The 72,089-nt window shown below is 40.1% G+C and overlaps 1 protein-coding gene across 2 annotated transcripts; it reads left to right on the top strand.

Moving 5' to 3' along the window:
* The first annotated feature begins 30,297 nt into the window (after window positions 1-30,297).
* Window positions 30,298-60,775, top strand: LOC131225677 (malate dehydrogenase [NADP], chloroplastic). Of its 2 annotated transcripts, XM_058221244.1 has the most exons (14): window positions 30,298-30,540; window positions 30,607-30,703; window positions 32,610-32,696; window positions 34,605-34,689; window positions 52,460-52,641; window positions 52,750-52,820; window positions 52,898-52,988; window positions 53,100-53,174; window positions 53,459-53,560; window positions 53,765-53,887; window positions 57,606-57,674; window positions 57,751-57,819; window positions 60,061-60,114; window positions 60,211-60,775. In XM_058221244.1, exons 1-14 carry the CDS (start codon window positions 30,377-30,379, stop codon window positions 60,262-60,264), a joined length of 1,323 nt encoding a protein of 440 aa, XP_058077227.1. In that variant the 5' UTR covers window positions 30,298-30,376; the 3' UTR covers window positions 60,265-60,775. The 2 variants fall into 2 exon arrangements, with proteins under 2 accessions (XP_058077227.1, XP_058077228.1); XM_058221245.1 differs by lacking the exons at window positions 30,298-30,540; window positions 30,607-30,703 and adding an exon at window positions 30,786-30,896.
* The last annotated feature ends 11,314 nt before the right edge of the window (window positions 60,776-72,089 follow it).

Genomic DNA, 72,089 nt, shown 5'->3' with positions numbered 1-72,089 from the left:
GGGTGATTTGAATGGTGCTGGTGCTCACACAAAATATAGGTGAGTTTTGGCAAAAACTCCTATCCTCACTATCTAGATTAGATAATGGCCCGCTGAGCATGAGAATGTTGCCTATCCATTCATCTTTTCTCAGAACTAGTAGAAAGTTCTCTTAACACATCCATCCAATCTTCTCTCTCTCTCTCTCTCTCTCTCTCTCTCTCTCTCTCTCTCTCTCTTATTTATTATTATTATTTTTTGTCTGTCAGCACCAAGTCGATGAGAGATGGAGGAATTAATGTGATCAAGAAAGCCATTGAGAAGCTGGGCCTGCGACACAAGGAACACATTTCTGCATATGGAGAGGGCAATGAAAGAAGATTGACAGGTCATCATGAAACTGCAGATATCCTCACATTTTCTTGGGTAAGGAAACTAAGTGGGGTTTTTTTTTTTTTTTTTTTACTTGTAATATGAATGCACGAATATTGGGAAAAACTAGCTTAGCCATTTTGTTTTCTTTTTATTTTTCTCCAAATCCAAATAACTCGATTAAGGTCGAGTGGTTATCAAAATTTTCAAATGGTTTTGCTGTCATACAACATACACACTCAATTCTGGACTTTAAACATTATTCATATCTCATCCAAAATCTTCATGGAACTTTAATTAGGTCAATCTAGGATCATTAGATTGCTGTGGTTCTTTGTGTGTGGCCAAACAGATAAACGGTCCAAATCCCATAAATGTGAGTGCTTGTTAAATAACTTAGACATTGATGTTTATAGCACCAGTCACACACATCAATGCTGGTACGTATGGGATACCCGAGCCATGTATTAGGTGGAACCAATAGTGTATTTCATTTCAGGATGTAACTATTTTTATTCAGTCACTTATCTTACAGTCTCTTGTGGGTTATATAGCTCTTTTGCAGCCCCCTCTGATTCTAGAAAGTTGTTTGAACCAAGAACAATCTCACATGGGATGTGTGTGATTGTAGATACCTGCTCAGACTACCTATAGTCTTCACTCTCATGTCTCCATTCAAAGTCCATATAAGGATAAATTTGAAATGTTACCTAAGCATCCGAGTATCTGACTCAGGCACTCCAGCCTTTTGTAGGATTGGAACTCCTTGGTTTTATGTATGGATTCTATGGAATGTCTGGAGAATTACATAAGTCTCTGTTTGTTAGACACCTAAAAATGATTTTTATCTCATTTTTGAAATATTTTCTTTCTTAAAGGAGACAGTTTCATGGTTTTGACACTTAGATTAGGGATTGGTATAGGATTATTGGACATTGGAAAGAAAAGCTACTATTTTGATTCATTGGAGCCTTGGTTTTTCAATTGCTGAGTTTTTCTTACTTCTATTTTTCATGGCTGGATACTTGCCAATTTGCTTTTTGTTTCAGTGGTCTACTACGAACACTGTGCCCATGTGATCTTATACACTCTTTTAATTTCTGAAAGGTGTCTGGCATGGTTACTTCTCATACAGCAGTTCTTACTGTGGTGTTTCTTTCTAAAGTTAGTTTAGAGTGGTATTATTTAAGTTCGTTCATAATAGATATATCTGATTGAGATGCTTTTGTCTGTTACATCTTCTATCATAGAATCCAAACACGTGCAAAGGTTGTTTCCACCTCAATGTCATCAAGCTGTTGTTGGACCTAACTTTATAGGGACGACTGTCTTTCTCATCTTTGGTCGGTGGGTTTCTCTTGTCTCCGACCGTACAGTGGATGAACTATCAATGGGTAACACTTGCGCTTGTTGCATAGGATTTTATGGGTAAAAAGCCCCATAATAGGGAATTGATTTGGGTTTGTTTTGGATTTTTGGGTTTTTAATTCCAATTGCATAATCCAATGCAATAGTTTCATTTAGGGTTTTTCTTTTCACAATGCAATAGTATCTTGGGGCATCATATCCACTCAACAAGATGGGCCACGTGTATTGCTACCATCTTTTAATTTCTGTAGCTATGCCAGTTCTGAAATTTCTTATTGTGATTGGTGTTGGGTCATATCTCACATTTGAACAATGTGAGTTTGTAACTAACTTCTGTTTTCTCCTATTGCAGAACTGGTTAGCCAATGGATGTGGTAGTCTAGGCTCATGTTTCTTCACAGGTAAGCATGTCTTTTCACCATTGCTACTTTAGAACGATACATACCTGTATCATTTGATAGTATGTCTGTTTATAGTCTCCAGTTTTCAGCACTTGCTCAGTTGCAGGTTTCATCAAAATGGTTGGTTGAAGTTTCAGCTTTCTCATTTATAAAGGTCACAAATCAGGACTAGTCATCATCCCTTATTGTCAAACAACGATAGTTTCTTATGATTTACGATCTGATTTTCGATCTGACTATTAAATATTTTTTCGGAACATTGGTCATATAAACTCTGTTTTGAGTTTGACTCTTACGATATATGTGATTATCTATGTGATTTACTCTTATGATCTTGAACATCCACTCATTTGATTTTCCTTATGTGCTCTCCACCATATTTTAACAATGCTCAAAGACAAGCTACCAAGGATGCTGGTGTTATTGCTGGAATGAATGTAGCCAGGATAATCAGTGAACCAATAGCTGCAGCCATTGCCTATGGTTTGGAGAAGAAAGGTGGGGAGAAAAACATCCTTGTGTTCGACCTTGGTGGTGGGACATTCGATGTCAGTATCATGACAATTGATAATGGGATTTTTGAGGTTCTAACCACAAATGGAGACCCATCTTGGAGGTAGGACCCTCACTATTTTCCATTGGTTTTCTAGTTTAGTGGATTGAGAATCATTGAATAAAAAACAGTTCAGCATTCTCCATTTCTCATTAGTGAATACAACTTGATATAAATCACAAAGATAAAGTCATACCAGTCAGGGAGGCTAATCATTGATTTTTCTTGCACCTTCGTAAACACAAGTTCTGAGAGAACCTGGCCTTGTATGACTAGATGAAAACACAATCAATAAGTCAGCCCCTTTACCCAAATTGATACATAAAACATGCAAGCAATCAAAATCCCATAGAATTTTAATATGAAGTTCCATAAAGAGGCAATGATATGCCAAAATCAAAACAGTTCTGCTTTGATGGCACAAAATTTTCCATAGAAACAGTTATGATTTGTTCTATATGTATTGGCAAGAGGCCACTGCAGATTAAGATTTGTGCATCAGGTGAGGCCAATGCATGGATGACATGGGCTCAGCTACATGTACAAAAACATTGCATGGTTTAAAAGAGAAGTTGCCTAGGTCCACATTCAACATGTGAGTGGACCAGCCTGTTTCTTAGCCAGGTTATCTAAGTTGTGTGACCAACCTGGTGGATGGCTCGGGCATCCCTTATGGCATGTGGACTTAGTGGAACCGTGACCAACCAGCATTTCTTCTAAAGTAATTGATTTTGAGTACACCCATTTTAAATTTATGGATTTGAAAAACTGTAAGAATGTGGCTGTAGGAAAAATGGGGTGTTTACTCGTGATATGTAATGGAATTGCTTCAAGGTTCAGGTATATTTGATATGCATTGGAGCTTGTATATGGTTGGATGCCACTCAGATCTTGGATTTATCAGGAAACCTATTTTCTGGAAAAATTCCGTCCAACATTGGGGTTTTTAGTAACTTGCAGCTGTTGAATATGTCTGAGAATTCTCTTGTGGGTGTGGTTCCAGCGAGCATTGGGGAATTGAAGGCAATGAAGATGTCTCGACAACGAGGATGGAAAGAAGGGACTGCTAGAATCTCGATGTTGAGAAGAGAACTTCAGGAAATGTAAGGATTAGATTTCAAGAAAAAATCTAATTGCAAATGGTCTTCATGTTCCGGCACTACGTGCTTTGGTAGTCATTGAAAAGGAGTCAGGCCAACCAAATTCTTGTTGGGCCGTGCTTCAAAAAAGGCTTGAGGTTGTTTACACATGTTTTTGGTCATGGATCCATCCGATTGCTACATCATTTGGATAGATCGACTGGGTCATGTTTGCATTTGTCCTATTGGAATCTGATTCATTGTTATTCAGTTAGAAGCTTGATGCAGCTTATTTATGCATACGCGTTTCAGATTATAAGATCTTTTTGCTTATTCCTCCGTAAGGAGTAAGGACACTCATTTCAAGCAATGGTTGCATCTAGGTAGCTTGATTTTACAGTAGAATATGGAACATAATATTTGCCTTTTGATTGATTAGTTTTTATTTTACTCCATGAACAATGTATCTACTAGTCGCATCTAAATGTGAACTAGTTGAAAATAAAATAAAATTACACAAAAAAATTTATTTGGAAGCTGAAATTTAAACCCAGCTTGATTGATTTGCATACAACTGTTCTCCATTTTGGGAATTGGAAAGCTACTCGTGTTTATTTTCTTGCTGTTTAGTCCCGATTCCTCTCTCTCTCTCTCTCTCTCTCTCTCTCTCTCTCTCTCTCTCTCTCAAATTCTATTTTTTAATTACTATTTTGCATTGTACGAGGGATGATGATTCGAAGGAGCTAGAGAAACGCAATGTATTGTTGATAGGTCCAACTGGCTCAGGTATGGCCTCTGCTTTATAAAGGCATGGAAGTGTTGGTTGTCTGCTAATTCATTTATCTATCACATTATTTTTGGTGCTTGCCTTAAGGATCTGTGGATTTTTGCCTTCACGTGGACTGAGGTTCATGATCTTGCTTACATACTGTAATATTAATTGTAAGGACATGGAAGACATTGCTTGCAAAAACATTAGCTCACTTTGTGAATGTGCCATTTGTCATTACAGATGCAACAATGTTCACATAGGCAAGTTCATTTCTCATTTTCTCATTAGCTTCATACATCTACAAAATCACTTTGCTTTCAACTGTTTGTTGGCATTCTGATTTTTGTAGGATTGCATTTTATATGGTTTTGACTCATTGTTGCGAACTCAGCTGGTTGACTTGGGACTCACCCAAATCAACTCAGAACAGCCATATTCTGAGTTAACTTTCATTTGCATTGACTTGGTATTACTTGGCTGGCTCATGTCAACAGAACTTAGCTGTCATTCAGTTTTCTACTTGAATATCTAGGGCTGAGGCACATCACTTTGCACGACTTGCCCTGGTATTTTAGTGACTAGGCCTGGTTATTTTGGTGACTTGGCCACATTGCAGCTCTCTCTCTCTCTCTCTCTCTCTCTCTCTCTCTGCCTTGTGCATTCTTGTGGGACCTTCTTTATGTACATGTGCCAGATCCTTTCGGTTCGTTAGGCAGGGCGCATTATTCATACATGTAAGCCTATTTGGAACATCAATATGATGTGCTCTTTGTTGATGGCAGACGCATATAAATGCTACTGGATTGGAATATCATAGTAGTCCACTCTTTGGGTCAACAGTCTAAATCACAAAAGACATGGGCCGTACATTTATGGAATCTAAGAGGCAAGTGAGTTTGGATTTCTTTTTTCATTGATTCAGTGTCTCTTGGATTGCTTTATCTGGATTAGACTGCTATGTTTTTTTAATTTATTGGATGGCTGCTTAAGTTATATTTTTCTTTTCTTTTTCTTTTTCTGTTAGCTTCCCTTATAAGTAATTAAAACTTTACATATGTTATCCATTGGATTCCAGGACTCCTTGCCATGTCATTCAAACCCTTTTAGATGGTTATTGCTGTGTTTATAACTCTCGTAAATGGTAACATGACTACCCAAGTGAAAGATTTGGATGTGGAACTTGAAAGTACCAAGCAGAAAAGTAAACAAAACCTACAACAAGCCATCTTAATTGAAAGGGAAAGAGTTACTCAAATGCAGTGGGATATGGAAGAACTTCGTAGGAAGTATTTGGAGATGGAGTCGAAGCTAAAGTTCGAACAGGTTCCTTTTTTGTAATTCTTATGATAGGTTGAGCAAAGTGAAGTATTGTTTATTTAAAAATGTGAATGTGGAATGCATTGTATGATTTGATTGCTATTTGTAATAAATGCATCATTTTTTTCCCTGATTGCATTTTATGTACTATTTCTATCAGCATTAAGCTTAGATGGAAATAGCATGTTCTTGCAATGGAAACAAGCGCCATTATTATAATTTTTTTTATATTTTTTCAAAAAATAGCTACGGATTTTAGCCGTAGCTATTGTTCTGAAAACCGTAGCTATTGCTATCTACTGCTACTGATGTAATCTGTAGCCGTAGGTGTATTTCGCTATAGATATTATAGCTACGCCCTTTATCCGTAGCTATTGATACTATTGCTACGGATTTAATCTGTAGGAGTAACTACAATTTGCTAGAGAAATTATCGCTACGGCTTTTGTCCATAGCGACTCTCTATTGCTACCAATTGAATCTGTAGCTATTGGTTTTTGGACCTTTAGCCACACCACCAATAGCTACGGACGTGCTACGGACTATATTCCTAGCAAAAAGCCTTTAGCTATGGTTTTTGTCCGTAGCCTTTGCCCGTTTTTCTTATGGTGATGGGTCAACTCTAATTGCTGGCATCTGACATCTGAGAACCAAATCCCCAATGGAGTCTGACCTCCTAAACATTCAAAAACTAACTACACAACAATTGTTTTACAACGCCCACCTACAAGACCAGGTGGATAATTTAAAATAATCAACCTAGAAAAATCTTCCAAAAACTACTTTGTAATGAAAACCTCATGGAAAAGTTTTATAGGTGGGGGACCTTTTTCAAAATACACAAATATATATATATATATATATATTTCAATACAATGCACATGATATCTATGGCACTAAGAAGTCTTCCCAACATTAATAATTGGTATTGGTTTCCTACGACTTTCTGAATTTTTTTAAAATCATACTTGAAACATGGGACTCCCCACTTGAACTTTCAGTGTTAGTCTAATCACCTCAGAGTTTAGAACAATCTTGTCTAGACCAGCACAACTGCACTTCCAACTATGAAAAATCTTATTACAACCAAAGTGTCAGAATCGACAACTCAAATGACGAAAGAATAACCTGAATGACCCTTGTCTATGATACTTATAAGCCTAATGAATTATAACACGAGAGATCGGTAAAGCTGCAAAATGTGTGGGCAATTGCCCGTTACAAATGACCTATCTTACAATCAATCCTAGGGGATCATTCTGCATAGGAAGCTACATTTTCAAATCCAAGTGTGTTATCCTTATAAGGTTGTAAAAAAACGTAGAAGCTCTGACCACCTTAACTCTAGACTCACAAACTCCTTTAATGCATACAGGTCGGTCACGATGTTAAAGAGTTGTGATTTGATGCCTTGTAAAGTTGTAAAAAACATAGGGACAAATCGCAATGTTTCCCCAACCCTTGTGAGACGTCTGAGTTAAGCTTTAAACCAGACAAGCATCTCGGCTTTTACACTTGAGGAAGAATAAATTAGATTGCCTCTATATCTAATTTAAAGGCGGGGCGTCCACTCACTTTGGTATTTGGTTGTACCCAATCTCTACCAAAGAGGGACATTTATAGACACCCTACCGGAAGACTCAAACTACTCTTCAACTTTAGCAAGAACATCTATAAGAAATCATGTAGACATTGTAGGATGATGCAAGTCAGGAAGGATCCATCTTGCGTAGATTCAGGAAATGTTGGTCATATTAGATTGGTCAATCCAAAGATCAACCATACCAACATCATCCTAATCATCAGTGTCCCTCAAAAAGCCAGAAAAAAATATCATGGCTAAGGTAATCTACGAGCAGCTCAAGAAACCTTGAAAGCCCAAGCGATTTGACTAGAAAAGGCCCTCGACACGACCCAAGGATGATTAAAGGGTCAGATGGGCACGCTCATAATTTGATTCGTGTAGTGACGATCAATCTCTTAAGATGTTCAGACGTGTCAAAAAGCACACAATAATGATTAAGCCACATTTTCCTGACTCCAACGATATAAAAGGCCTACGAAAGTTGAACCGAAAGGTTCCCCAACATCCCTTAGAAACAATCACCCAACTCGATCGGCTGACACTTGAAGTCTAGAGAGGTATGGAATTCTAGAAACCTCGAAACCTCTGAAAATGGCAAGTTACAATGCAAAGAAGTAACAAACTCCCATACAGGTACTTGAGGCATTGGTTGTAGAAAGTTGCAACCCTCTGTGTTAATAATAACCTACAATGAGTAGTCTCTCTAACAAAAGCTAAAAATGAAGGTATGGGTTCCCAACCGGTGCTTCAAACACAGGTAGAGGGTCTATATAAACCCCAATACAAGAGACCATTAGAGGGAGAGACAATGAAGGAATGGGAGAGAGGGTTGCTCACTACTAGGAGGATCAGCGATCCCCACCCATGGGGATCCCAAGTTGTCAGGATTGAGCAAAAACTACCAACACACTTCCCATTCTTGTCCAACTGTCATAATAATGTCTTTTCAGTTTCCAAATAGCAAGCACATTGAATTCAAGCTAAAGAAGACACTAAAGGCAAATGAGTATGGTTGGAATCAAGGACATTCAACCATCCCTTTTACTCAAAAAGGGGTATCTAGTTTTTCCTTTTCTTTCTCACATCTCAGATCAATTGATACTCTAGTCTGCACATTCTAATACACCTATAAAATATACACATTCACACATTTTCTTACATTTTACTCTATTTGCATTTCTTTACTTTGCCTACCCGGGGTCCTACCACCCATGTGCAATAGAGCCTAATGTGGTGGAACTGAAGTTCACTTGAATAGAAAAAAAAAGAAAAAAACCTTAAAATCTTGTAAAGTAGAAACCGTGCACTACACAGGCAGAAAAAGAGTGCCTAACCCCTTCCTTTTTCGTAACCAAGGCCTTATTGACGCTAAAGGGCGGATTTCCCAAGGGGACAGGAGATCGACTCTCTTCTTTCCACTGGTTTCTTTGCTCGAGGGCTTTCATTAAAGGAAGTAAAGGGTGTAATATTTGACAATATTCACCATTAACCAATTATTACGATTCTACAATAGGTTAAACCCCGTAAAAGTGCTTAAGATTGAAAACCCGAAGATCCTTAACCCTAAGATGACTCTTGAGTTTATGTTCCAGAGATTCTAAGGGACCGCAATTACAAAGAAAGAATATGTTAGGCACCCACTCTACCCGTATGGATTTACGGTCTTTACTTCACAAGATCTGACTAATTTCTGAAGACTAATAGTAGTTCTTGCATGTAGAAAATGTAATGTAATGCAATAACATTGATGATTGATCGATTTGAATTTCTAATGGGTAGGATCTGACTATATCGGCAAGCCGTAGATCATATATTCGAAACAATCAAGTGCAGGGTGTAAAGTATGTATGTATGAGATGCTTGATGCTATACTGATTCTTATAATAAAATAACAGCCAACCGACTAAGGTGTCTGGTAGATCTGTTGTGATTATATCGACATGCCTCAGAGCATACACCTGCCAGTCAGATATAAGAAAATGATGCAATACAATGCAATGCAATGTATATGCTAAAACGATGGCTAATTGGCTAAGGTTTCTGATGGGCAAGATCCGATTATATCGGCAAGCCTCAAAACATATGCCCAACAATCTGATGTGGGAAAACAATGAAAAATGCACTATGATGCTGATGTATATGATGAGTGGGGGATTGGGAAGGGAATGAATGTTGCACAATGCTAATGTGTTTATTCGATGAAACTGATTGAGGCTTAAATAGTTGGATGAATGATAGTGTCGCAAGGTTAGATTGAGTGGCTCAGATTTGAACCTAGATGGCTCAGGAGGATTGGACTCTAGCTAGGCTAGACTAGACCAGGGTTAGGCTCTCTCTCTCACTCTTACCCTCCTTGGTGAAGGGATGCTTCTTAGATTTCCGCTTGATGCTTTGTAACGAGAAGGGGAGGGGGTTATATATAGCCTTCTAATCTAGTTTTCTGGTAATTCCTAGTGATCCTAGGGGCAAAAAGTGTTTCAATGGTTGGGATTGGAGATTGCCACATGGCATCATCTCATGGGTTGGATGAGGTGGTAAAAGGGTAATTTTGAGTAAGGAGATGTGCATCGAAGTAAATGCACCTCAACTACACACTTAAGGTTCGAAAAAGGAGAACTCCACATGCTCGAGGGACGCTGCCCCAAAGAGGGAGAGTGTCAGGTTGCCGCCGATCCCCACTTAGACTCCCTGCTTTGGCAAACAGCATCCTCTAAGTATGTGGAGGCTCTGCTGTGAATGTTGCTACTTTGAGGTTTTGACCATTTCTTTGATTGGGCTTGCTTTCAGGCTTGCTTTTGGACTTAACTAGGTAAGTTAACTGGGTTGTGGGGTTGGGTAGGCTAATATATTGCCCCGTGTTTTCAGGACCCGAGTATATGACTCGTTTCCCAAAAATCTGAGTGTTAACCTATAGAGAGCCAAATTCCATAGATGTATTTCGTCCATCTATCTTTCAGAGTTAGCAGTTTAGCATAGGATGGACAAATCAACATAAAGGAAAATTCGCATTTACATTTACAATATACAAGAGGCTACTTATGATGACTTATACACACCAATGTCTCAATATTAACAAATACAAGAATTTCATAATTTATACAAGAAAAGTAGTAAAATGCATATAAATTTGAGCCGCAAGATCGCGCAGCTCCTCTTGGCAAATACAATCATACATCCCTAACACTTGTACCCTACTGCTCATCAAGTCTGAACCTGAATGTCACTTAAGCCACATATACTACCTGTACGGTTATATATTTGATGGATGAGTGACCAACTCAATGTGAATTCCTCTCAAGATTACACACAGCCACCTTAGCTAAGCATAGTTAAAACAACAAGGCAATCAAAATAATACATGATGCAGTTTTTTTAATGTATGGATGCGTGAATGCACATCGACTTGGGGATGCTCATCCAGTCGGACTTAGCTTGTCACCCATGTAAAAGACTGGTCACAAGCGTAGCATATCTCGTACAGCATGGTGCCAAGTCATCAAGTACGTGGGTCACTAGTGTAGCATAACTCGTACAGTATAGTGACCAAGTCATCATGTAGGTCGATAGTCGATGGTCTGGGAACTAGCGAAATGATACCCCACTAAACCTAAGAGCATTTGTTACAGCATCCAGAATTAGCCACCCGTCATCGCCAATATGCTATGAATGTATGATTAGTCAAACGATTATTATTCCAATTACAATCAACCAATTTAAGTAACTCAATGGTCATTACGAGGGGCTCGTCACTCAATGTAAGCCGACAGCTCGGGCATAGTGTCTCATGACCACCTTCCCTGGCTCATGAGGTTTCCCTATCTTAAGATGTTTAATGGATGCCCGTCGACCAATGGCCAATCAAATTTCATAAGGATTACCATTGCATGGTAAAGGCCATTGAAGCCATGTCGGCAAATCTCAAAACATAGGACAAATGTCAAATCACTGCAGCAAAAAGGGTACAAGGACATCAATTCAAAACGGTAAAAAAAAAGGTTCAGGCAAGGCAAAATCAGTGCGGTTAAAAGGGATCATTTATGTCACGCCCCGAACTCGGAGATCGGACTCACAAAATTCCCGATCTCCGAATCCGGTGCTGACAGCCTCCATAATACCCCATTCTCGGCTCCAGCACCCATACACCAGGTTCTGATCCTAGGATCCTACAAGGAGGATTTCAAACATGATTTTGATTCTGTACAAGTATAACCATAAGCATAACCCATGAATAATAACCACAAGAACACCATCACAAAATCCACTATGATTAAAAAAAACTTTTGAGTACAATGCGTATGAAAGGGAAATACAAGATAATGATAATAACAGAAACTCCAAAAACTCGACTGCACGCTCCAACTGCAACAAGGCTACAGCTACATCCTGGCGTCACCTACATGCATCAATTGTGCATAAGCTTATAGAAAGCTTAGAGGGTGGTGTAAGTGTGTGTGTAATATAAGCGTGCTCAAAATGCAGGGTCAGAGAAATGCGGAATCATGCTGATGAGTACATGAATGCAATCAGCCATACCAAGGCTATACGGTGTAATATATGAATGCTATCAGCCATGTCAAGACCATACGATGCGAGATGCAGTTCAAGCATGCCAATCCTCATCATATATCAGTACAGTTCTCATTCTGATAATCACTGGGGTTTAGTACACTCCAAATGGCACTGCCGCTCTCCTAACCATACAGTCCAAGTGAGTGTAAGAAACCTCACTATCCACCTGGCCAATAGTCTATCAATACCTATCCGGCACGTCGATAGCAGACCCATTCACAACCTGGTCAAACTCAGCCTAGTATTGCCCCCTACTCTCGGGCGAGTAAGGCTATACCTCTTTCCAACCGACCACGATACAGTGGGAGATGCGGCCTCCTAGTATTCGGCCCTCGTGCGCTCATATATTTACTTGGTCTCGATGTTAAAGTCATCCTTTGGTACCATCAATTTTAGAAATTTTCACCTAAGGACATTTATGGCGCCCCGATGCTTAGTAACAATATTTTCGGTATCCGATCCTGTCATCCACGATGTGTCTGTGGAGGTCATAACCCTGATGTCGCTAGGGCGTATAGTAATCATGTACAAATGTAAAGTACATAAATCACACTACCAGTCATGCAACAGTCCTGCATGTACCACACACTCATGAAGGGCGACTCTGCCTATCAGGAAGCCTATAAATAATCTGTCCAAAGGCATATGCTATGACCAGTCACTCCTCATATCAAGCATGCATATGATGCGTATGAGTATGAATCATAAATCTATACTAAACAAGTTATGTGGTGATGGGCTCTGTTCATAACGATGATAAGCTTAGACGAACTACACACTACAAGTATGGGCCTATCAATGGGCCCTAGGGAGAGTCATAATGCGGACGTTTAACCAACATTATCCTTACAATGTGGACATCAAACCATCATTGCTCCCAAGGCATGACCGCCAAAACATCATTACATAAACCATAGTGGAATCATACATTGCAATAGGCCTTATATACATCCCATTGGGCCTCAACCCATGGACCTCAGTTACATCAAATGGGCCGCATAGCATGGGCCCCATATATACATCAAGGTGGGCTTAATCACATAGGCCTCGCATGCATCACAATGGGCCTCATAACATGGGCCCCATATTTATTAAGGCGGGCCCCAACAACGGGCCTTTATACAAATCAAGGTGGGCCTCAACAATGGGCCATAAGTATGGTAAGTGGGCCACACCACATGGGCCATGTGTATATCAAATGGGCTACGTCAATGGGCCTTGTGTATAACAAATGGGCCACAACGCAAATGTAAGTGGTGATAATAATTACCATTATTAAAATTCCCAAGGCCCGCCATAACATTTATTTCCCATCCAATCTGATCATAAGGTCCCAAGGATTTCAATGGTTGGACAGTTCGGATGAAACACATGCATCATGGTGGGTCCCATAGGGATGGACGGTCATAGATAAATCACATACCTCATGGTGGAGGCCCACATCGATGAAAGGTGTGGATACAATACATACATAAGTGGGTCCCATGGGGGTCCACCATAATGTCTATTTTCCACCCAACCCATGGATAAGATCACCCAGATATGGGGCCCACCGAAATGTTTATTTTCCACCCATCCTGTGGATGAGGTCACATGGTCCAGGGGCCACCGTAATGTTTATTTATCATCCAATCTGTTGACAAGGCCACATAAACATGGGGCCCATTGTAATGATTATATGCCATCCAAACGGTTGATAAGGTCACAGGGACCTGAATGGATAGGAAAAAAAATAAATTTTATATTGATCCAAACCTTCTTACCCAAAAGGGTTTCAATGACAGACGTTCAACCCACTGTTTCCTACTGTGTGGGCCACCACCTGAGTTCCAGATGAGGCTGATTGGCCCCTGAGGGGGCCTACCAATTGCACGGTGTGGATGTCCAAACCACATCATGGTGAGGCCCACGGCTGGGACCGTGGGTCCCTGCCTAGCCACCCGTCCGTTAGCTCAGCAGGCACTGCCTACGCACGTTCTGAAAGCAGCAGCGTCAGCTACATGAGTTTTGTTTATTTATTTATTTTTAAAAAAAACTTGTCTTGCCACTGTTTTTCTTATGTGGGGCCCGCATCAGGGAAATCGGACCCGGCCATTGGTTTCCATGGCTTCATACAAACTTATCAAGCCCAATAGGCCTATGTGATTAGGCCCACCTTGATGTATATATGGGGCCCATGTTATGCGGCCCATTTGATATATCTGAGGTCCATGGGTTGAGGCCCAATGGGATGTATATAAGGCTTATTGCAATGTATGATTCCACCATGGTTTATGTAATGATGTTTTGGCGGCCATGCCTTGGGAGCAATGATGGTTTGATGTCCACATTGTAAGGATAATGTTGGTTAAACGTCCGCATTATGACTCTCCCTAGGGCCCATTGATAGGCCCATACTTGTAGTGTGTAGTCCATCTAGGCTCATCATGTTATGAACAGAGCCCATCACCACATAACTTGTTTAGTATAGATCCATGATTCATGCTCATATGCATCATATGCATACATAATATGAGGAATGACTGGTCATAGCATATGCCTTCGGGTAGATTGTTTATGAGCTCCCTGATAGGCGGAGTTGTCCTTCATGAGCGTGCGGTACGCGCAGGACTGTTGCATGACTAGTAGTGTGATTCATGCACTTCACATTTGTATGACATGATTACTATAAGCCCTAGCGACATCAGGGTTATGACCTCCACAGACACATCGTGGATGGAATGATCGGATTTTGAAAATATTGTTACTAAGCATTGGGGCGCCATAGATGTCCCTGGGTGAAAATTTCTAAACCCGATGGTACCAGAGGATGACTCCAACATCGAGACTGAGTGGATATATGAGTGCACGAGGGCCGAATACCAAGAGGCTGCGTCTCCCACTGTGTCATGGTCGGTTGGAAAGGGGTGTGGCCTTACTCACCCGAGAGTAGGGGCAATACTAGGCTGAGTTTGACCAGCTTGTGAATGGGTCCATTATTGACGTGCCGGATAGGTATTGGCAGACTATTGGTCAGGCGGATAGTGAGGTTTCTTATGTTCACTTAGACTGTGTGGCTAGGAGAGCGGCAGTGCCATTTGGAGTGTGCTAAACCTCGGTGATTATCCAAAATGAGAACTGTACTGATATATGATGAGGATTGACATGCTTGAACTGTATCTCTCATCGCATGGTCTTGACATGGCCGATAGCATTCATATCTTGCACTGCATAGCCTTAGTACGGCTTATTGCATTCATGTACTCATCAGTATGATTCCGCATTTCTCTGACCCTGTATTCTGAGCACGCTTATATTGCGCACACACTTACACCACCCTTTAAGATTTCTATAAGCTTATACATGATTGATACGTGCAGGTGACGCCAGGACGCAGCTGTAGCCTTGTCGCAGTTGGAGCATGCAGTCGAGCTTTTGGAGTTTCTGTTATTATCATTATCTTGTCTTTCCCTTTCATACGCATTGTACTTAAAAGTTTTTTTTATCATAGTGAATTTTGTGATGGTGTTCTTGTGATTATTGTTCGTGGGTTATGCTTATGGTTATGCTTGTACAGAATCAAAATCATATTTGAAATCCTCCTCATAGGATCCCAGGATCAGAACCTGGTGTATGGGTGCCGGGAGCAGAGAATGTGGTACTATGGAGGCTGTCAGCGCCAGATTCAGTGATCGAAAATTTTATGAGCCCAGTCTCTGAGTTTGGGGCGTGACAGAAGTTGGTATCAGAGCATAACTTAGGAATAACCGAGAACAATATCACATGTTAGCTATGAGTTTAGGACGATTATGTTTCGAGTGTGTAACCTTCCGATTGAGTCCCCTAACGTGCCCTTGGGAGTTTTTAAGGATTGATGGGTGCCTTTGTTCTTTTCTATGGGACATGCCACGCAGGAGAGTGACCCGATCGACTCCCACTCCACCACCCGATGCTCCCGCTTTACCACCTGCGGCTTCCGTTCCACCTCCAGAGATCCCTGCTCCCCAGCCTGAGGATGTCGTTCCTCCACCTGAGGCCGATACGGATCCGACCGTACCTATGAGTGCCTCTTAGTTACAGCAGATGTTACAGGCTGTGACAGCCATACTTCAGGGACAGGGCAGGCACCCAGTTGTTTCGTCTGCTCAGGTCAAGTAAGAGCACGTGAGCGCCCTTCTTCGAGAGTTTAGATAGCTTGATCCTCCGTGTTTCCAGGGCGAGCCGGATCTGACTGCAGCCGAGAGATGGTGCTCCGATGTGAAAAAGATTTTTGATACTATGGCATATACGACTGAGCAGCAAGTTCGGTTGGCAGTATTTCTTCTCTAGGGTGATGCCGAGCACTGGTGGACTCCATTACCCGTATTGCAGGGCTTGATTATGTCTAGACATGGGAGGACTTTATCGACCGATTCGAGGAGCAGTACTTCCCTGACCACATTTGACATCAGAGAGCACTGGAGTTCGAGACTCTAGTGCAGGGGGACATGACTGTGGCATAGTACGCGGCCCATTTTGTGGCACTATTGAGGTTCGCGCCGTATTTGGTTGATGATGAGGGGCGAAAGGCCCGCCTTTTTGAGAACGGCTTGCGTTACGGTCTTCGAGGCCGTGTGATTAGGCATAAGCTCCCAACTTTTCAGGTAGAGGGCCCAAATTTATGAGACTGAGTGGGCCGGTTCACAGGGCGATCGAGAGCAGAAGAGAGGTCAGAAGAGGCAGGTCCCCTCTAGTAGCTCCCATCAGCATTGATGCCCACAGAAGTACAAGAGCCACCCACCTGCTAGAGCACCAGCAGCCCCAGCAGTACCTCCAGTGCCACCCTAGCAGCCATTTGTAGGGACCTGTTTTAAATGTTTTGGGACAGGGCACCGCCTGTCTGAGTGCCCTCAACCTCATTTGCAGCAGTCGAGAGGGCCACAGCAGCCTCCAGCGCAGCAGCGACCTCAGTAGCAGCCTCCAACACAATAGCGACCCCATTAGCAGCGACCGTAGTCACCTCAACCGCCAAGGCCCCAGCAACAGCAGAGACAGCAGCACAGGCCGCCGCAAAGGTAGTAGAAGCACCAGGGACCTCAGAGGGGACAGGCACCTCCCCAGCCAGCTCAGGCTAAGTTCTACGCGGCTCATCAGGATCCACAGTCATCTGGAGGAGTCATTGAGGGTATTCTTTTCGTCTCCGCATGTATCACATGTGTACTATTTGATTCCAGTGCATCGCATTAATTCATATTCGAGGATTTTTGTCATTCGACTGGATTGCCGACAGAGTCTGCTCGCGAGGGGTTGACCGTATCGACGCCCTTGGGGAAGACTACAGTGTTGGGCCATTTCTGTTCATCTTGCCCGGTTTTGGTCGATGATATCTTTTTACCCGCTGACTTATTTGTGTTGTCGATGACAGATTTTAATGTTATCTTGGGCATGGATTGGCTTGCCGAGTACCATGTCATCTTAGACTGTTCCGCGAGGATAGTCACGTTCTGCATACCAGGCTTGCCGCAGTTTCAATTTGTTGTCGAGCCCCGAGGAGAGCCATTGTCTTGCTTGATGTCCTATGCCGTTAAAGAGCCTATTGTCGCTTGTATTGATCAGTGGCCGATTGTCTGTAATTTTTCCGACGTGTTTCAAGAGATTCTGGGATTACCGTCGCATCGGCATATTAAGTTCCAGATAGATCTTGTGCCCGGTACCGCGAATATATCGAAGGCCCTGTACCGTATGACATCGATGGAGTTGCGTGAGCTGCAGCGATAATTGGATGAGTTACGTGAGTTGGGATTCATTCGTCCGAGCAGTTCTTCGTGGGGAGCGCTGGTGCTCTTCGTCAGGAAGAAAGAAGGCTCGTTGAGACTCTTTGTGGATTACTGCAAGCTTAACCGGGTCACGATCAAGAACAAGTACCTGCTCCCGAGGATAGATGATTTGTTTGATCAGCTACAGGGTGTACAGTTCTTTTCGAAGATTGACCTGCATTCCGGTTATCATCAGATTCGAGTCTGAGAGGAGGACATCCCGAAGACGGCTTTCAGGACGCGTTATGGTTATTTTGAGTTTTAGGTCATGTCTTTCGGACTGACTAATGCACCCGCGGTCTTCATGCAGTTGATGAACGAGGTCTTCCATCCATATCTCGATCAGTTTGTTGTGATCTTCATCGACGACATTCTGATATATTCGAGGACCCGTGAGGATCATATGCAGCATCTTGAGATCACCTTGCAGACCATCCGTGCCCACCAGCTATATGCGAAACTGGAGAAGTGCGAGTTCTGGCAGGAGGAGGTGAAATTCCTCGGTCATGTGATGACGAGGGAGGGTGTCACAGTGGACCCCTCGAAGGTTAAGGTAGTGCGTCAGTGGGGTCAGCTCACTACTGCGTCCGAGATCCGCAGTTTCCTTGGTTTAGCAGGATACTATCGATGTTTCCTTGAGGGTTTCTCCCGTATTGCAGCCCCGTTGACCAGGTTGCATCGGAAGGGCGTAGATTTTATTTGGACTGACGCATGTGAGGGGGCATTCGTGGAACTGAAGGACCGTTTGACGTCCGCTCCTGTCCTCACTCTTCCCTCTGGGAGTGATGGATTTGTTGTATTCACCGATGCCTCATGTATTGGTTTAGGTACTATCTTGATGCAGCACGGCAAGCCTATAGCCTTCGCGTCTCATCAGCTCAAGGTCCATGAGCTGAACTATCCCACGCATGATTTAGAGCTAGCAGCAATCATCTTCGCACTGAAGGTGTGGAGACACTATCTCTATGGGGTCAAATTCGAGCTCTTCTCTGACCACAAGAGCTTGAAGTATCTATTCTCTCAGTCTGAGCTGAACATAAGGCAAAGACGCTTGATGAAGCTTCTGAAGGACTATGATTTTGACCTCCAGTACCACTCAGGCAAGCTGAACGTGGTGGCGGATGCCCTTAGCCGTCAGCCACAAGGCCTGGTGGCACATATGATGATTCAGGAGTGGATGATGCTTGAGGATATAGCAGAGTACGACTTCGATTTTGGTCTGTAGTCTTCTATCGTTCAGCTATCGAGCCTGTCGATTCAACTCTCTCTTGTCGCAAGGATGATCGAGGCTCAGCAGAAAGATGAGTCGTTACAGGATTACCGAGCAGAGTCAGCATCTGAGAGTCAGAAAGATTGGTAGATTGGTTCTGATGGTGGACTTCACTTCAGAGGCCGATTATATGTCCCGGATATTCCTCAGTTGCGCAGAGATCTTATGACCGAGGCACATCGATCACGGTTTTCTATCCACCCTGGCTCAACGAAGATGTATCGTGATACGAGGAGGCAGTATTTTTGGGCGAGGATGAAGCGCCAGATCTCCAGTTTTGTGGCTGAGTGTGACACATGCCAGCATGTCAAGGCCAACCATTAGAGACCCCCCGGTGCATTGCAGCTGTTGAGTGTCCCGATGTGAAAGTGGGAGCATGTATCTACCAATTTTATCATGGGTTTGCCGAGGACTCAGCACGGTCATGACGCTATCTGGGTTGTCGTGGACCATCTGATGAAGTCAGCACATTTCCTTGCGATTCGTGCGACTTGGCCTTTAGACCGGCTTGTGAGGTTATTCATTGAGGAGATTGTGAGACTGCACGGCGTTCCAGCCTCAATCGTTTCTGACCAAGACCTGAGGTTCACGTCTCAGTTTTGGAAGAGCTTTCAGAGAGCGATGGGCACTGATTTACAACTCAGCATCGCATATCACACGTAGACCAATGGCCAGACCGAGAGGGTCAATCAGATCCTTAAGGACATGCTTCGGGCCTGCGTGATTGACTTCGGTGGCAGCTAGGATGAGCATCTGTGATTGCTGAGTTCGCATACAACAACAACTATCAGGCAACCATTGGCATGGCTCCTTTTGAGGCATTATATGGCAGACCGTGCAGATCTCTGAGTTATTGGACCGAGGTTAGAGAGCGGCGTCTCCTAGGTCCTAAGCTTGTGTAACAGACGTCAGAGACTATTGATATCATCAGGCAGAGGATGCGCACAGCTCAGAGCCGGCAGAAGAGTTTTGCTGATCGCTGGCATCGTCCCTTAGAGTTTGCTGTAGGGGACCATGTGTATCTCAAGGTCTCGGCCATGAAGGGTGTAGTTCGATTTGGAGCGAAGGACAAGCTTGTCCCGAGATTCATAAGACCTTTCGAGATCACTGTGCGCATTGGCGCTGTGGCCTATCGGCTTGCCTTACCATCTCAGTTGTCTGGCATCCATAACATTTTTCATGTCTCTATGTTGAGGAAGTGTGGGTCAGACGTAGTTTCTGTTATTGATTGGCAGCCGTTGGAGGTTCGTGAGGATGCTTCTTACATTGAGTAACCAGTTCGTATCCTTGATCGGATGGAGCAGGTCCTGCGAACTAAGGTCATTCCCTTGGTGAAGGTTCAGTGGGGTCACCATTCTGTTGACAAGGTGTCTTGGGAGCGCGAGGCCGAGATTCGAGAGAGCTATCCCCATCTCTTTGATGATTGGTTGTACGTTGTATCTTGTATGCTGTCTCCGATTTTTATATGATGATGCTATGTTTTCTCATCCTTCTGAGTTATGTTTACTTGCAATGATTGTGTAAATTTCAAGGACAAAATTTTTATTTGGAGGGGAGAGTTGTAAGACCCGTATGCTACTCTGTACCGTTCTGTATGCTTCCACGGTCCTTCCGGTCGAATTCCGGCAACCCTCGACCCGTATCCGACGTTTGCGCGCGATCCTAAGCCAAGTCCTGCATACCAATGTCGGCTCGATTCGAAACTTGTATCTTAACGACCGCGCCGTCACCGCGGTTCTAACATCGCGACTTGCGCACCGAACCGATACCCAGGTCAAAAGATGTGGGCCTGCATTCATTTCAAAGAAACGCCATGCGTTACGAACTTCGAGGGAATCCCTACGACATGTCACATCAAATCAAGTCAAGTACACCACCTTACCTCCATGCCACCTCACCCAACAACAAGTACAAGTGGCCTCTCTCTCTTATCCCACAAGTCAACCCTCACTCTCCCCTCACCACTCCTCTTTTACAAGTTTTCAAACAAACCCATCCCTCTTTACAAAATTTCAAATTAAACCCATGCCTCCCCATCACCCTTCCTTACAACCACCATTCCACCCATCCCTTTTATCGTTTATTTTCTCTTTATCTTAATTCTCAAACACTCTCCCAAGCTCCATATGTCCAAGCCTTCCCAAGCATTTCCAGGAGCAACAAGTGTGGCCCATTTTCCCACCCTCTCATCTCCCATCCCCACCATCAAAACTCCATCAACCACCATCAAAAGTGAAGGAAAGGAACTAAGGAGGCTAAGGGATCAAGGAGAAGGCCGATGGGTGGGTGATCCACCGTTAAATTCTTATTTTAGGGCCCACTTGTTGGTGAGACCCATTTTGATGTATGTAATGTATCCATGAGGGGCCCATAGTGGCAGAGTCCCTCTATCACCGCCTCTCTCTCTCTCTCTCTCTCTCTCTCTCTCTCTCTCCTTATCCTTCCCTTAGAATGTTGTGGGCCCCACCGAATTGTGTTAAATCTACTTCATCCATCAGACGAAGTGGCCCACCATATTTCAGGGAAATCTCACCCACTAGACTGAGATATATGTGATATATTTATGTTAAATTAATAAATATAATATATATATATATATACATGCATGGTGGGCCACAGCCACGTGGGACCCACCATGGTGCCTGTGTTATTCCGCACCGTCCAGCGTCCAGAGACGTTGGACATGATTCAACTGAGAAGTGTGAATTGGCTTGGGATGTGGCAATCAGGGAAGTGTGAATTGACGTTAGGGTGTACTAACCCACTGAGCTTGGGGGTGGGCCATTCATGCAAGCCCCACCTTGTTTCGGTGTGCAGAAGTGTTGAGGTGTATTTCAAGGGCAAAGAATATTATTCTCAATGTTATGGGCCGCCAAGAAATCAGATTGAGTTTATTTTTCGGCTCAACGCCTAAAATGATCTGAGGAAAAGGATGGACGGCTTGGATTAAGTACATGAATCAAGGTGGGGCTTGCATGAGTGGCCCACCCCCAAGCTTAGTGGGTTAGTACACCCCAACGTCAGTTCACACTTCCCTGATTGCCACACCCCAAGCCAGTTCACACTTCTCAGTGTGCGGAATAACACAAGCACCATGGTGGGTCCCACGTGGCCGTGGCCCACCATGCATGTGTGTGTGTGTATATATATATATATATATATATATATATATTATTTATTAATTTAATATAAATATATCACATATATCTCAGTCTAGTGGGTGAGATTTCCTTGAAATGTGGTGGGTCACTCCGTCTGATGGATGAAGTAGATTTAACACAATTCGGTGGGGCCCACAACATTCTAAGGGAAAGATAAGGAGAGAGAGAGGGGGAGAGAGAGAGAGAGAGATGGAGGCGGTGAGAGAGGGACCCCGCCACTATGGGCCCCTCATGGATACATTACATACATCAAAATGGGTCCCACCAATAAGTGGGCCCTAAAATAAGAATCTAACGGTGGATCACCCACCTATCAGCATTTTCCTTGATCCCTTAGCCTCCTTAGCTCCTTGCCTTCACTTTTGATGGTGGTTGATGGAGTTTTGATGGTGGGGATGAGAGATGAGAGGGTGGAAAAATGGGCCACACTTGTTGCTCTTCGAAATGCTTGGGAAGGCTTGGACGTATGGAGCTTGGGAGAGTGTTTAAGAATTGAGATAAAGAGAAAATAAAGGATAAAAGGGATGGGTGGAATGGTGGTTGTAAGGAAGGGTGATGGAGAGGCATGGGTTTAGTTTGAAATTTTATAAAGAGGGATGGGTTTGTTTGAAAACTTGTAAAAGAGGAGTGGTGAGGGGAGAGAGAGGGTTGACTTATGTGAAAAGAGAGAGAGGCCACTTGTACTTGTTGTTGAGTGAAGTGGCATAAAGGTAAGGTGGTGTACTTGACTTGATTTGATGTGACATGTCATAGAGATTTTCTCGAAGTTCGCAACGCGCGCCGATTCTTTTGAATGAACGCAGGCCCACATCTTCTGACCTGGGTATCGATTCGTTGCGCAAGTCGCAGCGTTAGAACCACGAGGACGGCGCGGTCGCTAAGATACAAGTTTCGTATCAAGCCGACATTGGTATGCAGGACTTGGCTTAGGATCACGTGCAAATGTCGGATATGGGTCGAGGGTTACCAAAATTTGACCGAAATGACTGCAGAAGCATACGGAACGGTACGGAGTAGGATATGGGTTTTACAATTTATAAGTCACTCAAGCTGTATGCCCCATGAATGGTAAATCCCACATTAATGTTCCATGTCCCATATAACCTCTAAATCGATGGCCCATTTCTTACCAACCCATCTTGTTACATCCTGAGTATAGGTTCACGTACACAAGAGGGAGTTACCCACTGGTAAGTGTAGTGAATAGGGATTCGTAAGCGACTCACAACAATTCATGTAAAGCGTATAGTTATAGCATGGCAGGCATATGTTAAGCATAATAATCACAATAGGTCATGATGTGAACTATCAATCAAAAGAAGAGTTATCATATAAGTAACTATCGCTTGCCAGTATGGTTCACAACTATCAAATATAAATCAAATATAAATCATGTCTTAAGGGTTCATAACTAGTGTAAGAGGTCGCATGCTATGAGATAACAGTTGTGATGTTAGTAAAGACTATTACTTAAAATAATTTGAAAATGGAAAGCTTAAGGGGAAGAAATCATCACCTAATGAACCGAATCTCCTTCTAGCATCGCTAAGTGCTTGCGCCCTTAGACTTGGACCCTACCATGAATGGTGAAGTTGTACGTGAGATCAATATTCCACAAAGTATCACACCCAGATCCATAGCTCAACTGGCAAACTAAGTGGTGATACCTCGTTTTAACACTTGAGGTCTTGGTATCGATCCCTAGCGGGGGTGGCTAACATGGAGTGTGTGTTGTGTACTGACATGGGTGTGTACTAACAAGCTAACTCAAAAAAAAAAAAATTTGTTCTACAAAGTATCTATGGCCAAGATTAACATAACGTAGGGCTTAGATTACTTATTTTTAGGGTTTTGGTGTAGAATTAGGTTTTCATCCTCGGGTTTAGTTAAATGTTTAGATTCTAATATTTGAATCCTAAATTATCATTATTATTATTATTATCATCATCATCATCATCATCATCATCATCATCATCATCATTATTATTATTATTGCACAATGGATCAAATAATATTCATAATAGGAGTATTAATTCATCAATATTAATAATGATGATTCACAAGTTGATATTTAAATATACCAATAATATGTAATGTTCTTATAATGACTAATAATCTATTAAATAATAGGGTAATAGAAATAGAATATTTACTAACAATAATATGACGATGACTAATAATTATATTGATATTAACAATACTTATATTAATCCCATGATGAAAGTGATAGTATTTTCTAGTGATGATAATAATATCTATCAACACTGAACCTATTCGTGATAATACTTAAGAATAGTAAATAAAATATAAATGTCTAATAATCATACGTTTGTTTATAACATCTAATGTTAGTATGAAGAATCAGTCAATGGTCAATCATGCTTGATAATCACAATGATCATGGTTACGGTCTTAACCTAGCGTTTGGATTACCTAGGTCTTTAGCTTCGTCCTATAATCCAATCCTAGACTTCAATTTTAGATTTTAATGTCTCACTTGTATCATCAATTCTTAATGATAACTAATGAAATAATTAATAATTGTACGTTAATTATAGTAAGAAGCATAACTAGTAAAATCATAATCAATAATTTAATAATATCTAATAATAATGATAATAATCATGCAATGATAATAATAATAATAATGAAATTAACCTCAATAATAATAAGTCCTAATAATAATCGTTATAAACATAGAAACGTTAATGGCACTGGCCAATATCACCATCAGCTATCACATTAATAATATAATGAAATTAATAATAATGATAGCTTAAATTTTAAAACTTTATCGTGCGAGAGTTGGAAGTTGGTATACATAAGCTGACTCGCATTATCAAGAATCTAGTTGCAAATTGTTAATTTGATAAAATTCTCAAAGTGGTAGAGTTAGATTTACCGACACGCTGGTTTCAAACAGAGATTTTTAGGTGTTGCTGCATCATCAATGACGCTAGCCTTGATTGCACCCAAAACAAGCCGACTAGGTTGAGTCAATTCAGTCATGCATAGAGAACTCTCTCCCTCTTTTCTTCTTTCCCATCTGTTGCAGGTCTACCCACATCGTCGGACAGCAACTGAGTCATGTCAGCAGGTCCCGTTTTCAGCAGCAACTCGGACGGGTCAAGTCAGCGCGACCCAACAGCGAGGGTCCTCCTCTTCTTCTCTTCTTTCTCTTTCTTTTTCCTTTCTTACTTTCTCTCTTACATTTTTCTCTTCTCTCTTTCTCTCGACCAGAAAAATGTCAGACCCATCCCTAGCTCAAACCGAACTCGGTCCAACGAGCTGAACCCGTCAGCGAGTCGGGCTGGCTCGATTCGACTTGGTGCAACCATGCACCTACCTTCTTCCTAATTCTTTTCCCTCTCTTTCTTCCTTCTCTTTTCTTTCTTTCTTTACTTCCTATCTCTCTCTCTCTTCTTCTCTTCATGTGCTAGAACGTCCAACAATGGACATCCAGCTTGGCAGCGGGTCGGGTCGTGATGGCGCGGTGCAACAACCGCACCCCTCCATCTCCGTTTTCCTTTTCTTCTATCTCTCTACTCTATCTACTTCTTCCTCTCTCTGTCTTACCTCCCTGCCTTTCCTTTCTTCTCCTTCTATCTTTCTCAATAACCCAACAACCGGCTGAACAGGGGAGTTTCTTGTTGAGGAAGAAGACCGGCCATTAATAGCAGATCTCAATGCGGGGCAGTTTTCTCAGAACCGAATGCATTGGACGATATGATTTGGTGGGATAGAGCTAGGGGATGCTTCAAGTTGAAGCTCCAATGGAGTTTCATTGATGGGTTGGAAGGAAGGAGCTTGTGGCCAATTTTTCTCTCTCATTCTTTTTTTTTACAACAAACCTAACTTTGAAGGGCTAGGATTGCATCTCAAGGACGGCTGAGATGTAAAGGAAGGAGGGTGCTCGGATTGCCAAGCTGGCAGTGAGATTAGTTTCCGCTTTTAGAAATGGTGTGTTTGTAGGGCCTATTTGCACCAAGGATCATGTGTCCACACGTATAGGAAAACCAGATACAACAGTTGGTTTTTGGTTAGAGCCACGCTGCACACAAAATGGATGGTCCGGATCATGATTGTGACCGTAGATGGTGGGCCACCCATCAGAATTTTACGAACGCTTGTCCGTCCGCTGCCAAAACCAAGAGAGAGAAAGCTTCTCTTTTTAGAGAAAACGCGGGTCAGCTCACTTTGACCGGACTGGCACGTCCGATGCACCTCAGGTGTAGGTGCACGTGTGCTGCTAATATGGGGCCCACAGTGATGTTCATGGGAAATCCACTCGGTCCATGGTGCTCTATGAGTCTAAATGGGTCCTCTGACTAAAGATCAGGTATATCTAAGTCCTACGTGGGCCTTATTTGACGATTTGCATTCCATGTAGTGATATCCATCCATTCGACGGTCAGATCTTGTCCAGATTTGGTCATTAGTGATTCTTGGGGCTCCCCACCTAGTTTAGAGGAAGTATTATGGTTTACTTGCTTGTTTAGGATGTAATTAGCTCATATCATAGGTCATTGGCCCTGTGGCCTGATGGACAATGAATTTGATGATACAGAGCCTGTTATTGAGAATGGACTGTTAGGTTTGTCTACCAAGGGGATTGAAATCCTAAAATAGGTGCCTTTAAAGTGGTGATGGATTATTTAAAGGCCACTTGGATGGGCGACTTGTTCTATGAATGAAGGTCGTGCTAGATCAATGGATTTAGCGAATTGGGTCTCATCTTTAAGATGATTTGTGCTCAAGGTCTTCCATGGCCCACATTGAATAGTTTCGATGGCTTAGAGGACTGCCTAATTGTGGCCTAAAAGTTGATTTCGAACTCGTTAGTTAACTTACGGAAAATCAAGTGTTAGATGGGTCAACAGAGCGTTGTGGACCTAATGAACAATGGATCTCATGATTCGGACTTCTAAACCTAAGATGAATGTTTAGGTTGGTCTAACCAGGAAATGAAAATCTTGAAAATAAATTTCTTCTTTAATGTAGAGGTCCATCTAAAGAATAAATCAATTGGATGACTTGAACTATGGCTGAAAAGTGTCATTGATGGTTAGATTTTTCTGTTAATGAAATTAGAATCCTAAGAATCCTTCTAACGATGTGATGGCCCTCCTCGCACGACAACGGATGGATAGCTTGGTATATGGATGAGGATTGATTAAAATATGTTACATGGTAACACTCGAGTATTGGAAAGTACGGGGTGTTACAGCTAACCTGGTGAGTTGACTCGCCGAGTTGACTCAAGGCTCTAGGGTTTTAAGTTCTTAGGTTCAGGGTTAGGTTAACTGGGTTAATTGGGCTGAATGGGTTGACTGGGTTGAATGGGTTGCGTTTAGGGTTTAGGACTGGGGTTCTTAGGGTTTAGGCTTCTAGGGTTAGGGTTTAGTATTAGGGTTCTTAGGGTTCAAGCTTCTAGGGTTAGAGTTTAGGATTGGGGTTCGGTTGTCCATAGATCATTACCCAAAATCAGGGTTACAGATCAACTACGTGAGTCACATGAGTTGGGAAGTCTAGCGATCTCTCAATTCATGAGAGATTATATGATTTTTAGCCAATTGTAAATTCTAAAATATATCTAACTATTGGCGACTCCAGTTAAATTATCTAAATCCAAAGCACACCGGATGCCATTATTGCACAATCAAGGGGAAAAAAAAAAGTGACACTAATTTATAAGCCACCACCAAGCAAGGGGGGGAATCTCCAGGCCGCTGAGTGCATCCACTTGCATGCGCCAAGACATTCACAATACCATGCAATATACTATAGGGAAACAAGTTGGGCTGAGCTGGACAAGTTGGGCCTATTTATCATAGGCCCTGGCCCAACTCAACCCAAACGCCACGCCTAAATTTCAAGTTCTAGCCCAACTCTCAGACCAAGAGTGGTGGCCCAAGCCCTGGCCGTTCAGAGTCAGGTAACCTAAGCTTGGTCAGGCAGCACGGACCCATTGTCACCCTTGCCTGCTAAATAGGGGTAAAGTAGTCAACTGATCATACCACTGATCAAAGATAACTATTTTGATAGACAATGTGGGGAAATATGCAAATAGAGGAGGGGCACCTCTAATAATTCAAAACGTAGGGGAGATATTTATAATTGTCGTAAAGCAGATGAAGATGTTTACAATTACTGCTACAGATTAACTGGGCTGAGCTGTTGGACCAAACCTTTTTTTTTTTTTGTTAGCTTGTTAGTACACCCACTGTCAGTTCACACTTCACTATTAGCCATCCCCACTAGGAATCGATGCCAAGACCTCAGTGTTGAAACAAGGTATCTTTCACTCAGTCTACCACTTGAGCTATGGGACCAAACCTGATCCAACATGTCTAGCTAGTGCACTAGTTAGAGCTATACATGAATCGTACATGAAATGAGGTAGCTCAATTAATTTGCTTGGCTTGACTCGGAAACGCTCGACTCGACTCAGCTTGAAACTGGGTTCTTGTGGAGTTAAGCTGATTTTTTGAGCTCAAAAAAATTTCGAACCGAGTCAGAGCTATATCGAACTCCACTCAGAATTAACTCGGCTTAAATCAGTTCAACTTGGATCAGGTTCATGTAGTATAAATATTTTGTATGTATTTATATATTTAAATAAATTATATATTATTTATATTATAATATATATATTATATATTATATATATTAAAAACTATAAAATCTAAACTTGAGCTTAGCTCATAGGATCCAACTCGAATTTGGCTTGAAAGATCGAGCTCATGCTTGGCTCAAACTTGGCTTGAGTTGGCCTGAGCTGCCGAGTCAGACTCAAAGACTGAGCCGAGCCGAGTTTGAGGTGAGTAGCATATTAGCTAATCCAAGCCAGGTCAAGCTCAACTCGGTTGGAATTTTGTACCGCTCTAGCGCTAGCTACTCCCATGGACGCTTTGATGCATACATGTAGTAAATCAAGATCATACATCACGGGGAACCTCAAGCATAACTCCTGTCCAAAAGAAAAATCAGTTGGTCCAGTCATCATGCAAGCCACACTTGTACCACAAACATGGAGAGTTGGGAAGTATAAAAGATTCACTTTCACCTGATGATTGGACCATCCGATTCGCATATCCCAAATGGCGAATGAACCTGTTCTCTCTCATTAAAGGGGCAATAGTAACAGTTAGGTTCTAATATATTGGGAATGGGTCTAACCCAAACCCAACTCCTTTATCAAACCAGCTGAAAATTTCAACTCAACCTAATCTAGCTATAAATGAATAAACCCAAACCCAAACATTTACATTTAATTAAAAATATAAAAATATGTTTACCTTGTATAAAATTATTAAATATCAATAACCCAATGCTCTGCTGAACTTTTTGAGAACTCATCAAGTGTGATGTGAGCCCAAAATTTGAACGGTGCACATGATGTAGCACCCTATGAAACTCTAAAATCCCAACTTTTATCCTTATAGAAAACTTTAGTTGGCCATCTCAAAAGAAATTAGTTTCCTCCCTTAATTTGCATCTCGCGTTACTATGACCCAGTTTCGAATCAGGATGTAAATTGGCCGTTAGGAGTTCCATGGTGCCGCATCACATGCACCATTCAAATTTAAGGCCCATGACACTTGTCCAAAAGTGTGCAAATGTGCTAGTGAGCATGCCTCAATATCAATATGTATTTATAACTCTTAATTAACATAAAATTAAACCTCACTATAATTTAAATTACAACCATTATAATTAAGTTCAAAATTTTAAAAACTTATATAATATTGTAATATATAATACTTATAGATGTGGACCATACTTTTCCAAAATGGGATAATAGCCCAGGAAATCCAAACCCAACTAGTCTAATTTTGATCCGAAGGAGTCCAACCCAACCCAAACCCTCACTTTCCGAGTTGAATTCAGGTGGGTTTACGGGTGGGGTCATATTTTGCCGCTCAATCTGTCACTCGTGAGCCACGTCAGCAGTATCTCACTAGGTCGTGCCACGTCCGACTTATGGTAGAACGAGAGAGGGAGTGGAAGGCGTTTGGGTGATGCTGTCTTGCCAGGTGTCACTATTGTGACCGTAAGCAAATCCATTTTTAAAAATAAAATAAAATCCAATCCTTACTGCTTGTAACTCTGCTTCCAACTGCCAATCTCTGCTTTCTCCCTCCAAAGCTCTCTCTCTCTCTCTCACTCTCTTCAAATGGCCTTAGCTGAATTCTCTCCTTCCTCCACCAAAACTCGTTTAATTCCATCTCAGCTCTCTTCAAAATCCACAACCACCCATCTCTATAGCGGCTACCGCCTTCCTGTTCTGCGGTCGCGCCGCCTCAAAAGTGCCAAAGTCTTCTGTTCTGTAGCACCCAAGTAAGAATTCTCTCTCATCTTTGTTTTTTGTTGTTGTTGTTGATCTCTTTATGTTCGTTGTGGTAGCCAAGTACAAGCACCCGCTGTTGCTCCCACACCAACCAACAAGGCCAACAAGGCTGAATGCTTCGGCGTCTTCTGTGTTACCTACGACCTCAGGGCGGTAATTCTCTCTCTCTCTCTCTCTCTCTCTCTCTCTCTCTCTCTCTCTCTCTCTCTCTCTGATTTTTTCATTGTAACTGTCGGATTCTCATAGAGTGGCATGGAATTGTCATTGTTTCTTCATGAATTGTAACTTGTTTGGATCACACAACCACCTTGGATGGCTTGTGGATGATGCTAGCTGTCTGATCAGTGTAATTTTCGCCCGTTAGATATTACCAATTTACCATCGTCTGAATTCTTTTTCAACTGTTCATTGGATAGCCAAAACTGTCCATTTGTGCAATTGTTGCCCCATGGCCCATCCAGGTGTGTCCCACTAGGTGGATGCCCAACTGGTAGACTGTCCAGTAGATTTCTCCTTTAACCGTCACAAATTATATGGAAGCATTGGGTAAATATTCTTTAAATGTTTAGGGTGATTTAGCAGTTGGGGTCTTTTAATTTCACCTCTGTTCTTATATTTTTTTTATACTTGTAAACGCTCCTCTTATTTAACTTTTATATATTCTTGTCCTGTGGGCCATGCATTTTATTAATTACATTTAGAGCTCAAGAAGTAGAATTTATTCGATGGTCGTGATTCAAGCTACCAAGAGCTTGACCAATTGAGTAGTGGAATTATTACAGAGCAATCAATGTACCGATTATTCCCTTCTACATATATGCTATCATGTTGATGACCTCAATAGTTAAATTACGAAAGGCTTTTTCAAAATCGGTAGATTTTAGGAGAATGGAAACATGATAGATTATGTTTGAAAACCCAACTTATGGCTATTGGTTCTCACAATGCAAACAGTTCGACGTAATTATGTTTGTGCTTGATTTTGGCATCTCCTTGTGTAATTGTACTACCGATATCAAATCCGTCATGATCCCATTCTTGTTTGAACTTATTCATTTTGGTGAAAGACTGTAACTGATCAATTGTATGTTCGTAAAAGATATGATTAGAACCATGTGGACCCCGTGGCCATTGCATCTTTTTCTTACCAAAGAGCTGTGGATCCTTGAAATCTGATCAATGAAGTGAGCTAAGAAGTAGAAATTTTTTCGAAGTACCACTAATTTGAAAGGGGGCTTAATCTAGTTAATGTGAGAGCATCAGGTAACATAGTTCCAAGCCCCCCAGCCTTCCATGTGGGAACCTTGCAGACATTACTACTGCCAAAGGGCCTGAAGAAATTTGTCGGAAACAACACATACCTATCCCAACTGCTAGCACGAATCTGCATTCGAATAGGAAAAAAGCTACTCGCATGTCTAATGACAAGGTAAGGTTGCTTGCAAACGGTCCAATCATGCCACCAGAACATCTCTTCCTCAATAATCCATCCTCTTTCATGGGGCCAAAATATCATAGAAGGTCCTATACTTTGATAACTAGTGCCTACTGCATGAAATTTTTTATTTTTTATTTTTTATTGATTTGGCTCCTATTATGAGTAGGATATTGGTATTATTTGTTTATAGTGTGAACCTTTGTTGCAAGATCCTTCTAATTAGGTGCCACTCTACTTCAAATCATGCTTTGAACCTGCACTCTCGCTTTTTCAACCATTTATACTTGATAATATTTCAAAACAGATGCTTACCCACTCACGCTCCCATGCTTGGTACAACTATATATGTGGACTATGTAAATGTTTGGAGATTAACAGCTTAGCCTTTTTCTCTAGTTAGTGTGTGTATCTTGGTCTTTTTCTTATTTTTGTTGAAGCTAAAGGTACTATAAGAACATGCATCAATTTTGTAAATAAATTGCTTTGTAAGTGTTCCTTTGTTCCAGGAGATTATAATGTTTAAAAGTTTGGCATTAATGTTTTGGATCTTTGTCTATTTCTTCTAATTCATATTGCCTATTGTTGGTAATTCTATTATTTTATTTTATTTTATGTTCATAGGAAGAGACGACGAAATCATGGAAGAGTTTAATCAATATTGCAGTTTCGGGTGCAGCGGGGATGATATCTAACCATTTGCTTTTCAAAGTAAGGGTTCTTGTCATTTGTATGTTATTAAATTCTTAAAGTTTGGAATGGAAGACATAATATCTCATTCTAGGTCTCTAAGAGTTAAAATTAAGGAAATGTATTAATTTAATTGTGAGAAATGTATGCATCCACTACTACAAATATCAATCAATATTTTCAATGTGTGACTGTTTCATTTGTTTTCAATAAGGTGGAAATGTGGCAATTTTTATTTGCTACTATTTTGTATTGCCTGAGATTGCCAATATGGTCACATCAAAATTTAAACATTTCAGTGCTGAAACACGAATATTAGGTTTATTAATTTAATTGTGAGAAATGTATGCATCCGCTACTACAAATATCGATCAATATTTTCAATATGGGACTGTTTCATTTGTTTTCAATAAGGTAGAAATGTGGCAATTTTGATTTGCTACGATTTTGTATTGCCTGAGATTGCCAATATGGCCACATCAAGCTTTAAACATTTCGGTGCTGAAACATGAACATTAGTTTTGAGACTTGTTTGTCACCTATCAATGACTCACTAATGATATGGTGAGTAGTTACATCATTATATATGATTTTCTCTTGCAACCATTTCATGAGGCTTGACAAACTTCCAATCTGAGTTGTTTTGAGCATGCTGCACTTTGATAGCCATGAAGATCCGTTACCTGAACAAATTGAAAAAAAAAAAAAAAAACTGTATTCCTTATGAGACTGTTGTTGAAGCAAGAAGGAGAGGGAGGGATCTTCTGAGCTGTTTCTAACATAGGTGCCTACCACCATTTCCCTAACTTTTAGCCTAGTTTTCCCCTTTTCTGCTGTGAAACTCTCTTTCTATCATCTCATTTCATCCCACTCCCTTGGGATCTTGACCTGATCAAGTGCTGTTAATTTCTCTCTCCACCATTACTAAATTGGTTTGTCTTGACCTTCTCAAGTGCTGTTAATTTCTCTCTCCTCCATTGCTGAATTGGTTTATGTCTTGATCTGCTCAAGTCCTGTTCATTTCTCTCTCCACTGTTACCAATTGTTTTCTGTTTTGAGCCATTGAAACATGCTCCGTAAGACAGAATTCTACCAACCATTGAGCAATGAAAGCCTTCTTAGGTAGTTGGATGGTACTTTCTCACTATCCCCATGATTCATTGAGTGTCCTTAAATCCTTAATATTCAAATTGGGTTAAGATTGATAAAATACTTCTCAGCTGGATCAGTGCCACACTCATTCAAGAGATTTAAGCTCAAATTGTTGGCCTTACCACTTCTTGCAGTTGTTTGATTGTTGTTGGAGATCTCGTTTACTCAATAATCAAAGACATGGGAACTTTAGCTTCCACATTGACTTTGAAACATCAAGCTAGGATCCTTTCATATTAGTGCTTTTCATCTTAACAATTTCATGACTTGTGCCCTTGGATTTGATTTTAAAAAAATGTCCCCTCTCATGAATACAGAGGCCTCACTTGTGCAGGCTGGACTCACTACTGATAGGACAACTACAACAGTTTTCTATAATCAGCAAGATCGATACAGTGGTAGTAGGACTCAGTCCCTGGGTCAAATCGACCTGCAACTCAGTGGGTCAGGAAAATATTTTTTATTTTGTTGATCAGAGATTTCTATATGAAAAATATGAATTAGAGTTTGAAGGGGGGGTGTGGGGATGTAGCATTTTTAATATTTTTCCTAGCAATCCATTTGCAGGCTAATACCAATGCAAACTATTGACCCTTGAAGTTTGGTAATCTATCCAGCTACGGTAGTATGCCATGTAATTTTAAATCATCCATTTAGCAATAGTAAGTTATCTTTATAATTGGAATTTACTGTGTTTGGGATCCAACCATCTTTTATATCTACAAAATACAGTAAATACATTTGAAGCTATGATTCTAATTTAATTTGCTGTTTCAGCTTGCATCTGGTGAGGTTTTTGGACAAGACCAACCTATCGCCTTGAAACTATTGGGATCAGAAAGGTCATTCCAAGCTCTTGAGGGTATGATTTTTACATAGTTAATTTGTGACTATATGATTTGGATGCATTGAAATTATTTTCTTTTCTTTTCTTTTCCTTTCCTTTCCTTTCCTTTTTTTTTTTTTCTTTTTTTTTTTTTTTTCTAAACTTAAGTGTAATGCATTAAGACGTAGAACCCTTTCTTCTGAGTAGTTGATTAAATGGAAGTTCGTCATCCTAGTGATCATTATTCCTTTTGAAAGATTGGTCTACAATTAACAGACTCAATTAAGTCTGCAAGGAAATATACACTGATAATAGATTTCCTACACAATAAAACTATGTTTCCATAGAGGAATAAGGAAAAAAAATTGCAGTTGAAAGAATTATCTATTTTGGCACTAAGAGGATTTCATAAAGAAATGCTTCCCTTATATAGGTTGGTTGCTTTGTGTTGACAAGGTTGTTTACCTTATTAATTATGTTATGCAAGTGTTAAGGTATAGTAATTTCCCCAATAATTTCTAAATGGGTTTTGCTAACATCCCCAATCCTTTTGAATTACACATGGGACACCCTATCATCAATTGAGACAGTTCATTCAATAGTACCATTGGGAGAAAGCCATGCTGCAAGAATCATGGTGATCAGATGATCCTAGCCCTTTGAATGGGACCAATTTGTTACAATTGATCGTTGTTTATGAGCCATAGATCACATGGTTATAATCATAAAACCAAAGTGCTACTTGGGAATCATAAGAAATGCAAGCGGGATCTATCGAATGGATGTTTCAAGATGATGATCAGACCTATTTTGTTTCTCTGTTCAATCTTGACTGTCCATTTTCCATGCTATTGATCGGACATTCAGGATCTCCAATTGGCATGATTTTTGCACCATAGCTTGCCTCTGGTTGTATGATGAACGGCTAGTTCAAATCAATGATAGGCTTCCCATTTGTCATTTAGAAGGTTTGTGGGCGTGGCTAACATCCCCATGAAAATGGATTAAGTTAGAAACCCCTTTCTAAAGTAATAAGTAGCATTCATGTTTTGGATTTTTATTGAAGTTTTCATGGTATAGAAAGTTGAGACCTTGCTTTGTAGCCAACTCTTAATGATCTCTTGACTCATGTTGAGTTTAAGGGGATAGTTAATGTTGTAAATATTATTGAGGATGTGTTATATACCAAAGAAGAGGGAATTTTAGTCACGTATGTGGTAGAGTATATTCTAATTTTCTTTGTATGTCTGGTGATGTATCTAAGGGATGATTTTCTCTATCCATGGTATTTCATTCCTCCTAGTGCTTACCAAAAAACCCAAAGTTCTAAAAATATAAAAATTCACTCAGATTCGGCCAGTTCCTATATATGACTAGGCTGATTTTATTTTATTAAAAAAAAAAAAAAACCAGGTAGGCACTAATTTGATTAGTTAGTTGAATGTATATATAAGATATAATATAAAGATTTATACAAAAAGGAATTTTCCAAAAGATCAATGGAAGCAATTATCGGCTCCATCTTAAAGTGCTAGAAAATAAAAGGTCAAGTCAGTGAAAAACATGGCCAAGTTTTCAGATCTCCCAAAATAAGGAAACTTTATACACGTCCAGTGCTTGATTTTAAGAAAAATGGAGTATGTTGTGAAGTGTTGAGTCGCTTAAAGGGGCAAATTAATAGTTGCATTATTTTTGAGATCTGCTACATCGAAGTAAAATTGATTTCTTCTCCATATTTTGGAATGTAGTCTTTAAGCCCCAATCAAGTAGCAAGCAGCTGAAAGAAAACTGGTTTGAGACATGGATCTGCTAGTTGAAAATTTATGGAAGTAAGCTTGATTAAGGGTGGAACATATTCGTAACTGGCCTTCCTCTATAACATATCATTACCAAGTGCAAAGCAACTTTTCTTAGAAGTTCTTACTCTTTTAGGAGTTAACTTGGAAATTGTATTTTTTAGGAAAGTGTCTTGTGTTTCCCTGTGTTCTTCGAAATTGTTAATGCATAAGTATGTGGGTTGTCCCACTGTGCAGCCCACCTAACTCTTCTCTTTTATATTTAGTGTTTATGTTGGATTAGGACTTTTTTGGATTATGAACATTATTAGTGAGGGTATTTTTGTACTTTGTGATTTTTTATTTATTAATATAAAGGGAAAAAGTCGGGACGTCCAGCCCTAACTCTTTTTCCTCTATTCTGAACCTTCTCTTCTCTCTCTTTTCTTCTCTATTTAATCTATGATTCTACATGGTATCAGAGCATCCTTCTTGTTGATCTAATCGGTCTCTCTTTTATCCTATAATTCCTTTTCCTTTTTCTATTTTTTTCTCTCTCTCATCCCTCTTGTGTTTAAAATCTTTTAAGAAACCTAAGTTTCTTTTCTTTTTGTTGTGTTGGGCCTGTATAATGGTTTGTGCATTGGAAAGGGATGAAGTGAACATGATAATCACCTCTTGTGTGTGGGATGTGTGGACGTGTGGGTTTATCACCATCGTCAAATGCCATATTCTTGATCATCAACCCTTGTGATTGGTTGCAATGTGTAGGCATGTGAGCAGGTTATTCTCTTCAAGTGCAGTGTACATACTATGTGAAGTGTACAAGTTGTGTGTTCATTGGTCGCAAAAACTCAACCTGTGTTTGTAAAAGCTTGAAGTATACGTTCTAGTCCCTTATCTTAGATGGAAAAGAAAGTGATTCAAGAACTAGATTCATAAATCAATTTTATTTTTTAGGGGTCCAAATGACCTCGTTTAAATGAAATGAAATGAACTATCTTTAGTGGTCCAAATCCATCTAAGTGTTTTTACTTGCTAAGGGAAAATTAAAATACTTGACCATTGAAAGCCTAATGAGGGTGCTAGTATGCATGATCAATGGATATATGAGAATGCTTTGATTATGACATGGTTATAGAATAGTATGGTGTAATTATGTGGTTATCTAACACGATACCATGACACGCGAAAGCTTGTTGAGCTTAGAATTATGGTCAAGTCGTAGAGGGGGGTGAATAGGACCTTTTTAAATTATTTACTAATTAATCCAAATTAATCCACAAGGTGAATTAAGTCCAAAATCATATACTACAAAGATACAACTAATTGTGCAACTAGTCTATATGCGAGATGTGAAATATCAAATGTGTGTGCACTAAATTAAATGTTTAGCATGTAAACTGTGAAGCCAAAAGGTTTTCTATATTCAAGACAACCCAATGGGGTCGAATATATAGAGATTACAACCATCTATACAAGGAAAACAATAAACTCAGAATCCTCTACCTATGGAAATAAACTATAAAAGGTATACTAGTTATACAAGGTATGTGAGCTGTCTAACATCCCCCCTCAAACTAATGCTGGTCATCGACAAGTAATAGTTTGCCAACTAGAAAAGAGTAACATGCAGAAGTGAGGGACTTGGTGAGAATGTCGGCAATCTGATCATGGGATGCAACATGTGGAGGAGAAATGAGCCCAGATTGAAATTTCTCGTGGATAGGGTGACAGTCAACTTCAATATGCTTCGTCCGTTCATGAAAAACTGAGTTAGAGGCAATCTGAATGGCACTGAGATTATCGACATGAAGTGGAGTAGGATTCTGTAGAGGAATGCCCAAGTCTGAAAGAAGTCTACGTAACCAGACGAGCTCACTACACGCAGCGGACACCGCCCGATACTCGGCTTCTGTGCTTGATTTGGAAACAGTGGTCTGCTTCTTACACTTCCAAAAGATGAGAGAAGTGGTGAGAAAGACACAATAGCCAGTGGTAGATCTTCATGTGAGAGCGCAACCAGCCCAATCAGCATCCGAATAAGCACGAAGGTCCAAAGTCGCCGTGGAGGAGAAGAACAAGGATCGATCTAGAGTTCCACAAAGGTACCATAGGATGCGCAACACCGCAGTCATATGAAGTGTCCGATGAGCAGAAACAAACTGACTGACGACTTGGACAACATAGGCAATATTAGGGCGAGTCATAGTTAAGTAAACCAGACTCCCAACCAAACGGCGGTATAAGTCGGGTTGTGCAAGTAGATCACCATCGTCACAGCCATGGTGAACGTTAAGTTCTAAGGGAGTCTAAACTGTCTTCTAATCCGTCAATAATGCCAATGCGAGAAGATCCTTGGTATATTTACGCTGGCTGACTAGGATCCCACAGTTGGAACATGAAAATTCAAGTCCAAGAAAGTATGTTAGATGGCCGAGGTCTTTCATCTTGAAGGATGATTGCAAAACTTCCTTTAAAGCCAAAATGCTAGTAGCATCGCTACCAGTCAGGAGGAGGTCGTCAACATAGACCAGAACAATGACAATTCCGTAAGCAGTGGTGCGCAAAAATAAGGATGGGTCATGACCACTTTGAGTAAAGCCAGCACCCGTAACAACATCGTGAAAGCGTTGGAACTATGTCCGAGGTGCCTGTTTGAGGCCGTACAGGGCTTTCTTTATGCGACATACCTTATTATCAGGGATTAAAGAGCCAGGAGAAGGTTTCAAATATACGGTTTCTTGGAGTTCTCCATGAAGAAGGGCATTTTTCACATCCATCTGAGCTAGTGGCTATGAGCGAACAGAAGATATAGCTATAAGAGTACGAACAGTTTTCATCTTGGCCACAGGAGCGAAAGTCTCATCATAATCAATTCCTTATTCCTGTTTGTATCCCTGAGCGACAAGTCGAGCCTTGTATCGATCCAATGATCCATCAAAGTTGAGCTTGACAGAATAAATCCATTTGCTACCAATTAGCTGTTGGTCAGCAGGTCGAGTGACAATGTCCCACGTATGATTATCATCCAATGCCGCAAGTTCTTCTGCCATAGCCTTCTTCCAACAATCATGAGTGACTGCCTAAGAGTATGAAGTAGGAATAGAAACAGTATCCAGAGTAGCATTCATAGTAGACATAGAGCATATCAAGCGATCAGGCGCTCGATGTTCATGAGCGGAACAACGTATTGAGGTAGGTTCGGGTTAAGTAATAGGTGGTGGATCTGTACGTGGTCGACGTGAGTAAACCTACAACGGACGAGGGAGAGTACTTGAGGCAAACGGAATTTCTGAAAAGGCGGTTAGACCAGGAGAGTTTGGAGTGTGCGGAGGAGGAAGAGATAAATGAAAGGCAATGTGTTTAAGAAAAACAACATGTCGTGAAACCCGAACACGATGATAAACCGGATCATAACATCGAAAACCCTTATGAGTTTCCCCAAATCTCAAGTACATACATTTGACCGATTTTGAAGATAGTTTGTTACATTCACGTGAAGCCAGGTGAACATAACAGATACAACCAAAAACACGAAATGTTGAATATGCAGGAGGTAAGCCTGTGAGAATAAAGTAAGGAGATTTACTGTTCAGAACTTTGGTTGGCATCTGGTTAATCAAGTAGACGGAATGTAACATTGCTTTCGCCCAGAAAGAACGAGAAACCCTCATAGCTGTCATCAGGGTGTTGGCAGTTTCAACAATATGACGATTTTTTCGTTCAGCCACCCCATTCTGTTGTGAAGTATCAGAACAGGTGATCTGATGAATAATCCCATGCCCTTGAAGAAATGTATGAAAATCGGTTGAGAGATATTCCCCCCTTGAGTCAGAGCGGAGAGTTTGAGCTGGAACCCGAAATTGAGTCTCCGCCATAGAGTGAAATAACTTGAATTTTTCAAAAACCTGTGACTTCGATTGCAGAAAGTAAATCCAAGTGTAACGTGTGAAATTATCTATAAATATAACATAGTATCGTAACCCAGAGAGACATAATTGGTGAAGGACCCCAAACATCCATATGCACAAGTTTAAATATAGAAGATGATTTTGTAATACTTAGAGAAAAGGGAATATACTTACTTTTTGAAAGACAACAGGAAGAACAAGAATAATCCAAATCATTTTTATTAAGAGAAATATTCCCTAACATGCCAGACGAAATTAACTGAAGTAACCGATCGGAATGTGGATGACTCAGGCGAAAGAGCCACAGTTTCCACAATTTATTTGCCGAACAAATATCTGATGAAGATGGAGAAAAGAAACAACGAGCCGGAGTGACAGATGGATCAAAAATCAGCACGTATAGACGACCATGCCGCCTACCCCTCCCAAGTACCTTCCCCGTTGCCAGATCCTGTACAAAACAACAGTTGGGAAGAAATATGACTAAGCAGTTATTGGATGTGAGTTGACCAACTGAAATTAAATTGGAGGAGAGGTTAGGGACATGAAACACATCACAAAGGGTGAACTGGCGATGAGCAGAAGGAGAGAAAGTTAATGATCCAATGGACTGAATAGGTAGTCTAGTGCCATCCGCAATAAAAATAGCCTGATTGCCAGTGTAGGGACGAATGTCACGAAGATAGGATACAACACCGGTCATATGATTGGTAACACCTGAATCGAAGAACCATGTAGAAGATGGGGATATACTTGACATACCGGCCGCAGAAAGGGCCTGAACAATTTGCTAGAGCATCGCAGGAGTCAATGGAGATGAAAGACCTTCAACAGAAACAGTAGATGTAGAATCACTAACAGACGGCTCGGAAGAAATACTGGCAGTAGTAGCGAAAAGAGCACAACCACGGCCACGGCCACTACCACGACCACCACGTCCACGGCCGAAAGAAGATGCATAGGCACGTGTACGGCAGTCCTAAATACCATGACCAGTCCGTCGAAAATAAGCGCACTATTCTTTGCATTGAGCGACAACATGACCCACCTTGTTACAGCCGCGACAAATCAAAGGAGTGGAACCACGTGTTGGTGTAGTGGTGGACACAGCAAGCACCATATCAGATGATTCCGGAGTTGAGGAAGGAAGAGAGAAAACTTTCAGTCGCTGTTCCTCAGCCAATAAATCATTAATAACCGAATTTAATGAAGGAGTAGGGCTATGGTTCAAGAGAGCAGCCCGATAATGCTCAAATTCCGGACGCAGCTTCATAAGAAACTGTCGAACTTGCACACTCTCGCGCATAGTTTGGAATATCTTAAAGTCATGAGAAAATATTGGATCCATCATAGCCATCTCAGTCCAAATTGTGACAATTTTGGAGTAAAATAATTGAATACCATCGTCACCCTGAGTAAGGTTAATGAGATCCTGTTCCAAGCGGTATAACCGGGCCGCATTACTCTGTTGATAAATTGTCTGGAGATGCTCCCACATTGCCTTAGCAATGCGATGAGGTGTGAGGCCAACAGCAATGGACCAATCGACAGAATTGAGAATCCAGATAATAATCTGTCCATTGTTCATTTTCCAATCAGATAATTTGTCGGCATCTGCGGAAGTGGGGATAGTAACAGATCCATCAATTAGTCCCCACAAACCACGACCCTTGAGGAAGTTCTGAAAATGGATGGCCCATAGAGAATAGTTGGTACCATCAAAACTACAACGTGGGGCCTCTGTACGTGACGAGTTCTTGTCCATTGATCTGAAGTAATGTAAAGCATGCAAGGAGTTGTAGCAGAAGAAGGTCGTAGAAGTACCATACAGCAAGAGATACCGAAGGCGGAATAGTAACAGCAACAGGAGCTCTGGATCTGGAAAAGAGAGATCGGAAGCAATCAGCAACAGAGGCAACGGGGGCGATGGATCTTGATCTGGATTTGGAAAATTGAGCAGGGGCGTTGGATCTGGATTTGGAAAATTGGAAAATCGAGTAGAAGCGCTGGAACTTGATCTGGAACAGGCATATCGAGCAGGGGCACTGGATCTGGAGGAGGAAAATTGAGCAGGGGCGTTGGATCTGGATCTGGAGCAGGAAAATCGAGCAATGGCGCTGGATCTGGAATATTGGAAAATTGAGCGGGGGGTGGCCAGATGCAGCAGGGATGGGGCTGGACGCAGCAGAGATGATGACCGGACGCAGGGATGGTCGGATCTGACAGGTGGTGGTGCCGGTGACGATGGGGTGGCCGGATTTGGATCAGTAGGGCTCTGATACCATGTAAACTATGAAGCCAAAAGGTTTTCTGTATTTGAGACAACCCAATGGGGTTGAATATATAGAGATTACAACCATCTATATAAGGAAAATAATAAACTCAGAATCTTCTACCTATGGAAATAAACTATACAAGGTATACTAGCTATACAAGGTATATGAGCTGTCTAACATAGCACACAATCTATTCATGCATTCATATGAAATTAACAAATCCAATCACAAACATAATTGAATTGCATACACATCAACAATCGTAAACAAAATGATGTATAGTGGTTCAGCTTAATCCCTACTCTACTCCTGGATGACGAACTCAAACTCCGACTTTTCCGGATTTCACTATCTCAATTGGTTTTGTATAGGTTTACCAATAACCTTTACAATGGTTTCAATAGGTTCACTACAAACCTTTGATTAGTCCTACACAAGAACTAATCTACGTATACTCTCACAAGAGACGAACATACACAAGGACCTACACGTACACGCCCGTGTTGGTGGTGGTCCTACACAAGGACCTACACGTACACGCCCATGTCGGTGGCTCCCTCAGAGACTCACAAGGTTATTTATAAGCTAGCCAAGAACCTTACACATACGCACTCGTGTCAATGGCTCCCACGGAGACTTACAAAGGTTTATTATAGGCTAACTAATAACTATATGTACGCATTTGTGTCAGTGGCTCCCTTGGAGACTCCCATGGTTTTTTTATAGGCTAACCAGGAATTGATGTGGTCCTACATAAGAACCTACATACACTCTCACCAGAGGCGGTGCTACACAAGAACCTACAAATACTCCCGTCGGAGATAGTCCTACACAAGGACCGATTCGAGTTTGGGTTGCAAACTCTATGAACTCTTAAATTAAGCTCTTACAAGTTTGGATGAGCCCTATTGATAGTGCCTTCTTGAGATGCTCGATCAATCTTGATGTGGCTTCTCTTTTGTTCCCCCGATCTTTAATGTAAATCTTCTTCAGCTCCTTTGATCGCCTACATTGCAATGATCTTCCTATTGAAAGTGTCAAGGTAATGGGAGAGAGGGTTGGTTGAATCTCCTCCAACTAATGGGATGGTTCCAATTTGGGGATTCACCTAGTTGGGTATTCGAAAGATAGACAAAAGGGTTTTACCTATGGGATTGGTGTCTAACCTCTAGAGAATGATTGAGAACATGTACATCTTCAAATAGAGCTTGGAAATATTATTAGAGTGATGAATCACAAGGAATATGACATGAACTCAATGGATTAAAGCCCAGGAGAAAATGATAGGAGTTGTGTACCTAGAACTTCTAAAACCATGCAAAAACCTCTAATTTGCAAAGGTCAGAGTGCCACTTTTATAGAGAAAAAGCTCTAATGGACACAACGGCTAGTTCGATCGAACCAATTGAACGTCTACTGAATTTGCCAATTTGCTTGCCGGACAATTTTGGCCATTCTCGATTGAACCGTCGATTCGATCAACATGACCTGTCGATTTAATTGTCTCAAATCAATGGACTTTCAATTCGATCGACAATTCACATAATTTTGTTGATTATGATTTCTAGTTTTCAACATATCTGAACCTCTATGAGCCCAGCTAAACATGTTCATTTTAAGACTAAGTCTTGGGATGATCAAACAAGAATTTTCCTATGGGAGAATGGATTATCTAGAGGTAGGTTGTTTTGGAACTAAAGGGATCTAGGGCTAGTTTCACCAAGGCACCTCAATTTGCCTATGTCTTCAAGCGTTGATGTTGCAAGTCTTCAAGTTTCAAGTCTTCGGTCTTTAGATGTCTTCCAATGGGGGCTGAACCGACTCAGGATCCACAGACTCATGTTATTGACAAACTGAGGCACTAACAATCTCCCCCTTTGTCAATTACATGACAAAACATAAACTAGACCCTGTCATGGTGCATCACCATTGACAAACCAAAACACCTAAAAAATTACATGTTAAATATTACAATGATTTATAAATTAAATACAGGACATGACATGTAGACACACTGTAATGCTCCTCCTAAAGTGCTTCCATTAAGTCCATCAAATCCCCGCACCAAATAAAACAAGCAAAACAGAATTCAACATGTTTTGGTAGGATCTTGATTTCTCCCCCTTTTTGTCAGTAATTGACAAAGAGCCAATTCCATGGATATGCCAATAAGCACAAAAAATATGGCTCGATAAATCATAATTATACCTATAAGCACATGCTGACAAGAGAATGCAACAAGGATGCATATACACATTTGAAACTCATGGAGCATGCATAATGTGGTCATTCAAAAGATATACCTATAAGCAACATGACCAAGATAGTTTAGCAAAATAAGAATTAAGCAATTAAATGCTAAACTAATCAAAATGATGAAGAGGCTATTATCCTCAGATTTACCTATTAAGCACACATAGACCAACTAAGGTCACCTATCCTTCTTCACAACCCACCGGGGTGTGAATTTCCCAAGACCCAGATTGTCATCGGGAGAGTATTTCTTTCTTGAATTCATCTCTCTTAGGTGCGATCCTATTTGGAGATCTATGTTCGATGGGTGATTTTCCTATTTGTTTCCTACCCTCATGTTAATTGCCCCTACTAAACATTTTCCTCGTCTTTTCATTAAGAAGGGCAATTTGTTTAATCAACTCCCTCATATAATTGTTCATTCTTGGAGGGGTTGGGAACTTCTTCTCTTCCGGTGACCTTCTAGGGGGACTACTTTTAGTGTGTGCCAATTTCTCAGTCGCAACAAATTTACGTACTCGGTTCGGGACTGAGGTGGATTGCAGCCTTTTAGAGATAAGGCATTCAAATTTCATGTTGCCTACATCTCCACAAGAATGACACAAAGGAGAGGCTCTCGATCTACTTACAGAAGAAAACAAGTCCTTTTTTTTAAATCACCGAAGGGGTATAGGTTGTTTCATGAGTGTTCCTATCATAACCAAGACCTCTCTTGTCCCTAGGCGATTTGCCCATACTTAATAGTTTTCCTAAATTTTCTTCACAACGGGCAAACTTATCCTTAAATTTTGCAAGATCAGATTCAAGTTTCCTAACTTCTTGTCTCAAGCCTTGATTTACAAATTTAACTATTTCAAGCTCACATTCAAGACTGACATATCTCCTTAAGGTCTCATCCAGTGTTCGAAGTATCGGTATCACTACAAGTTTCGTTGTCCAGGGATAGGAAACAATATCGATATCGTAGATAATATCGCTGATAACTGGAAATGCAGGGAAACATAGGGAAAATGGTGGAATTTTTAGTGAAACTTCAGTAAATGTTAAAATGTACTTATTTGCATATTTAGAAAAAAAATTGCAAAAAGAATGCATACATAACAAGTTTCCATTTAATGGGGCCTCAAAAGCATGTGCTAGTGTAAGAAATCAGTCCAACCATCCCCTCGGGCCTATTTAACCATCCAACCTTCCATCCAAACATCCATCGATATTGCAAAATATCAATAACAAGTGATATTTCACCAAGAAATCATCGACACTTGCAAAGGAAATGAAAGATTGTGGTCTCAATATCTTGCATGTTGCAATATCGATAATATCGAGATATTATCAATATTATCAATGACAAATTGAACACTACATATAACCATGTGCCCATGAAAAAAAAATAATCTGAAATAAAAAATTTTCTAATAAACAAAATTTTGATGATATCAATACGTTGGCGATTTTTATGAAATATCATCAATACGCTTATGATACAAGCATTACCTAGAATTTACATCTTCGAAAATATTGGTGATACATTGGCGATATTGATGCATTGGCAATACAAGCGACACCTACAATTTACATAGTTAAAAATATTGATGATTACATTAGAAATATTGATATGTTGACGATACTTAGTGATACATTGCTAATACCTAGAATTTCTTATACTACCAGTGTTATCGGTATCGCTACCAGTGTTATCGGTATCGCTGAGCTAGAGATAAAGATAATATCAGAGATATTTCGATAATATTGGAGATAATTCGAACATTGGTCTCATCAAGATTAGACCTAAGATTTTCCTTTGCTTGAATTAGGGAGAGATTTTTAGATTTAACTTTTTTTTAGATTGTCAATCAATTGATTCTTCTCAGACTTTACCCGACTAAACATTTTTATAATTTTCAAACTTTTAGTTTAGTGTACAACAAGTTGTAGGCTTCTTGCAATTCAACATCTCCTTCATCATCTTCTTCATCAAAGAATCTCTCTTTCTTCTTCCGAGGTGTTATGGTCAAATTCTCCTCCTAAGTCTCTAGGGAGAGTAGAAGCGGTGAAGGCCATTAAAACTTTCATAGATCCAAGGTCTCCATCAATATGGGATTTCTTCGAATCATCCCATGTAGTTTCCATCGTCTTTCCTTTTGATTTAATTTTATCAGGCATTCAGAGGCAATGTGACCATAACCCTTGCAGTTGTAACATTGGGTCTCTCTTGAATTTTTGACCGATTTACCTATGTGCATGGAGTCAAAAGATTTACCCCATTTGTCATAACTAATTCCTCTATTAGACAACATTCTAAAGCTCCTACGGATCTCACTCTAGACATTTAAGTCCTTGAAGAGCGACCTGCTTTGATACCAATTGAAATTGTGCAGTTATCTAACATGATACCACGACACGTGGAAGGTTGTTGAGGTTAGAATTATGGCTAAGTCCTAGAAGGGCGTGAACAAGACCTTTTTAAATTATTTACCAATTAATGCAAATTAATACACAAGGTGAATTAGGTCTAAGATCATAGACTACAAAGATGCAACTAATTGTGCAACTAGTCTATGATGCGAGATGTGAAATATAAAATGTGTTGCACTAAATTAAATGCCTAACACATAATCTTTTTATGCATTCATATGAAATTAACAAATCCAATCACAAGCATAATCGAATTGCATACACATCAACAATCGTAAACACAATGATGTATAGTGGTTCGACTTAATCCCTACTCCACTCCCCGATGACAAACTCAAACTTGAATTTTTCGGATTTCACTATCTCAATTGATTTTCTATATACTTACCAATAACCTTTACAATGGTTTTCAATAGGTTCACCACAAACCTTCGATTAGTCCTACACAAGAACTAATTTACGTATACTCCCATATGAGACGATCCTACACAAGGACCTACATGTACACACCCATGTTGATGGCAATCCTACACAAGGACCTACACGTACACACCCATGTCGGTGGCTCCCAAAGAGACTAACAAAGGTTTCTTATAGGCTAACCAATAACCTACGCGTACACACCTGTGTCAGTGGCTCCCTCAGAGACTCCCAAGGTTTTCTACAGGCTAACTAGGAACCGATGCGGTCCTACACAAGGACCTACATACACGCTCGCTAGAGGCGATGCTACACAAGGACCTACATATACTCTCGTCGGAGGGGATCCTACACAAGGACCTATTCGAGTTTGGGTTACAAACTCTATGGACTCTTAAATTAAACTCTTATAAGTTTGGATGAGGCCAGTTGATAGCACCTTGTTGAGATGCTTGATCAATCTTGATGTGGCTTCTTTTTTTCTCCACCAATCTTTGATGTGGATCTTCTTCAGCTCCTTTGATCAGCTACATTGCAATGATCTTCCTATTGAGAGTGTCAAGGTAATGAGAGAGAGGGTTGGTTGAATCTCTTGCAACCAATGGGATAATTGGTTCCAATTTGGGGATTTACCTAGATGGGCATGTTAGAGAAAGATATACAAATGGTTTTACCTATGGGATTGGTGTCTAACCTTTAAGGAATGCCAGAGAACATATGCATCTTCAAATGGAGCTTGGAATGCTCATTAGAGTGATGAATCACAAGGAAGATGACATGAACTCAATGGTTTAAAGCCTAGGAGTAAAGGATTGGAGTTGTGTACCTAGTGCTTCTAAACCATGCAAAAACCCTCTAATTTGCAATGGTCAGAGTGCCACTTTTATAGAGAAAAATCTCCAACGAACACATAACGGCCAGTTCAATCAAATCGATCGAACTTTCGATGCACAGATTTCAAGTAGAAGGATATGCCATCTCTGAATGAAATGTATAGTCACCTCCAACGTGTATCTCTTGGCTCTAAAAGTAAAGACAATAACAACTCTACTCTAGTATCCTTTATTGGTCAAGGCCGAGGTGGTAGTTGTGGGTAGAGGCAATCAAGGTGATCATGGTGAAAGTAGGAGGTCGTGGACTTAGGAAGTGCACCCATTATGCGCTTACAAATCATTCTATTGAAAAATGATGGGATCTTCACGGAAAGCTAGCATGGTCTAATTATGCATCTCACATTGGAGAGAGTAGCAGGTATTATCTAGCTATTTCTACGTCTACAACTAAATAGTCATATGTCTTGAGAGATGGTTACACTTACTCAAGAAGAGTATTCCATGTTCTTGAAAAATCTTAGAATTAGTCTATTCCCGCTACTTCTACAGGTACTTCCACTCCTATGACTACATTTGTGACCTCAGGTATGGCCTATTTAAGATCTAAATTCCCTGCTTTATGGGTCATTGACTCTAGAACATCTGACCATATGACAGGTAAGTCCAGTGCATTTTCCGCTATTAATACAAAGCTAACAAGTTCATTTGTCACTTTGACAGATAGTTCCTAGTCTAAAGTATGTGGAATTGGTAATGTTCATCCCAGTTCTTCTCTTTCATTATCATTTGTCCTTTATGTCCTTAATTTTCTTCAAGTCTTATGTTTGTTAGCAAGCTCACCATATCTCTTAATTGCTTTGTAACTTTCTATCATCCAGATTGTATTTTCCAAGATCTAAAAAAGAAGAGGAAAATTGGTAGAGAACAGGAACATGATGAGTTGTTCTATCTTAACTGTGACATTGTTAGTGCAACAGCATAAAAGAACATTTCTTTGTATTAGTGGTATTTCCATATCTGTCATCCATTCTTTCTCATCTATGCCAGTTCTAGAGTGTGTTGTGTGTGAGTTGAGTAAACATCATCATGTTAGTTTTCCACAACATGTGGAAAAACGTAATTTAGTTACTTTTTCTTTAGTCCATTCAGATGTTTGGTGAGCAGTTAAAATTTTCAATAGGTCAGGGTATGAGTATTTTGTTACATTTACTGGTGATTTTTCGTGAACGACTTCAATTTATTTAACGAAAGACAGATCTGAATTACTCTCTAATTTTTAGACTTTTCATGTGGAAGTATAAAATAAATTTAACTTAAAAGTGTTTGTGTTTCATTGTAATAATGCCAAGGAATTTGTCCTAATCCTTTAATCAGTACTATTCTAAAACCGGTATACCACATCAAACATCATGTGCCCACACCCCACAACAAAATGGTGTTGCAGAACGGAAAAATCGTCATTTACTTGAGGTGACTTAGTGTTTTATTAATTCACATGAAAGTGTTTCCATTTTTATTTTTTATTTTTTTTTTTGGAATAATGTAGTACTAACAACTTGTTTTCTGATAAATCGAATGCGCTCAACTGTTTTAATGGGTTAATCACCTCATGAAGTTTTACTTTAGATACTCTGATATTTTCTTTGCCTCCCAAAGTTTTTGGATGTGTATGCTTTTTTTTTTTTTTTTTTAATTTACCAATTGTAGTCGGACACAATAAGTTAGATCTTAGAGTCATTAAATGTATTTTTCTTAGGTACTCATGGACATAAAGAGGTTATCGTTGTTACAGTCATTCACTTTAAAAACAATATATATGTGTCAATGTTAGTCCACTCCATTCTTCTCAAAAGATAATAAATCTCTTCATGTGGAAGATGTGCCTATACATATTGCCATTGAAAAGACATAATCCAAGTTCCTCCTGCTGTTGACTCCCCCATTCCTACTATGCCTCAACTAAAAGTAAACTCACGACGAAAACAGAAAGATAGTGCACCAATTGTGATGTACCATTCACCGTATCTTCTTCCGAGCTTAGTGATCCAGTTAGTTCTCCATATAGGTGTAATGTTCCTATTGCCTTGAGAAAAGGTAAGCATGAATGTATTGATCATCCGATTCCAAATATGTCTCTTTCTAATGATTATCTCTCATTTTGCGTAAGTTTGCCCTATCCTTGTTCGCTCACTCTGTTCGCAAGTCAAAGCACCTTATTTAAGGGATGGAATCAACTAATGGAAGAGAAAATGGCTACTCTTTATTAGAATAACACTTAGGAGCTAATTGGTCTACTTGCTAGTAAACATGTTATTGGTTGCAAATAGGTGTACACCATTAAGTTTCATCTGATGGTATGGGTGAACATTTAAAGGGTTGCTTGGTTGCAAAGGGATATACCCAGACCCTTGGCGTTGATTATGTTGAGACCTCTCCTATTGCCAACTTGAACTTCATTCATATTGTCCTCTTTATGGCCATTAATCATAGTTGAACACTTCCAACTTGACATTAAAAATACATTTCTTTATGGTGATCTCACAAAGGAGATCTATATGGGAGAACCCACGTGGATTTGTTGCTCAAGGGAGTCTGACAAGGTGCGTAAACTACACAAGGCGATCTATGGGTTGAAGTAGTCACCATGTGCATGGTTTGACAAATTCAATAGAGAATTGTTGAACTATGGCTTTGTTTGAAGTTATGCTGATTATTTCATCTTTGTATGGAAAGCCAGCTTAGGTCTTATTGTGTTAGTTGTATATGTTGATGATATTGTTGTTACAGGAAGTGACCATAGGGGAATTGGGGATCTTAATAAGTATCTTCAAAAGAATTTCCTCACAACGTCAGGTCTTCTTAATGCTAAGCCAATCGATACTCTAATGGAACAAAATCACAAACTTGTTGGTGGTCAATTAAAAATATAGTTGAAGACCCATGGAGGTATAGAAGAAAGGTTGGGAAAATTATCTATTTTACTATCACTCAGCCAAACATATCTTATGTTGTGAGTGTGGTGAGCCAGTTAATGAGCTCTCTAAAGGTACCTCACCTAGATGCAGTTGTTCAGATTCTGTGGCAACTTGAAGGAGCACAAGGATAGGGAATTTTGTATAGATAGAACAATCGTTTTTAAATCATAGAATACTCTAATGCTGACTGGGTAGGTTCTTTAATAGATAAGTGGTCTACTAATAGATACTGCACGTTTGTGGGAAGAAATTTAGTCACGTGGAAGAGTAAGAAGCAAAGTGTTGTGGCTCAATCAAGTATTGAAGCAGAATATAGAGCAATGGCTCATTCTAATTGTGAGTTAATGTGGATCAAAAAAGGTGTTGCAAGAAATGAGGTTTGTGGTGAATCTACCTATACAGGTGTTTTGTGATAATCATAAGCATTCCGCATTGCGAACAATTTGGCCTATCATGAAAGAACTAAACATATTAAAGTTGATTGTCGCTTTATACATGAGAAGGTCTGCAGTGGTGAAATCTCTACACCATATGTCCAGTCATAGGTTAAATTATTAAGGTGTTCACTAAGGCCCTTCCTCACGATCTCTATACATGCATATACTCCGAGCTTGGCATTGACAACATCTATACTCTAGCTTGAGGGAGAGTATTAACGTATGAGGATGTGGGCCATCCCATTGTACTCCCACCTAGTTTATTTCTCTTTTATATTTAGCGTTTATATAGGACTTGTTTGGGATATAAACGTTAATAGTGAAGGTATTTTTCTACTTTTTTATTTTTATTATTAATATAAAGGGGAAGAGTATGGATGTCCAGCCCTAATTCGTTTTCCTCTCTCTCTCTCTCTCTCTCTCTCTCTCTCTCTCTCTCTCTCTCTCTCTCTCCTTTCTTCTCCTCTTTAATCTATGATTCTACAGAAGTAATGACTCACATGTGCAGGAGTTGCTATGGAATTGGAGGACTCCTTATATCCTTTATTGAGGGAAGTCAGCATAGGCATCGATCCTTATGAAGTGTTCCAGGATGTAGAATGGGCTCTTTTGATTGGGGCAAAGCCTCGAGGACCTGGAATGGAGCGTGCTGATTTACTAGATATAAATGGACAGATCTTCGCTGAACAGGTTCAAATATTAGTTTACCATTCTTATTGATTATAGCTTCCATATGATCCAAGATCGGATCCTAAAGCTTACATACATTCTGATATTTGGTTTTTAATGATAATTCAGGGAAAAGCACTCAATGCCGTTGCATCCCGTAATGTTAAAGTGATAGTTGTTGGAAACCCATGCAATACGAAGTGAGAAAGCTTTTTCTCTAGACGTGATACAGTTGTTTGTGTCTACTATTGCTAAACTGATTTATTTTCCTTTGTAGTGCTTTAATTTGTTTGAAAAATGCACCAAACATACCCGCAAAGAATTTCCATGCCTTAACAAGGTTGGATGAAAACAGGGCAAAATGCCAGGTACACAGCTTAAATACTTTCAGATTGGCAAGGCTTCTTCTTCTTCTTCTTCTTCTTCTTCTTCTTTTCGGTCAATTTCAATTTTTGAACTTTGCTTAATGGTTTATGCAGCTTGCCCTTAAAGCAGGTGTATTTTATGATAAGGTGTCAAATGTGACCATTTGGGGAAACCACTCCACCACTCAGGTAATTGAATAGATTAAAAAGGTTAAGCACTATTCTATTGTTTTAATTCTATTGTTTTAGTCACCATGAACACCTTATGCTATTAGATGAATTTCTTATCACCTATTGTGAACGGAGTTTCAGCATTTGTTTTATAAAGGGGGCAGAAATTGATAAACAATGTTCATTGTCTCACTTGAGATAAATTTTTTTTAGAGTCGACACATTTTGTAGGGGAGTTGCAAATTGACAAATAATGTTCATTCCATCTCACTCGAGATAATTCACGTTGAACTTTTCAACAGGTTCCAGATTTTCTGAATGCTAGAATTAATGGCGTACCTGCGAAGGAAGTCATCAAAGACCCCAAGTGGTTACAGGAAGAATTCACTGAAAGGGTTCAGAAGGTACAAAGTCTAAGATCAAAAGCAAAAGAATCCAGTAAACCAATAACGCATTCAATGTGATTACACAATCACAACCAAACTATCACATTCATTTTATTTTATTTTTCTTTCTTTTCAGTTTCTACTAAGACGGTTCATAATTAGTAGGTCATTAATCTTGTCACATATAATTATAAATGTACGGAAACAAAATTCGATTTTCAGCGTGGAGGTGTGCTAATCCAAAAATGGGGGAGATCTTCGGCTGCCTCAACTGCCGTGTCGATTGTTGATGCCATGAGATCCCTTGTAACTCCCACTCCTGAAGGCGATTGGTTTTCTACTGGGGTAAGTTTATTATCAGCGGGCATATTGATTTTCAATGTTAGTACATTTTCATTCAATCATAAGGTTGGATCGTGCCTGGATGGTCCTTGTTTTGGTGATTATTGACCTTTGGGTCAAGAAATAGCTTCAGGTTATATTTGTTTAGTGGCAATAATTTCTTTTGGTAGTGTAAAAAAAGTCGTAGTTTTTTTTTTTTTTTTAATCCATGTCCATCATTAGAGAACAACCATCATCTTAGCCTTTACCCAGAAATTTGGGATGTCTTTTAAATGGTAAATTGGAAAAAAGTTTTATGAGCAGTAGCCCACTAGACATCAACCTTCCTCTTTTACCTAGGCTCTCGAAATGGCCATGGTAGACACATTGGTCATCTTTAGAGAATGCAAATCATGTAATGACCAAACTTCTCTTGTGATGATAAATCATCCATGCATTTCTCATAATTTCTGCATTTTATCTGTTTTGTTTCTAGTCATGTAGAGTTTTCTTACTTGTTGTTGGCTTAATGTCTAAGAAATGTTTAGGCAAAGGACTCTAATATCACATGTCCTATAAGCACTGTCATAAATTTGCTGACTGTTCAATCTCTATAAGAACCATTGTTTGAAATAGCTTCGCTATATAGCGTGTAGCTTAGCCTTAATGGCACATAGCTCATGAAAATAGCTTTAGTCATGTGTAGCCTACGTTACATGCCAATTTTGCATACTCTATACACTACGTAGCCATGCAACCAAGCACCACCTTAACTAAACATGTAGAAGTAGCGTGTTGCTTACACTGCACGCTATGTAGCTTAAGCTCCACACTTCAAAGGGTGAACGTTATGCTACATGCTATTCACTATTTAAAACATTGATAACTGTCACAAATTTGCTGTTTCAGTAGTCTCTACGACAGCAAAATTTTGTCTATCCGCACATATAAATCAGAGAATTTCAGAAATTGAAATCTTCTTGTTTATGCTTAAATGGCACATACAAATCAGAGAATTATAGTATTTGAAATCTTCTTTCTGCTAATGCATTGAAGTTGATCCTGCATATCACTTAACAAATTGCGAAATTTCTGTACAGATAAGAAATTGTCCAAACTCTTGTTGAGGGGCTTAGTCACACCCAGCGTTCGAATTATCAGTATCGCTACAAGTTTCGCTTGGCCAGGGATATGGAAACAATATCGATATCGCCGATAATATCGTTGATAACCGGAAATGCAAGGAAACATGGCAAAAACGGTGAAATTTTCAGCGAAACTTCAGGAGATGTTAAAATTATATATTTGCATATTTAGAAATTTTAAAAAAATAAAAAAAAATGCAAAAAGAATGCATACATAACAAGTTTCCATTTAATAGGGCCTTAAAAGCATGTGTTGTTGTAAGAAATTAGTCAACCATCCCATCCGGCTTATTTAACTATCCAACCTTCCATCCAAACATCCATCGATATTGCAAAATATCAACAACACATGATATTTCACCAAGTAATCATCAACAATTGGAAAGGAACGAAAGATTGTGGTCTCAATATCGCACATGTTGCAATATTGATAATATCGAGATATTATCAATGATAAATTGAACACTACATACAACCACGTGCCTATGGAAGAATGAAATAATTTTTTTTTGAAATATCGTCGATACACTTATGATACAAGCATTACCTAGAATTTACATAGTCGAAAATATTAGTGATACATTGGCGATATTGATGCATCAACAATACATGTGACACCTAGAATTTACATAGTTGAAAATATTGGCAATTACATTAGCGATATTGATACATTGGCAATACTTAGCAATACATTGCTAATAGCCTAATACCTAGAATTTCTGATACTACCAGCATTATCGGTATAACTACCAGTGTTATCGGTATCATTGATTTGGAGATAAAGATAATATCGGAGAAATTTCGATAATATCGGAGATAATTCAAACACTAGTCGCACCATCTATTTGCAAATCTGTAGTAACTGGAATTTAATGTTGAAGAAGTTGCTACAAAGAGCTACCTTCTGGCGAAAACTGAAGAACCCATTTCTTGATTGTCGAACGTGGTCATGATTATAAAGAAAAAAATTATGGTGGGTTTGGATACTTAACTGAATTACAATAATCCATCTGATACAATGATGAATGACTGAATTGGGTTGAAACCATTTTTAATTCACAGTCACAACCAAACTCCTAATCGCAATCCCATGTGTTTTGAGTTGGATTGAAATAATCTCTACTTTAGTTTGGAAGCTAGTTCATCGTTTTGAAGGGAATGGGGCTACCACAACATTGCTTTTTATTCTCCTTATTAACCAGACACGTTGCGATTCAATTCCATTGAGCATCGAAGTGCAACTTATGAGACCATGGAGCTAACTGTGATCTATGAAATCATTATTCAAGTGTTACAGAATTGTTGTATCTGAATAGTTGTAAACTTGTCCAAATGCTTAGCAGTTAAAGCTAAGAAACCCTATGGAATCATATGATCCTCAACTTGAGTATCTATGCAAAGTATCCTTGGGTGCGCTTGCAGTTTTTTTATTTTAGGCGGGGCATCTAGTTCATTAATCCAGAACATGAGAGAATATACACGAAATATACACAGATTGCAAAATTCTATCCACCAATTGTGGGCCTTTTTTAGTTCAGTGTGGATCATTGCTGTATTTCTGCTCTCTAGTCATCTATTTTCAAGCCATAAAAGGATTGTCTTATTCAAGACATTTATGGGGCATGGTGCATGCAAAGGTGGATTTCAATAGAAACAGTATGGACCATTGAATCATGGACCCCACTTCAACATATTAAAAGTGTTACTGCATATCCTTGGATCAAGGATCATATTAATGCTTGCTTCTCCTATGATATTTGGTCGTCGCACAAAAAATTGTAAGATCTTTCCTTTGTTTTGGTCTGCAACAAATTTAGATATTGGTTTCTGAATTGCCACTATTCCAAACTTTGAACGGGTTGTATTTCTTAGCAGTGTACAATAATCAGCATGATTCCGCAGTTTTCATACCTTTTGCATTGCACAGAAATCATCAAACTCTTTTAGCACCTGTTGAGGGTATTATCATCTTCTGTGCTGTGAATCTGCATGTAACCACCTTTATTCACTTGTTACGACTGCTGCTGATCCCTAGGGTCCATTTGCTTCCATTAGTGTTGCCAATAAATGTGAAGAACATATAAATTAACCTAAAGTGACGTTAATATACCAGGGATTCTATGCTAAACAATGGAAAAGGAAAAAGGTTTTCCTTACATGTGACAAATTGTGTTGTTTGGATAGCACAGAAAATGATGGATTCCAGACAGTAATAATTACACTTTTCCATAATTTGAATTCTTTTCACAAGAAACTAGGTGACTCTTGTGAGAGGAAAATGAGGTTTTCACTTGCTACCCAAATAAGACTCTAAAATTGTTACCTTGCTTCAATATTCTCACGGAAATTATCATTGGAAAATTATTATTATTATTCTCTTTCTTTGGATTCCATGTATCCAAACACGCCCTAAAAAAAATTGAAGGTAGCCATTATCTTGTTTGAGAAATTACAATATCATATCATGCACCTTCTTTAGCTTCACCATCAACTATTGTCTACTGACTGCAAATTCATGTAAGCCGCATATAACATTGTAGAGTAACATCCTTTTCTTGAGACTGTTTTAAGATCAGCTATTTGCACTGAAATTCCAGGTTTATACCAATGGAAATCCTTATGGTATAGCAGAGGATATCATTTTCAGCATGCCATGCAGATCGAAGGTTAGTCATTACTCTGATTTTTCTTTTGAATTTGTTTATACTGTTGCACCTCTGAACAATCATTTCTACTATTCAGGGTGATGGTGATTATGAACTAGCCAAAGATGTAATCTTTGATGATTTCCTCCGCAGTCGTATAAAAAGGGTATGCTTCTCAATTGACATGCAGTCATCTGCCATTGAGCATTCACTAGGGCTGTCAATGGGTACCGCACTTGCAGGTTCCTGATTGACCCGACCCAATTTTAATGGGTCCGGTTTCAATTTTTTGACCAGTTCGGGCTCGGTTCTCAATTTTTGTGACCCAGTTAATTTTGGGTCCATTCAGGTTCAATCAGGTCCATCAACTAGGACCCAACTCAGATCTGGGTTGGGTCCAAGTCAGGTCCAGTTAGTTTTAAGGGTGATATTATATATATATATATATATATATATATATATATATATATATATATATATATATATATATATAGATATATATATATCAACATATAAACACTAGATACAGATAGAGGTTTATATATATATGAACTAGATGATATATATATATATATATATATATATATATATATATATATTGCCCATCAGACCATTACTACATATTTAGTCATTGGATTATATTTGAGATTTTCTGATGTATGAGTTTATATATGGATGGGATTGCTTCATGACGATGAATACATAGATATTCGGATTGGCCATCAGAATGAGATGTGGCCAACATTCGTCGATCAAAGGTTTGATCTGCTTCTCACACGGTGTAGATAATTGTGTAGGTATGCACAACAGGAGTGATGAATGTACATATGAGATATACTTCTGCCACGATTCATAAGATGATCAGGATGAGATCTCATAGAGGTTGGCATGATTGACTCTGTAGCCAGTCAAGATTGTGTAAGCCTATATATGGCAATGGGGACGGATCATAGGTTTGATCGGATGGATCCCCAATGATGATTCACATAGACGAGGAACGCTTGATCATTCATAATGTGCGAATTAAGTCACACGTGTTGTGAGACTAATTACCTACAAGCGAAAAATTGATTCCAGTCTAGTCACTACATGAGTATGATAGTCCCGTAGGTGCTCTTATGTCCTTATTACTGCCATGTGGCAAGGTCGTGATGCGATGATGCTATTGTTACATATTCTCAAGGCATGTGCACATATTCAGTTGGATTAGAAGCATACTGGGAAAGCAGTCAAATCAAGATTGGGTAATGAAAATGGTGAGAGGAAGATCATAGATGATCGCACATAGGTGACGAAGCATATGAGACTTATCTAATATATTGGATCGAATGGATGGTCAGATTTGCGAACTATTTTTGGAAAAATATTTATTATTATATTAGTATTTTAATGGGATTTGATTGATCAAGTTTGCCAAGTTAAAATAGGTTCGATCTCAAAAAGTAGATGAGTGTGTGTTATAATCAGAGCATCAGGATTTGTGTGTGTGCACAGATGGAATCAAACTTGTCCGATTGAGTATGATCAAATCAACAGTTTAGGACAAGTGGTTAGAGATTGGGACAAATCGTTTTGGTCCACTTATGGATTTGGTGTGATGTCATCCCCTAGGGAGGATTATAGTCTCAGAGATCTCATACTGGATCTACCGGATTAGAGGTTGTAGATTGAATTTTCTAATTAGAAAGGAGCATGGAAATGCAATGTACCTCATTACCACCATAACTTAACATATGATAGAGTTAGTCTCTAGTTGGGATTTATTTAGGATAAAGGTCTATAAATATAGGTGTAGGGATTTGGTTTGAGAAACCTCTCTCTCTCTCTCTCTCTCTCTCTCTCTCTCTCTCTCAGAGAAATCCCTTTCCTACTAGAAAACCTAGTGTTTTCTTCCCTTGTAGTTGATAAGCAACATCTCTGGTGGGCTTTCCTTCGCCTCCATATGTGTTCTCGCACAATGAAAATGGCAATCTTAGTTATGCATTTGAGGTTAATCACATATCTAAAACTATAAAATTGGCTTGTTTTTCGGCATTTTTGCTTACATCTTTGTTTATTCTAGCAAGGAATAAGGCTTCCCAAGCCATATGCATGTAAGGTAGCACATTCACATGCCACAAATGCCAAAGTTGCATGTGCATATGTGATCCAGAACCATCCATCAAGTAGACCTGATCATGTAAATTCTCTTGTTTAACCCAAACCAACTAGAAACCTAGATCTAAAGAACCGATGGGTATCCGGACCCAACCGGATATGGTCCCAAGTCTTCAAGAACAAGACCCAAACCCGCAAGACTAAACCCGTTTAATGTGGGTATGGGTACCATAAGATCCAACCTGAACCGACATGTTGACAGCCCTAGCAGTCACCTCCCATATGATATCATTTGTTGGTCCTGTTACAGACTGAAGCTGAGTTGCTTGCTGAAAAAAGATGTGTTGGCCACCTTACAGGGGAGGTAAGTAGATGGGTCCCACATGATTACAAATTCTTGTGCAATCACTTGATAGATATTTATTTAAACAAACTATTCAATCTAATATGCTATTTTCAGGGTAATGCATATTGCGATCTCCCTGGGGACACCATGCTTCCTGGAGAACAGTAGCACTAATGAGATTGAAGTCTTCTAAAGGCATTCAATATTTATCCTCTTCGAAAGAGCTGATATTTGGCATCAAAATAAGCTACTCTTCACTTCTATATTTACATGTACTTATAGCCCACGATTGGGAGTAGTCAAGAACTTACAGAAGGAAATAATGTGTTGCTCTCAACCCACTGCCAATTTGTGAGGTCCTAATGGCCTCGAATGAGTAGCTTTGAGATTGTTTGGCGGATTTAAAATAAATATAGATTTGGATCTAATGTATGATATTCTATTTCTATAACTACAACATTTCACTGTTTTTTGGGTGTTCTTAATGCCCAAGAACATATGAGCCGACTGTTCGCACGATTCTCAGCGGTGATTCAAGATTCCTCCAGCGGCGGAATGGTTTAGAAAGGTGTGCAAATTTTTATCATTGGCTTAATTGTTGCATGAAACTTTCTGGCTTTCATAGTCAATGTATTCTATGTTAATTGAGTATTTATTCTATGTTAATTGAGTTTTTGCAGCCATGTGGAGCTCTCCAGTCAGCATTTTAACTGTTGGATAGAGTGTTCGCTAGGAGAGTGCATGCATTCACCGAGTAGTTTTTGTTGAAATCCGTTGTCTATGCCCATGTTGGTGGACCATTATGTGCAGTGGCACATTAAAACTTGGGGAAGGTATTCTGGCCATATGAGCCATGTCTGGCACAACAGTACTTCCCCACTTGGAATGCCACATCTCTGTTGATGTAAGAAACATATGCATGGTGAAAACATAGTTCTTAAACTCTGGTAACTGGACTCAAAACTCGTCTGAGTCAACTCGACTCATCAGGATTTTGAGCTGAGTCACTAAGAGACTCGCTGTTGTGTGGGGCTTGGTTCTGACTCGCCAAGACTCATTGAGTTGAATCAACATGACTCGAACCAAGCTACTCGTTGAGACGAATGGATGTTTAATAAATAAATACAATAAAATAAAATAAAATAATCAAAGCAGGTAGCAAGATTTAAACTGATCTCTAAGGTTGACTTGACCCTGCTGAACATAGAGTCAATGGTAAAAAATGGATGTTCCTTGTGCAAGTATATTATCAAGGGTTTCCATAGTTTTAATTTCTCCCCAACATTATTATGGGTAAGCTGGGATTGAACCCATAACATTGTTGTTAGAGCCCAATCTAACAGTTCTCTTGTGCTTGAGAGGTTATATTTCGCCACTCTTGGGTACTTTAACACGTGAAAGAAGAAAAATCACAGATTTACAGCACATAAGAATAATATTTATTTTCTCTTTACCAAATATCCGACTTTGGTTGTAGTTTTGTTGGATTTAGTTTAAATTTTAAATGAACTGTTTAAGGTGAAATATGTTCAAGATTGAGAACAGCTTGTTGTCAGATTTTAATGAGTTTCAAATAGGGCTGCAACTTGGGTTCGGGTCCGATTGGCCCAACTTGAGTTCGAGTTGAGTTGGGTCAGGCTTGACGTCCAGTTGGAAAAATAACAAACTAGAACAAAAGGAGGATAGAGGAAAAAGATAATGTGACAATCAGATCTATCAGGTTCAAGGCTTGACTTGAATAGTCAATTTCTCAAGACAGATTTGCTACTCCTTTTCTAGTAGTTTTAGCAAGTAGAAATGAAGGAGAATTGTAAATTGTCTTCAGAATATAATGAACTCTCAATCTGGATTTCAATACGAAAATTTGCAAAATTAAGTATTGAACAGATCTCTAATTTTTGGACACCGAAATGCCTTTAAAAGGTTCCAAATAAACACAACAAGAGATCGAATTCGAAAGTACTTCGCAATCAATGGTTTATATAGAAAATGGAGAGAATGTGATCTCTTTCTGAATTATAGCATTTAGGATTTACAGTAATTGAATGGTCATAGAGTTCTTCCTGAAAAGATACCAATGTGCCTCTTCAGGACATCCACACTCTTCTCTTACTGACTAGCTATACATACTTTTTATATAAAGTTTAAATAATTAATATATTTATTTACTTACTAAAAATAATTTTTATTTTTGAAAATTATTCTTATTATAAATACACAATGGGTTCTTGGGTTAGGTTCAGGTTGGAAAATGCCAATTTGGTTTGAGATCAAGTTGAGTTCAGGTGGAACAAATCTGGGTCGGGTTAGCTCAAGCTGGGCATTGGGGGGGGGGGGCGGCGCGGGCGGGTTGGGTCAAGTATAGAGAAATTCGGGTTGGGTTTCTCAGGTTGGAATTCATTAGAGGTCAACATTAACCCTATACCCTTTTGCAATTGTTATAGATAAATTAATTGGCAGTTTTTTTTTAAATACTATTAACTGCCAATGTGGAAGAAGAGGTTCCTTGGCATATGTTGTTTGTGGATGACTGTTTGTTGAGAAAGGGTCAATGATAAATAGGAGGTTTGAGGAAGGCTGTAGATTCCAGTAGCTTAAAAATTAGTAGAACTAACAGAACCATGGAACAATTCTTTATAATTGCAAATTTAGAGCTTGTTTGGATCCTTCCAAAACAAACTTGAGAAATGGATTTTTGTTTCCTAGTGACTTAAAATGTGTTTGGCCACGTTATTATTTTCCCAAAATTTGAAAGAAAACCTTGTATTTTATTTAGTGTTATATCAAGCATTCAATCTGCCTACACATGACCCACGTGTGTGAGCTTTGAACCGTGAATTTGTTGTGACCCAGGGATCATGGCTGTTGGGTTATCCTAGCCATAGAATTTAGCATTAGAGTGGGACGATTAGAAAAAGTATAAATGCCAACAACCAATGGGCAAACCCCTCTAATAGCAACCATTCACCTCAGGACCAAATAGACGGATGGTCCAGATGCATGGTCAGAACCTTAGATAATTGCATTCAAGATATAAATCGTAGGGATGTCAATTGATCACTTTTTACTGGCCCACTCAACCGATGAAGTGACCTGTGCGTTGTGTCTCCTTTATATTCACTTGAGGCCCACCCACATTAAGCAACGTTTTAAATGTGTCGGATGTACCGCATGGACTTCTCTGTATTCCTTGTCCGCCTAATTCCTTCAGTGCTCTTAACAGCAAACCCTGCCGCCCACGGACGCAGATTAGCTACTGAACCTGAAAGTACCGAGAGTCGCTACCTAAGTGATGTCACTACATTCTGTGGGCCCCCCCCCCAAGATGTATGTGTTGTATCCACACTGTCCATCCATTTGGAGAGACCATTTTAGGGCATGAGACAAAGAATGAGGCAGATCCAAAGCTCAAGTGGACCCCACCATAGAATACAGTGGGGATTGAACGCCTACCCTTAAAAACATCTAGAGGCCACGGAAGTTTTTGATCAAGCTGATTACTATATCTTCCCTTATTCCATGTCTGTGTTAACTTAGATCTCAAATAAACATCATGCTGGGCCCTATGAAGGTTTCAACGGTGGGCGTCATTGTCCCCACTGTTTTCTGTGGTGGGGTCCACTTGAGCTTTGGATCTGCCTCATTCTTTGGCTCATGCACTAAAATGATCTGTCAAAATGGATGAACGGTTTAGATACAACACATCCATGATGGTGGGGCCCATAGAATGTGGTGACATCACTTCGGTAGCTAATCCAAAAGGTCCTGGTAAATAAGGCAATGCACGCACATGGCAGTGGTGTACAATGATCAAGGCAGTTGATTTGGTTGACCATGATGCCAATGGGCCATAACGAAAGCCATCCATGGAAAGGTAACTATTCGAACAATGGCCAGAAAATGGATGGATAATTTTTTTTTAAAAAGCAATGGTCCACAATCAAGAAACTGTGATCTTAGTTGTCCAATCACTTTCATCTTCTTCTTTTTTCTGGTAGGGGCAAAAAAAAAATTCATTAAACGTTTTAGACTAACACATCATCGTGAAGATCCACAAAACTTCCATGCAGTACCACATCGTTTTAGCATTTCTTGAACATACGGGGCTGTTGCGCAGCACACCAACAACACAGTGAACCGAATTCGATCTCCAGTCTCAGCCACAAACGATAAACAAAAAAAAAATATAAATCAGCAGAAGAATCAAAGCATTCCAAACAAACCACAAAACAAGATATATGTGGAAAAACTCCAACAATGGTAAAAAACCACGGATGCAAACTTCCACAATGAAGAAAAATGAAGATTACAAGGCAATATACTAACCTTTCCCTTAGAAGTATATAGAAAATCCTTTGCCCAGACCTTAGAATTATTTCTCATACCCTAGAAAAGTCCTAGGGACACCTATTTATAGTTTAGGCAATTTCTCTTTCGCACCTCTGCGAAAACCAACTCAAAAATCCGCAGTCCACATCGAATTCGGAAACGAATCTGCGTAACCTCGACTGGTCGAGCATGGGCCACGACCGGTCGAGTACTTCGGAACCCAAAAACTGATGCTCGCTGGTCATTGAGTCGAGCCAGTCCACGACTGGTCGAGGGGGCACTCGACTGGTCGAGCGGCCCCCAGATGTGGCTCCACATCTCAACAATCTCCCACTTGGAGACACATCGCCATAAACTTTCGTCTTCTACATCTGGAGTGCACCACTTCCTCGTCTTCAAGCCTGAAGACCAATCAAAGCTGAACAGAGCTTCAATTTCTCCCGTGTGACCGCCTTGGTCAGCATATCCGCAAGATTCTCACTTGTATGAATCTTCTCCAGAGTAATCGATCCATCTTCCAGTAACGAACGTATGAAGTGATATCTGATGTCAATATGCTTGGTTCTTGAATGAAAGTCTGAATTCTTAGCCAAGTGTATTGCACTCTGACTGTCACTGTACAGCTTGCAATCTGCTTGCTTCTTACCAAACTCTTCCATGAAACCTTGCATCCACACTATCTCCTTGGACGCTTCTGTAGCCGCAACATATTCTGCTTCCGTCGTACTGATAGATACTATCTTCTGTAACTGAGAGACTCAACTGACTGCCGCACTTCCCAGAGTAAAGACATAACCTATAGTGCTTCTTTTGCTGTCGATATCTCCTGCCAAATCTGAATCAACATAGCCTTCTAGCTTGATTTTCGATCCACCATAGCACAGCCCTACATCCTTAGTACCTACCAGGTATCTGAGGATCCACTTCACAGCTTCCCAATATTCCTTCCCGGGGTTATTCATGAACCTGCTAACAACTCACACTGCTTGAACAATGTCTGGCCTCGTGCTCACCATAGCATACATGAGACTCCCAATAGCTGACGCATATGGGACTTTAGCCATGTAGTCCCATTCCTCCTGCGTTTTTGCACCTTGCTGCTTAGATAGCTTGAAGTGGTTGGCTAATTGAGTGCTAACCGGCTTAGCACCTTGCATATTAAATTGATCAAGTACCTTAGCTATGTACTCTGCCTGAGACAAAACCAGTTTCTTGTTTTTCCTGTCACGCTTTATCCTCATGCCTAGGATTTATTTTGCAGCTCCTAAATCCTTCATGAAAAATTCTCTAGACAGTTATCTTTTTAGATTTGAGATGTCCTTTATACTTGAACCTGCCATAAGCATATCATCAACATACAGAAGAATGATGATGTACGACGTATCAAATTTCTTCAAATAACAACGGTGGTCTGCATAACATCTCCTAAAACTGTTTCTCGACATGAAACCGTCAAACTTCTTGTACCACTACTTCGGGGCCTGCTCAAGCCATATAGACTCTTCTTCAATCTGTACACCTTGTTCTCCTTTCCTGGTGCCACGTATCCTGTCGGCTGATGCATATATATCTCTTTTTCAAGGTCCCTATGAAGAAAGGTTGTCTTAATATCTAGCTGCTCTAGATGCAAGTCCTCTGTAGCCACTATACTCAAGACCATACGAATCGTAAACATTTTCACCACAGGTGAAAATATTTCAGTGAAATTGATACCTACTTTTTGTTGAAACCCTTTCACAACCAATCTAGCCTTGTACCATCGTGCTCCTCCTTCAGTCTATAAACCCACTTGTTATGAAGAGTTTTCTTACCCTTGGGCAGAGTAACTAGCTCCCATGTACGATTAGACTCAAGAGAGTCCATCTCATCATCCATGGCCTGCTCTCACTTAACCCATGTATATGACTATAATGCCTCCTCAAAACATTCTGGTTCACTATTATCTGTCAGTAGTAGATAATGTAAGGAGGGTGAGTATCGGACCATGGGTCTCCTCTCCCGAGTAGACCTCCTCACAACCGGTGTCTGTGGCTTTGCTTCATAATGCTCCTATGCATAATCATCCTGTGGCGTTGTAACACCCATGTCTGGTAACTCTTCCAACTCTTCGAATTCTTTCTCATCGGCTTTATTTTCCTGCACACTGTCCTTATGCATCACTTTTTCATTGAAGACTACGTCCTTGCTTCTGATAATTTTTCTGTTTTCTGTATCTCAAAACCTGTAGTCAAAATCATGCTACCCGTAGCCTATAAACGTACACCTCTTGGACTTCATATTCAGCTTGTTTCTGTGCTCTGCATCAATGTGAACATATGAAGTGCAACCGAACACTCCGAGATGTGTAAGGTTCACTTCTTTCCCAGTCCACGTTTCTTCTAGTAGCCTACCATCCAATGGTGCCGAGGGACTTCTATTGATGAGATATGCGGCAGTATTTACAACATCTGCCCAAAAAGTCTTGGGCAACCCTGCATGTAACCTCATGCTCCTGGCGCGCTTAAGGATGGTCCTGTTAATGCGCTCAGTCACACCATTCTGTCGCGGTGTCCCTGGAATTGTTTTTTGATGTTTGATTCCATTTGTTGTACAATACTCATCAAATTTCTTATCACAGTACTCTCCCCCATTATCAAATCTGAGACATTTTACTGTTTTACCTGTCTCGTTTTCTACCATTACTTTTGTAACATCCCGAATTTTTTTCAACTTGGCAATGGACGTCCTTGGACGTAGAACTGTTGTAGGACCTTATTCTGTTGTAATTAGGGCATAATTTAGTTAAGTATTAATCGCTTGGATCACTTTCTATATAAACTACAAAGGCCCAAGTACCACCTCAAGCAGAAATCAAATAGGACCAAATCCTTTAGAAACTAAACGAGAATTAATTTAGCGTTAAACTAGATTCTCTGTGCAATGGGCCCTAATCACTTTAAATACAAACTGCAAGACCCAAAATGAGTAGAATCGATACCGCTATAATACCCTAAAACTTAGGATCAATCTCTAAACCTAGTTGCTCTCGGGAGCACCTTGAAACTTCGTATCGGACCTGGACCGCATGTCAAAAGTCTGATTACCCCGAAACTATACAGCTATGACCGCATTACTGGACTTGACAACCTCCTCGGAAATCAAGTCTTAATTGCGTCTAGAAATGCACATCTTGAGCCCGGAGCAAAGTGTGTGAGAAACGTGAATATCTTTAGAAATAAAATCTGAATTTAAGTAATCTGAGTCGTGTCGCTTGCGGGCCAAATATAAGGATTCAGGCTGTCAGAATCTGACCCAAATATACCTCGGATCAAGAGAAATGTCCCACACATGTCGGTGTACTTGTGGCCCTGATCGAGTGCCGGTGATCGTTAAACTGAAACTAGTCCGCCAGGGCTGATCTGTAAACCCGATCGGAACAAAAACTTAGCTTGACCTAGATCCAATGTCAGGGAGCTTAAGTCCGATAGCACGTGAAAAAGGGGCCACCAGAAGTGCTCTGTTAGGCTGAAACAGGCACCCTTTGGATATAACCTAAGTCTACCTTGGCCCTGGGGCCATTTCCATCAAACCTGGGCCTATATAAGGGCCTTAAACCCTCTCTCTCTCTCATTCCATACGATTTTGCAACCCTAGGAGAGAGAAGAGAGCAAAGAGAGAAGGAAAGTGAGAGAAAGTGAGAGAGAAAGTGGGAGAGAGTTCCTGGTATCCGAGCTCATCGCTCCACGTGCTGAATCGACCTATCTGTATCGCTATACTGGCGATTTTGATTTCATTTTCGGGTAAGAAATCCTAACCCTAATATGTTTTAGGGATTCAGGTAGAGTAAATGGTGAAATAGCTGACCTGTTTCATGTTATAGGTTGCCGTTGTGCCGTAAACAAAGACTTAGTGTTTAAACTGAGTTCGTTACGCGTTTACCGGCGAAGGGTGCGGACTATAAATGTTTAGGCTATGATTTTCAAGGCTTTCAATGTCAGTTAATGATTTATGACTGACTTGATTGCTATCTCATATGCTTAGATACAACGTTTCTCGTATATTACACATATATGTAAACTATGTTGATTTTAATGCATTCCAAGTGTTTGTTGAAATGTTTGAATGAGTATGGAATTATGATTTGTGTTTGCCATGATTTATGTTTGAGGCTACATGATGGTTGTACGTGTGGCAATTCCTATGTGGAAGGATTTGCTACGATATGTGTTTTAACTAATTTATTTCAAGTATGTAATATGTGTAGTCTAAGTGTTTGTTAAAATGCCTGAATAAGAAAACGCTTGTTGAAATGTCTTTAATTAGGGTGTTGAGATATGATTCTCAATTCCCTTATCTATAGTTACAATTCCCTTCATATAACCTATCTTACTACTACGTGTTTTATGGATGAATGTTTATGTATGTTAACATGTACTCCAGGTGCTCGTTTAAATGCTTATATGAGATTTATATTTGAATTTGTTGCTACATACTGTTTTGACTAGTACATATGAATGTCTATTGTATTTGAAGTGTAATTGGGGCTACAATGTAGTCCAGGCAATCGGAAATGGTTTACGATGGGTGGCTGAATTGATTTAGTCATGATGGATACGTTCGACGAATTCGAGTCGTACGTCATTTGACGGCAGTGGTTAGGCCACGCGGAATGCTTACGCACTCCATGTTGATCAAGTCAACGTGCACTCATACCAGTCAAGCTCGTCAAGCAACCCGATTGACCCGATGTATGTTTACCATGTATGGACGCTACTGCTTGAATCTAAGGTACCAAAGTCACCAATGGAAAACCCCTTTAACCTTGGTACCTCGATCCGCTAAGACTCATGAGTCGGGCATGGTGATATGGGACACCGTGGTCGAGCTGTCGGCCTACGCTGGGGTGACGAGCCTCCCCGTAGTGACCAGTGAGCAACCCAAACTCGTGAGCCGAATACAGTGGTATGGGACACTGTATTCGAGCTGTCGGCCTACCCTTGCGCAGCCTGGCTGTGGTCCCCAGTCGGGTTGGTGACGAGCCTTTGAAAATAGACTGCCAGTTGGTAGGGTGTGGGTGGTAGTGACCTCAAGTGTACTCTGAGACTACGTTGAGGCGACGAGTTTTTCCGTAGCAACCAGAGTACAAACTAGGCCTGCACTGATAATGTGACGAGCCCTTTGCAGTGACCTAGAACCGCAACATCGTATGAGAATTGCTAAGACTGGCTACCCTCGAATGGATCATTGTTTGGGAATTGATATAAGGGAGGTACCTTAGCTTCCCAATCCTACTGTATGAAAAGGACTAATAAGAACTTGGTAATCACGCACATGCACCGCATTACGTGTGCGTTTGGCGTAGCAGGTCAAGCACTGAGGAAGTGTTTCATGCGCGATCGTGAGATGAAGTCGCTGATGGAGCGCAGGCGAGGGCATGCATCATTATTTCATATCATTCTTGCATTAATCACAGTACTTAGGGATGTTTGCTTGTATTGCGTTATCATTACTGCTTGACTGAATTGATAACATGTGAACCTTTGCTTTATTGTTCCACTGAGTTGATCACTCACTCCCACGTTACGGGACGGTGTTGTACACACCAACCAGACCTTGTTGTAGGTTCAGATGATGACATAGCCTGCGAGGCGGAGCCAGACTTTGAGGACGATGAGGATGCTTTCTCATATATGCAGTATTCAGGCGGGTTCTCGTAGACCATTCTGAATTGACGGGGCTTCAGGGTTTATGCTTGTAGAAGACTGCCACTCTTTTGACATTTTGTATTTTGAATTAATACTTGTAACTATTTGACCTGGCAATGCGTTCATGCTTTGGGGACCTACAATGATTTATATATTTTATACTCTGATTACAGTCTTCCGCTTGTGTAAATTTAACCGTCCCTGGAGTATGATTTGCTGATTTAGCTTAATCTCATTCATGTTTTATGCACTAACATGGACAACATCAAATCATCATTATGTATGTTGCATAAGTGATGCGTTGGAACTCGGGAGTTGGGTACCTGCTCGACCCCCGATTTTCAGGGCGTCTTTCCACTTCTTAAATACAACAAATAATCAGATTTATGCTTTAAGAAATAGACCCACAGTTTTCTACTAGCATCATTAATAAAAGAAACAAAATAACGTGAGCCACTAAGAAATAATACCTGTGCCGGTCCCTACACATCAGTGTGTACAAGCTCCAACAGATGCGTCTTTAGAGCGTGTCCTGTCTTCTTGAAACTTACCCTCTTCTGTTTGTCATACACGCAATCCTCGCAGAATTCCAAGTCAATAGACTTCAGCCCTGGTAGCTTCCCCTTTGACAATAACACTTTCATCCCCTTCTCACTCATATGTCTCAACCTCTGATGCCATAACTGCCCATTTACTCTAGTTGATGCGACTGCGAGTGAATTATATGATCCTGAAGTCACGTACAAGGTACCTTCCTTCTTGCCTCGAGATATCACTAAGACATCTTTTGTGATTTTTCAGGAATCACTGGTGAATGTTGTCACATAACCGGTATCGGCCAACTGCCCCACTGAGATCAAGTTACGTTTCAAACTCGGTACATGTTTGACATTCTTCAATTTCAAAGTCATTCCATCTTTCTGATTTATATGAACGTCTCCCTCTCTAACAATACTGCATGGCTCATCATTACCCAGGTAGACTCTCCCGAAGTCACCTGATACATAATTATGCAGAACTTCCTTACATGAAGTGGCATGAAACGAAGCACCCAAGTCTATGACCTAAGACTCATTCCTCGCATCAAGAGACAAGATCAACGCCATTGTGTCACTCTCATCAAATAGATTCATTGAATCCTTCCCGCCTTGAGAGCTTCCTTCTTGTTTCTTGAGCGCCCTGCAATCACGTTTCATGTGCCCCTTCTTACCACAATGCCAACACCCGTCTTTGTCTTTCGGTCCCTTGGACTTCTTCCTCGACTTAAAACGTCTGTGTTTATTACCTTCTTTATTTAGCGATCTTCCTCTTCCTTCAACGTTTAGATCATTCTCTGAATCCCCTGAAATTCCTGATGCTTTTATTCTAGATTCTTCGCTGAGAATTAGACCGGCCATATCATCAAATTTCAGCATTGTCGACCCTAAAGAATTGCTCACAGCAATCACCAAACTATCCCAACTGTCTGGCAAACTGAACAAGATCAATAACGCCCTGACCTCATCGTCAAAAACAGTGCCAATGGATTCTAACTGGCTCGTGACTATATTGAACTCGTTTAAATGTTCAGCCACGCTCCCACCATCTGACATCTTCATGTTGAATAATTGTTTCATAATATGAAACTTGTTGGACACTGAGGGTTTTTCATACATGATGGCTAGGGCTTTCATTAATTCTTTTGTGGTTTTCATCTTCGATATATTGAAGGCGACGCTCTTAGATAAAGAGAGTCAGATCGTTCCTAAAGCCTTCTGATCCAATAAAAACCATTCATCATCTGTCTTCTTTTCTGGTTTCTTCTCTTTTCCTCCTAGAGGAATATAGAAGTCCTTCTAATACAGATAATCCTCCATCTGCATCTTCCAGAAGACAAAGTTTGAACAATCAAACTTCTCAATTATAGTCTTCTTTTCTTCCGTCATCGCTCCCAATAGAACTAAACCAATAGCTTTGATACTAGTTGTTGCGCAGCACGCC

The sequence above is a fragment of the Magnolia sinica genome, chromosome 14, assembly GCF_029962835.1.
Source record: "Magnolia sinica isolate HGM2019 chromosome 14, MsV1, whole genome shotgun sequence".
Taxonomy (NCBI): domain Eukaryota; kingdom Viridiplantae; phylum Streptophyta; class Magnoliopsida; order Magnoliales; family Magnoliaceae; genus Magnolia; species Magnolia sinica.
This window is presented reverse-complemented; position numbering and strand designations above follow the sequence as displayed.

Coding starts and splice junctions, on each gene's coding strand:
- LOC131225677 (XM_058221244.1), top strand. CDS start 30,377: ATGGCCTTAGCTGAATTCTCTCCTTCCTCCACCAAAACTCGTTTAATT. Junction 32,697..34,604: donor CTAACCATTTGCTTTTCAAA/GTAAGGGTTCTT, acceptor TTGCTGTTTCAG/CTTGCATCTGGTGAGGTTTT. Junction 52,642..52,749: donor GACAGATCTTCGCTGAACAG/GTTCAAATATTA, acceptor ATGATAATTCAG/GGAAAAGCACTCAATGCCGT.